This window comes from Leucoraja erinacea, chromosome 2 (genome assembly GCF_028641065.1).
Source record: "Leucoraja erinacea ecotype New England chromosome 2, Leri_hhj_1, whole genome shotgun sequence".
NCBI classification, from domain to species: Eukaryota; Metazoa; Chordata; class Chondrichthyes; order Rajiformes; family Rajidae; genus Leucoraja; species Leucoraja erinaceus.
Genome location: NC_073378.1, coordinates 32238881 through 32299828, shown reverse-complemented (window position 1 = coordinate 32299828; position 60948 = coordinate 32238881). Strand labels below are relative to the sequence as shown.

Sequence of the window (60948 nt, the reverse complement as noted above, 5' to 3'; positions counted from 1 at the left end):
ATCTAAGGGGGGAGAAACCTTCCTGTAGTAATCAGACACCAATGTCCCAGAGTCGAGAATCAAGAGTGTTTCATTGGCCCTTCACACTTTACCCTTCCATGTCCCTGTGTTTCCATCTGTACATAACCCAGAACAACACTGTGCATGTGCCTGTTTCCGGAGCCCAGCCTCTTGCTGCGATTTCTGCATTAGTTCAGTTTAGTTTAGTTTAGAGCAACAGCGCGGAAACAGGCACTTTGGCCCACTGAGCCCGTGTCGGCCAGCGATCGCTGCACACTAGCACTATCCTGCACACACTAGGGACTATTTTACTATTTTACCAAAGCCAATTAGCCTACGTCTTTGGAGTGTGGGAGGAAACTGGAACAATCTAAGAAACCCCACGCAGATCACGGGGAGAATGTACAAACTCCGTACAGACGGCACCCATGGTCACGATCGAACCTGGGTCTCCGGCGCTGCAAGGCATCAACTCAACCGCTGCGCCACCGTGCCGCCCTAATTATTAGACACGTTTCATAAAGAATTTAAACTGAACCTTCGCCAAAGTGCAAAAGAAGTTGCAGGAGTTGACAAAATGTGTAGGCAGGAAATTTAAAACAAAGGTAGACACAAAATACTGGAGTAACTCAGCGGGACAGGCAGGATCTCTGGAGAGAAGGAATGGGTGATTTCGGGTCGAGACCTTTCTTCAGACTTTCTAATTTTAGAGGTTAACATTGGTATTGATTACTACTCTAAATTCCAAACACAATGTCTCCATGTTTTCTCCCTTGTAGAGTTATATTTGCAATCAGTGGGTCGTATTTGGATACCTTTTAGTCAGAGACACCTTCCTTTGCATTTTAAATTTCAATATATTTGGTTACACAACGTGATGCATTCAATTAGATCTGGTTTTTTTGTAAATATCGAGGTAATTAGCTGAACACACCAATATGGCTAAATTATGTAGGAAGGAACTGCAGGCGCTGGTTTACACCAAAGAATGTCAGTGAGGCCCAATGCAAATTGGAGGATCAGCGCCTCGTATTTCTCCTCGGGCAGCTTACACCCCAGTGGTATGAATGACTTCAAGTAACCCTTGCTTTGCAAATCCATCCCTCCCCCATCCTCGTTCTCTGACCAGTCTGACAGTCCTGCCTAAATTTGACTTTGTATGTTTCGTTGTCACCTTCCCCTATATAACAATGATACACAATAGACAACAGGTGCAGGAGTAGGCCATTCGGCCTTTCGAGCCAGCACCGCCATTCAATGTGATCATGGCTGATCATCCACAATCAGTACCCCGTTCCTGCCTTCTCCCCATATCCCTTCACTCTGCTATCTTTAAGAGCCCTATCTAGCTCTCTCTTGAAAGTGTCCAGAGTACCGGCCTCCACTGCCCTCTGAGGCAGAGAATTCCACAGACTCACAACTCTCTGTCTGAGAAAAAGAGAGTGTGAATGATTTTCCTTAAACATCGTCCCCTTTGATCTCTCGTTTTCACACTTCACCTTCCATATCGGATGTTTCCAGCATCTGCAGTTATTTCTGAAACACTTCCATATCTCTGTGTCTCCCTCTCCCCTGACTCTCAATCTGAAGAAGGGTCTCGACTGGAAAAGTCACCCATTCCTTCTCTCCAGAAATGCTGCCTGTCCCGCTGAATTACTCCAGCATTTTTTTTGTCAATCTTCAGTGTTTAATATGTGTGGACACAGAACAATGAAATCCTTTCTTGCATCAGTATAACAGGTCTGTAAACGCAGTACTGAACACAATAAAAGGGAGACACAAAAGGCTGGTGTAACTCAGCGGGACAGGCAGCATCCCTGGAGAGAAGGAATGAGTGATTTTTTTTGGACAAGACCCTTCTCTCCAGAGATGCTGCCTGTCCCATTGAGTTCCTCCAGCATTTTGTGTCTATCTTCGGTGTAAACCAGCATCTGCAGTTGCTTACTAGACATAACTTTGTTATTGCCAGCCTGAAATTCACAAGCCCTGCTTTCCCTGTAAGCACAGTTGTTTAGTTTCTCACACAACTTTCTTCAACTAGGCAAGGTTTTACTTTGCACAGTGTCGCAGCGGTAGAGTTGCTGCTTCGCAGCGCCAGAGACCCGGGTTCCATCCTGACCATGCGTGCTGTCTATACGGAGTTTGTACATTCTCCCTGTGACCGCGTGGGTTTTCTCCGGCTGCTCCAGTTTCCTCCCACACTCCAAAGACGTACAGGTTAGTAGGCTAATTGGCTTTGGTCAAAAAATTGTAAATTGTCCCGAGTGGATAGTGTTAGTGTGCGGGGATCGCTGGTCGGCGCAGACTGGGTGGACCAAATGTCCTGCTTCCGTATTGTATCTCGAAACTAAACTAAACTCCAGTGACATGTCTGTGGAATTTGAAATCTCTATCCCTTTATTTCTCTGTGATACTGTGGAGTTGTCTTGTCTTGTGGTCATCGTTCCCAAAGAGTCCACCAGGGACTATATTGGAATTATTGTACACCCACTCGGGCCAATTTTTACATTTACCAAGCCAATTAGCCTACAAACCTGTACGTCTTTGGAGTGTGGGAGGAAACCAAAGATCTCGGAGAAATCCCACGCAGGTCACGGGGAGAACGTACAAACTCCGTACAGACAGCACCCGTAGTTGGGATCAAACCCAGGTCTCCGGCGCTGCCAGCGCTGTAAGGCAGCAACTCTACCGCTGCGCCACCGTGCCCGTTGTCACCGTGACTCAGTAACGGTTTCTGTCTGCCTCACAGTAACGCAACAGTTAACTCAACTAAATAAATTTGTGGCGGCTAAAATGATCTTTATTTTGAGGCAGGTACTATCACAACATTCAATAAACAGTGAGACACCTACATATGGATAGGACAGGTTTGGAGGGATATGGACCAAACGCAGGCAGGTGGGACTACTGTAGCTGGGACATGTTGGCCCGCATGGGCAAGTTGGGCCGAAGGGTCTGTTTCCACACTGTATCACTCTATGACTCAAGAGTGAACATGTAAACATAGTATGTAAACAGTTCAGTAAATGAGAAAAAGGTTTTGTGTGTGTAAAAAACACTCACAAATGCGCATATATATATATATATATATATATATATCATATATCATATATCATATATATATCATATATCATATACATATATATACATCATATACATATATATATACCATATACATATATATATCATATACATATATATACATATATATCATATATCTATGTATGACACATACGTGTCATACATACAATGCATTTCGTTGTCTCTGTACTGTACACTGACAATGACAATTAAAATTGAATCTGAATCTGAATCTGTATGATATATACACGTGTATTTGTGAGGATGTCACAAAAAATAGACAACAATAGTTTGATTTAAATATCTCTGAATATAACTGTTATTCCCAGCATGAAACTCTCCAGCTCTGCTCCCCTCGTTGGCACAATTGTTTCGTTTCTAACGCGGGCAGGTTATGTTTTAGGAGCGTGACCGTCCCGTTATGTTTCGGGGCGAGGTCAGTAAATGGGTGCGTTTACTACAGAAGTCATGTGCTGGGATTGGTGTTAACGGAGAAAGGAAAGGAAGGGGAGGAGACTGAGATCTATTGCACTGAGCGTCGACAGCAAAGTCCAAGGCAGAGAGGCTCGTCCCCTCAAACTGCACAAGTTTTCCTTCTCCACAGTTGGGCCAGAGTCTGCGACAAACTACCGGGCTGGGACCGAGAGGGCTGAGGCCAGTGTCTGTTTGCGACGGGACATTATTGCAAGTGTGAGTAGCGCTCCCAACCTAACGGTGCAGACTTGTGCAAGCGACGGCATTTCGGCAGCGCACATTAAGTATGTGTTTATAAATAGTCACAGAGTCTTACAGGGTGCAAACAGGCTGTTCAGCCCAACATCACACCGACCAACATGTCCCATCTACACTAGTCCCACCAAGTTTCGCCCGTATCCCTCTAAACCTGTACCTGTCTAAATGTTTCTTAAACGTTCTGATAGCACCTGCCTCAGCTACCTCCTCTGGCAGCTTGTTCAATAAACCCACCACCTATTGTGTGGAAAAAGTCACCCCTCAGGTTCCCATTAAATCTTTCCCTATTTCCACTCAAACTTTTATTTAGAACAAAACAGAAAATTGTGCAAAAACTCTTTTGTACATTGTCAGTGTCTATTTAAACCCGTGTTTCACGGTACACCAGTCATTGAAAGTAGGCATGCAGGTCCAGCAGGCAGTAAAGAAAGCGAATGGTATGTTAGCTTTCATAGCAAAAGGGTTTGAGTACAGGAGCAGGGAGGTTCTACTGCAGTTGTACAGGGTCTTGGTGAGACCACACCTGGAGTATTGCGTACAGTTTTGGTCTCCAAATCTGAGGAAGGACATTATTGTCATAGAGGGAGTGCAGAGAAGGTTCACCAGACTGATTCCTGGGATGTCAGGACTGTCTTATGAAGAAAGACTGGATAGACTTGGTTTATACTCTCTATAATTTAGGAGATTGAGAGGGGATCTTATAGAAACTTACAAAATTCTTAAGGGGTTGGACAGGCTAGATGCAGGAAGATTGCTCCCGATGTTGGGGAAGTCCATGACAAGGGGTCACAGCTTAAGGATAAGGGGGAAATCCTTTAAAACTGAGATGAGAAGAACTTTTTTCACACAGTGGTGAATCTCTGGAACTCTCTGCCACAGAGGGTAGTCAAGGCCAGTTCATTGGCTATATTTAAGAGGGAGTTAGATGTGGCCCTTGTGGCCAATGGGATCAGAGGGTATGGAGAGAAGGCAGGTACGGGATACTGAGTTGGATGATCAGCCATGATCATATTGAATGACGGTGCAGGCTCGAAGGGCCGAATAGCCTCTACTCCTGCCCCTATTGTCTATGTTTCTATTGCTATCCCAACCCCCCCCTCCCCCCTTCCCCCCCCCCCCCCCTCCCCCCCCCTCCCCCCCCCCCCCCCCCCCCCCTCCCCCCCCCCCCTCCCCCCCCCCCCCCCCCTCTCCCCCCCTCCTCTCCCCCTCCCCCCCCCCCTCTCCCCTCTCTCTCCCCCCCTCTCTCCCTCTCTCTCTCCCCCCCCTCTCTCTCTCCCCTCTCCCCCCCTCCCCCCCCCCCCCCCCCCCCCCCTCTCCCCCCCCCTCCCCCCCCCTCTCCCCCCCCCCCTCCCCCCCCCCCTCCCCCCCCCCCCCCCCCCCCCCTCCCCCCCCCCTCTCCCCCCCCTCCCCCCCCCCCCCCCCCCTCCTCCCCCCCCCCCCTCCCCCCCCTCTCTCTCCCTCTCTCCTCCCCTCTCTCTCTCTCTCTCTCTCTCTCTCTCTCTCTCTCTCTCTCTCTCTCTCTCTCTCTCTCTCTCTCTCTCTCTCCTCCCTCTCCTCTCTCTCTCTCTCTCTCCTCCCCCTCTCTCTCTCTCTCCCCCCTCTCTCTCACCCCTCTCTGTCTCTCCCCCTTTTGCCCTTCTGTCTCTGCCCCTTTCTCTCTGTCTCTCCCCACTCACTCTCTCTCCTCTCACTCCCCCCCCCCCCCCCCCCCCCCTCCCTCTCTAGACACGCCTGCGAGTTGGGGGCTATGCGTCAGTGGATAGAGCGGTTATGGGGTAAAAGGAGCAAATTAATAATGTTAATATAATATCAAGGGGGTAGTTAGTGTGTGTGCGGGGGGGTAGTTAGTGTGTGTGACGACACAGTGCCTCCCCCTCCCCCCCCATTCTCATCTCTCTCTCTCTCCTCCCCCTTCCCCCCCCCCTCTCCTCCTCCCCCCCCCCTCCTCCCCACTAGTGTGTGTGGGGCTACATGCCGCCCCCCCCCCCCCGCCCCCCGCAACCGCACGATAGGGGAACACTTGGTCTTGGTCTAGTATCTATTAAAACTCTGTGTGCGTGTGTGTGTGTGTGTTGGGGGGGGGGGGGTGGGCCATTTTGCATGTGAAACGTATCCCCTCAAACCAGACGCTGAAACAAGAACATTTTTAGATATTTCAGAAAAGATTTTCTTTATGAGTTTAGAAATCCACTCCTCTGTACCGTTGGTACATTATTTTCCTGGCTTTTTAATTAAAATTGTTGACCAATCTGACCTTTTTTTTAAATCTGACCGCTGCCCAACTGCCGACGTTACAATAACAGTGAATTTTTTACATCTTCTGGTAGAAAAGTTCCTTATGATTTCAAAAATCCAATCCTCTATCAATTTGGATGAATATTTCCAGAGACATTTACTAAAATTTGTCACCAAACTGACATTTAAAAATAAAAATATTAAGGTTGCCCAGCTGCTGATCTCACAATGCCTTTGCACCTGCCCCCCCCCCCCCCCCCCCCCCCCCCAACCTGCCAATTTGTTGATTCCATTGTTTTTCATTGAATTGAATTGAATTGAATTGAATTATTTCTCACTTAACATCACTAATTCTTAACATTAACTTTTAATTTCAAAAAAATGTTAAAAATAAATAAATTTGCTGTGTGTGTGGGGTGGGGGTGGGGGGGCTTTTGTGCATGAGACGCGGACGCTTCATTTCCAGAACATTCTGAACGCGTGATGCACGGTTGCATTTCCCCCTCCCTCTCCCCCTCTCCCCTCAATAAACTAAACTGTTAACTGCTACCCTTTCTTTTCCCTGCCCCAACAGACAATGAGTGATCGTGCCTATGTTCTGGTCTCCACACTCAGCGAGACGCAGGGCGTTCCACAAAGATGTGCAGACGTTATCAGGGAGCATTTCGATGTCGCCACCATGGAAGAATTCCTGAAGAACAAGGAGCAGCTTGAAAATAAAATCAAGGCTATTTTCATGTGGGAGTTTTGTCCCGTCGTAGATGAGAAGCTTCTCCGCTCGCTCCCTGCCCTGAAGGTGATCGTGAACAATGCCGTTGGTGTGGACCACTATGACCTGCCTTTGATCTTCAGTTTTGGGGTGAAGGTGGCCAACACTCCTTCTGTGGTGGACGCTGCCACTGCAGACATGGGCATGGCTCTGCTGTTGGCGTCCGCCAGGAATGTATTGGAAGGTAGGTTGGCGGTTCGCCGTGTTTCTGCCGAATGTGCAATAACCGGGAGGGCAGCACGGTGGTGCAGCGGTAGAGTTGCTGCCTCACCGCTCCAGAGTTTGTATGTTCCCCCTGGGACTTGCTTGGGTTTTCTCTGGGTGCTCCGGTTTTCCCCCACGTTTGTAGGTTATTTGGCTTGGTTTTGATATAAATTGTCCCTAGTGTGAGTGGGATAGTTTTAGGGTGAGGGGATCGGTGGACTCTGTGGGCCGAAGGGCCAGTGTCTACGCTGTATCTCTAAAGTCTACCCCAAACCTATTCTGATATTGTGTGAAGGAGAACTCAAGGGGAGGTATAACACAGATGTTTTGTTTAGTTCAGAGACACAACATGAGAATGGGGTTGAGAGGGAAAGACAAATCTGCCACGATTAAATAGCGGAGTGGACTTGATGGACCTAGAACTTATGAAATCAGGTCATAAGTGATAGGACTAGAAGTAGGCCATTTGGCCCATCAAGTCTACTCAGCCATGCAATCATGGATGATCTATCTCTCCCTCCTAAGCACGTTCTCCTGCCCTCTCCTCATAACCGATGACGCCTGTACTAATCAAGATGTATCTGTCTCTGCCTTAAAAATATGGCCTCCACAGCCCTCTCCGCATCCACTATATCCAACCCTTTCATTATTTTGTAAGTTTCAACAAGGTCCCTCCTCATTCTTCTAAACTCCAGCGAGTACAGGTCCAGTGCTGACAAACGCTCATCATGGGTTAACCTACTCATTTCTGGGATCATTCTCGTAAACCTCCTCTGGACCCTCTACAGAGCCAGCACATCCCTCCTCAAATATGTTGCCCAGAATTGCTCACGATATTCCAAATGTGACCTTACCCGCGCCTTATGGAGCATTACATCCCTACTTTTATATACGAGCCTCCTAGAAGTAAATGTTAGCATTGAGTTTGCTTTAGAAATAGATCGTATTTATCTGGTAAATCTGTTGTGTTGGAAAGGATGAAGAACAAAGCTTTTCACTGTACCTCACTGACAATAATCAACCTAAATAATGACCAAATAACCTGTTTCCACACCTTAAACAAAACATCTATGTTATACAGTGCCCTCCATAATGTTTGGACAAAGACCCATCATTTATTTATTTGCCTCTGTACTCCACAATCTGAGATTTGTAATAGAAAAAAATCACATATGGTTAAAGTGCACATTGTCAGATTTTGATAAAGTCCATTTTTATACATTTGGTTTCACCAAGTAGAAATTACAGCAGTGTTTATGTTTACAGTGACTGCTTGAAGTCTGTGATTCATGGACATCACCAGTTGCTGGGTGTCTTCTCTGGTGATGCTCTGCCAGGCCTGTATTGCAGCCATCTTTAGCTTATGCTTGTTTTGGGGGCTAGTCCCCTTCAGTTTTCTCTTCAGCATATAAAAGGCATGTTCATTTGGGTTCAGATCGGGTGATTGACTTGGCCACTCAAGCATTTACCATTTTTTAGCTTTGAAAAACTCCTTTGTTGCTTTAGCAGTATGTTTGGGATCATTGTCTTGCTGTAGAATGAACCGCCAGCCAACGAGTTTTGGGGCATTTGTTTGAACTTGACCAGATAGGATGTGTCTATATACTTCAGAATTCATTATGCTACTACCATCAGCAGTTGTATCATCAATGAAGATAAGTGAGACTGTACCTTCAGCAGCCATACATGCCCAGGCCATAACACCCCCACCACCGTGTTTCACAGATGAGGTGGTATGCTTTGGATCTTGGGCAGTTCCTTCTCTCCTCCATACTTTGCTCTTGCCATCACTCTGATATAAGTTAATCTTCGTCTCATCTGTACACAAGACCTTTTTCCAGAACTGGGGTTGCTCTTTTAAGTACTTCTTGGCAAACTGTAACCTGGCCATCCTATTTTTACGGCTAACCAGTGGTTTGCATCTTGCAGTGTAGCCTCTGTATTTCTGTTCATGAAGTCTTCTGCGGACAGTGGTCATTGACAAATCCACACCTGACTCCTGAAGAGTGTTTCTGATCTGTTGGACAGGTGTTTGGGGATTTTTCTTTATTCTAGAGAGAATTCTTCTGTCATCAGCTGTGGAGGTCTTCCTTGGCCTGCCAGTCCCTTTGCGATTAGTAAGCTCACCAGCAGGGCTGGCCTTAGGAGGTGCGGGGCCCAATTGGGAAAAATTTTAGTTGAAATATAAATAAATCATTATAAATGAGTCGCGTGTCGTGAGTAACATGACAATTCGGGGGAGAGTTCCTTTCACAGCGTGTGGGGAGTCTAGCCAAGGGTAAAGTTGCGAGGAGGGAATGAGCGTTGGGAAGGAGGGGGTCGGGTTCGTGCCAGTAACCCTCACTCACTGTTGCGGGCGCCACCGCATTGTGGCCGCTTCCCATCAGCTGCTAACAATGAGGGATAGACTTGGCTGTACCTAAGTACAGCAACATTGTTCTTGATGTTGCCGTACTGAGGGATAACAAAGTCTATCCTTCTTGGCTAATGACCTAACATTCGGCCTCCAAGATGCAGGTACATTTTCCAGCAATGTTACAAAATTTTGAGATTCTAAAAATCAAGTCTGCAATTTTATCTAACTCGGAAATTGAAGACAGACAAAAGCTGGAGTAGCTCAGCAGGACAGGCAGCGCAGCGACTCTGGAGAGAAGACCCTTCTTCAGACTGAACTGAAATCTCATCGGTGAGAGTACTTGTGATTGTCTGAAGAAGGGTCTCGACCAGAAACGCAACCCTCTCCTGCTGAGCCACCACAGGCAGGGAGTTGAAGGTAGACACGGGGGGGGTCCACCTTCCTTCAACTTCAGAGCCATACAAAAAAACACAGAGTGCTGGAGAAACTCAGCTGGCAAGGCAGCACCCGTGGAGGGAACATATCACTTATCAGGAGCCGCCATGGGCCAGGACTCTATCTCCCCCCCCAACAGAAAGGAACCGCAGATGCTGCCATCATCGCAAAACGTCAAAGAAAGAACTGTAGATGCTTGAAAATCGAAGGTAGACAAAAATGCTGGAGAAACTCAGCGGGTGTAAAGCAGCATCTATGGAGCGAAGGAAATAGACGGGTCTGAAGAAGGGTTTCGACCCGAAACGTTGCATATTTCCTTCGCTACATAGATGCTGCCTCGCCCGCTAAGTTTCCTACCATTCCTTGACCTCACCATCTCCATTGCAGGGGACAGACTCCTGACCGACATACATTACAAACCCACTGACTATAAACACAGATGCTGAGAAGATTTATGAGGATGTTGCCAGGATTCAAGGGCTTGAGCTCTAGGGAGAGGTTGAACAGGCATGGACTCTATTCCTTAGAGCGCAGGAGGATGAGAGGTGACCTTACAGAAGTGATTTGATGCTGAAATTTCTTCTGACAGAGAATTATCTGCAGGTACAATCACGACGTTCAAGAGGAATTTGGACAATGACATGGATAGGACGGGTTTAGCGGGTTATCGGCAGGCAAGTGGGACTAGTGTAGGTGGGCATGTTGGTCGGGGTGGGCATGTTGGTGGGGGTGGGAATGTTGGGCGGGGTGGGCATGTTGGTCGGGGTGGGCAAGTTGGTCGGCGTGGGCAAGTTGGTCGGCGTGGGCAAGTTGGTCGGCGTGGGCAAGTTGGTCGGCGTGGGCAAGTTGGTCGGCGTGGGCAAGTTGGTCGGCGTGGGCAAGTTGGGCGGTGTGGGCAGGTTGGGCGGTGTGGGCAGTTGGGCGTGTGGGCAAGTTGGTCGGTGTGGGCAAGTTGGGCGGTGTTTCCATGCTGTATCACTCTACGAAATTGGACCGGTGTGGGCAAGTTGGTCGGTGTGGGCAAGTTGGTCGGTGTGGGCAAGTTGGTCGGTGTGGGCAAGTTGGTCGGTGTGGGCATGTTGGTCGGTGTGGGCATGTTGGTCGGTGTGGACATGTTGGCTGGTGTGGGCATGTTGTTCGGGTTGGGCATGTTGGCTGGTGTGGGCATGTTGGTCGGTGTGGGCATGTTGGTCGGTGTGGGCATGTTGGTCGGTGTGGGCAGGTGGTGGGCGTTGGGCGGGTGTGGGCAGTTGGGCGGGGGGGGCAAGTTGGTCGGCGTGGGCAGTTGGGGTGGGCAAGTTGGGCGGGGTGGGCAAGTTGGGCGGGGTGGGCAAGTTGGCGGGGTGGGGTTGGGCGGGTGGGCAAGTTGGTCGGCGTGGGCATGTTGGTCGGCGTGGGCATGTTGGTCGGCGTGGGCATGTTGGTCGGCGTGGGCAAGCTGGTTGGAGTGGCCATGTTGGTCGGCATGGGCATGTGGGTGGGAAGGGGCGCATGTTGGTCGGGGTGGGCATGTTGGTCGGTGTGGGCATGTTGGTCGGTGTGGGCATGTTGGTCGGTGTGGGCACGTTGTGTAGAGTGGGCATGTTGGGCGGGGTGGGGGTGGGACTGGTGTAGATGAGGGATGTTGGTCGGGGTTGGATTGTGTAGATGGGGCGTGTTGGTCGGTTGGGACTAATTTAGAAGTGGCGTGATGGTCGGGGCGGGACTAGTGTTGATGGGGCATGTTGGTTGGGGTTAGCCTAGTTGGTAGATGTGGGCATGTTGGTCGGGGTGGGCATGTTGGTCGGTGTGGGCATGTTGGTCGGTGTGGGCATGTTGGTCGGGGTGGGCATGTTGGTCGGTGTGGGACTAGTGTAGATGGGGCACGTTGGTCGGGGTGGGCACGTTGGTCGGCGTGGGCACGTTGGTCGGTGTGGGCATGTTGGGCTGAAAAGTCAGTTTCCACGCTCTATGACTCTTTGAACATAGTGCCCAAAACTGGACACAAAACTCGTACTCCCACTCTCAAAATTTCGAAGAGAACAAAATCAAGATTTTTATCCCTTGCACTCATTGGACGCTCTGAGACCGGATTCGACTTTCCCCATAGAGCCATAGACTCATATGGATGTGGAAACATGCCCTTTGGCCCAACTTGCCCACACATGTCCCAACTACACTAGTCCCAACTGCCAGCGTTTGGTCCATATCCCTCCAAACCTGTCCTATCCATGTATCTGTCTAATTGCTTCTTAAACGTTGGGATAGTCCCAGCCTCAACTACCTCCTCTGGCTGCTTGTTCCATACACCCACCACCCTTTGTGTGGAAAAAGTCACCCATCAGATTCCTATTAAATCTTTCCCCTTCACCTTGATTTTTTTTTTTTACAACTGTTAGGTCACAGGATTGCAACGTTACCAAATATTACAGTCTTTCCGATCAACTTTAATGGAGTGGAAGTGACCGGAGCGACTCTTGGCATCATTGGAATGGGAAGGATTGGTTACAAAGTTGCTCAGAGAGCCAGAGGATTTGATATGAAAATCCTGTACCACAACAGGAATAGGAGGTAGGATTACTGAGTGGTATTGTCCCTTGACATTGACCAGGGACCTCGACAGTCCTTTCAGGTTGGGCCGAGCTTCACTTGCTGTAACGTAACCCATCAGGAAGGCTGGCTCCGTCCTGGGGGTGGACATGGATTCACGGGAGAGGGGAGGATGCCTTGGAGGGGACATCCTGGACAACACAGCTCACCCCCTCCACGACACACTGGTCAACCTGAGGAGCACCTTCAGCAACTCCCCATCCCCGACCTCTACCTCCGTTACATTGACGACTGCTTTGGGGCCACCTCCTGCACCCACACACAACTGACTGACTTCATTCACTTCACCACCAACTTCCATCCGGCACTCGTACACCTGGACCATTTCTGACAGTTCCCTACCATTCCTTGACCTCGCCATCTCCATCGCAGGGGACAGACTTCTGATCGACATACACTACAAACCAACTGACTCACATGGCTATCTGGACTACACGTCTTCCCACCCTGCCCCCTGTAAAGACTCCATCCCCTACTCCCAATTCCTCCGCCTACGCCGCATCTGCTCCCAGGATGAGACGTTCCACACCAGGGCATCGGAAATGTCCTCGCTCTTCAGGGAACGGGGATTCCCCTCCGCCACCATAGATCAGGCTCGCACCAGGGTCTCATCCATACCCCGATACACTGCTCTCTCTCCCCATCCCCGCACTCGCAACAAGGGCAGAGTCCCCCTAGTCCTCACCTTTCACCCCACCAGCCGGCAAATACAACAAATAATCCTCTGCCATTTCCGCCACCTCCAACGTGACCCCACCACTCGCCACATCTTCCCATCTCCCTCTATGTCTGCCTTCCACAAAGACCGCTCCCTCCGCAACTCCCTTGTCAATTCTTCCCTTCCCTCCCGTACCACTCCCTCCCTGGGCACTTTCCGTTGCAACCGCAAGAAATGCAACACCTGTCCCTTCACCTCCCCCCTCGACTCCATTCAAGGACGCATGCAGTCGTTCCAGGTGCGACAAAGGTTCACCTGTATCTCCTCCAACCTCATCTACTGCATCTGCTGCTCTAGATGTCAGCTGATTTACATCGGGGAGACTAAGCAGAGGTTGGGCGATCGTTTCGCTGAACACCTCCGCTCAGTCCACAATAACCTACCTGAACTCCTGGTGGCTCAGCACTTCAACTCCCCCTCCCATTCCCAATCCGACCTCTCTGTCCTGGGTCTCCTCCATTGCCAGAGTGAGCAACACTGGAAATTGGAGGAACAGCACCTCATATTCCGCCTGGGTTGCTTGCGTCCGGTTGGCATGAACGTTGAATTCTCCCAATTTTGCTAGCCCTTGCTGTCTCCTCCCCTTCCTTAACCCTCGAGCTGTCTCCTCCCATCCCCCCGCCCTCGGGCTCCTCCTCCTCCCTTTTTCCTTCCTTCTCCCCCCCACCCCCCATCAGTCTGAAGAAGGGTTTCGGCCCGAAACGGCGCCTATTTCCTTCGCTCCATAGATGCTGCTGCACCCGCTGAATTTCTCCAGCAATTTTGTGTACCTTCGATCTTCCAGCATCTGCAGTTCCTTCTTGAACACCTTCAGCAACAGACTGGTTCCACCAAGATGCAGTACAGAACGCCACGGGAGATCCTTCTTCCCTGTGGCTATCAAACTGTACAACTCCTCTGGGGGGAGACTAACTTCCCCCCTCCCCTCACAAAACTTTGCATGTCCCCAATACTTTCCATTCGTCATGTTTCATGTATTTAGTGTTTTAAGACTGTTGGCAGATCATTATCCCTCCTGGGATAAATAAAGTAGTATTGTATCGTAAGGGTGAAACAGACTGTGAGCTAAAATGGAGTTGTCGGCTAAATTAGCAGCACTGCATCTCGAACCCTGTTTCGGAAAACAAGTAGATGTTTTGGAACAAAGCTCAGGCTAATTGCAAAGGACCAGTGGATCATGAGGCCACCTGTGAGGTCTGTGTGGCGTGTGTGTGGCGTGTGTGTGTGCGTGCGCCCTGCGCCAGTGCCTGTCCAATCGTTTAAGAAATTTATAATGTTTCTATAAGATACCCTCTCATCCTTCTTAATTCCAGTGTTTTGATCTATGTTTAGACCGGAGGAGGAGGAGAAGTTGGTCGGTGCTCGCTACTGTGTGAAGATTGGCGATCTCCTCCAGGAATCTGACTTTGTGATGGTGACGGTGAATCTGACTCCTCAAACCCGCAAACTTATCGGGGAAAGAGAACTTTGCCAAATGAAGCCCTCCGCTACTCTGATCAATATTTCTCGAGGTAGGTGTAGAATACAAAATTAATTAATCAACAACTTCTCTTTTGAGAAGCAAGGAGAGGGAAGAATTACATTTCATGTTTCTCTTCACCCCTTACAATGCTGTGCACGACAGTGATCGCAACTTCTACTGAAGTGTGGATGGCCGTTGGCTTGCTAGAAGCTCATCTGCCCTTTGACAGGTCTTGTTTTTGGTCCCGCTGGGGGTCCACAGCCCCCTCCTCACCCGGCAAACCCGGTGGGGGAGATGGTTTAGTCGCCGACTATCCGACCATGGAGCAGGTAGCACGGGATTACATGGTACCCTGGTGGGGGGGGAACTCCTCCCGACCTGATCTCCAGAATACAAAAACAGCTATGAAATAAGCTGAGGCTCTATCAGGCGCTGGTCAGGCCGCATTTGGAGTATTGTGAGCAATGTTGGGCACCATATCTGAGGAAGGATGTGCTGGCACTGGAGAGGATTCGAGAACGATCCCAGGAAATGAGCGGGTTAACATACGATGAGCATTTGTCGGCACTGGTGTGGGCGCTGATCAACTGTTGACTCTGACAACTTCCATTCATTTTCCAGACACACTTTATTTACTTGAGCACTAGGAGAGATCATGGTCCAAATTCCTGTACTAATCTGAAATTCCAAGCGGAACAGTCAACATTTTGTACAGATTTTGACCCTTGAAATTGTGTGCACTTTCTAATTTTTTTATCATCAATGACAATACGTTCTCAAAACAATAATATACAAATGTTACTACACTGATACAAGTGAACCCACATGCTATTTAATCCTTTATTTAATTTTCAATATCAAGAGCCTTGTCATGTGCGCCAAGGAAGACCCTCCCTGAAACATTGCGGTACGTCAATGAATACCCATCAGGGACATAGATGTGCAGCAACAAATGCCTAAAGGTTGATGTGCTGTACAGCTGTCCCAACCGTTGTCAAACTGTAGTTTCCACACATAAGAGTCATAGTGATACAGTGTGGAAACAGGCCCTTCGGCCCAACTCGCCCACACCGGCCAACAATGTCCCAGCTACACTAGTCCCACCTGCCTGCGTTTGGTCCATATCCCTCCAAACCTGTCCTATCCATGTACCTGTGGAACTGTTCCTTAAACGTTGGGGTAGTCCCAGTCTCAACTACCTCCTCTGGCAGCTTTTTCCATACACCCACCACCCTCTGTGTGAAAAAGTTACCCCTCGGATTCCTATTAAATCTTTTCACCTTCACCTTGAACCTATGTCCCCTGGTCCTCGATTCCCCCTACTCTGGGAAAGAGACTTTGTGCATCTACCCGATCTATTCTTCTTATGATTTTGTATATAAGATCACCCCTCATCCTCCTATGCTCTATGGAATGGAGACAATAGGTGCAGGAGTAGGCCATCCAGCCCTTCGAGCCAGCACCACCATTCAATGCGATCATGGCTGATCATCCCCAATCAGTACCCCATCCCTGCCTTCTCCCCATATTCCCTGACCGCTATTTTCAAGAGCCCTATCTAGCTCTCTCTTGAAAGCATCTAGAGAACCTGCCTTCACCGCCCTCTTGAGGCAGAGCATTCCACAGACCCAGACTACTCAACCTCTCCCTATAGCTCACACCCTCTAGTCCTGGCAACATCCTTGTAAATCTTTTATGAATCCTTTCTGAACACCCCCCCCCCCCCCCCCCCCCCCCCCCCCCCCCCCCCCCCCCCCCCCACCCCCCCTTTTGTCCTGCAAAGGACAACATAAGGATTTGCTAGAGTTCGATAGCATAGACGTTCTGGAGCTCAGTAGCGATTATGTCCGGGGTGGTGGCTGGTTTGTTGGATCATGATGGAAAGTGTTGTTGTCTGAGCTACCACTCCACAGAGTGGTTTTAAGCATGAGATTAAAAATAATATGACAACCAGTAGGAACAAAGCCCCCAATGCCCACTGTATGATAGAGCTGCCCCGACTCCCAGTGGGGATTGAAGTTGGCTAAAGTGCCCCAGGGTAAAGAAGGGCTTTGGTGTAGTTCCCTCCCAATCTTCTTGACCTTGTCCGCCTCCTGCTGGACATGTGCGGCCAAGTCAGCGATCTTCTCCAGGAGTCTGATTTCATGATGGTGGTGGTAAATTTGACTCCTCAAACCTGCAAACTGATCGGCGTGGGGGGAAATAACTTTGCCAAATGAAGCCCTCCGCTACTCTGATCAATATTTCTCGTGGTCGGTGAGAAGTGATGTTGCAGAATACAAAAACAGCCATGAAATGCTGAGGCGCTGGTCAGTTGATGAGTTGGGTTAACCTACGATGAGCGTTTGTCGGCACTTGGCCTGTCCTTCTGGAGTTAAAAGATTGAGGGGGGACCTCATTGGAACATACAGAATAGTGAAAGGCTTGGTGGATGTGGAGAGGATGTTTCCACTAGTGGGAGAGTCTAGGACTAGCCTTCGAATTAAAGGACGTTCTTTTCGGAAGGAGATGAGGAGAAATTTATTTAGTCAGAGGATATTGAATCTGTGGAATTCTTTGCCGCAGAAGGCCGTAGAGCAGTGGTTCCCAACGTGGGGCGTACGCCCCACAGGGGGGCAATTTGATTTTTAAGGGGGGCAATTGAGTGCGACTGAGGAGGTCTGGGTCCAAATTTGATAGGTACCTTTACTTTATTGTACAGTAATTAAAATGATGGAAGTATTACAGAAAAAGCTTCCATTCAAATTAGTTTGTGTTGTATAACATTTCAGTTCTCTATTATATGTTTTGAAACTTTATTTTCTGTTTTCGTATCAGACAATCCACAAATATTTCAATATTCTAATATAGAAATTTTCTCTCTCTTTATTACCTGTGAATACTCTTTTATTATCATATTTATCATTATTATTATTTTAATACCACCTAATGTTTTTTTCTTTTTTTTTTACAATTTTTTAGTAATTTCTTGCTCAGAACTTTAACTGTCTTTTGTTTATTTCATTTTTCTTTTTCATGGATGCCATGTTATTTTGAAGCTTTTTGAAACCAATGTATTCGCGTTTTAAGCTTCTTCAGCCGAAACGGAGTTCACTTTTTAAATGATAAGAATTATATATCACCACATGGGGGGGGGGGGGGGGGGGGGGGGCATCAGGATTTTCGAGATGATTAGGTGGGGCATGGGCAAAAAAAGGTTGGGAACCACTGCCGTAGAGGCAAAGTCAGTGGATATTTTTAAGGCAGAGATAGATAGATTTTTGAACAGTACATGTGTCAGAGGTTATGGGGAGAAGGCAGGAGAATGGGGTCAGGAGGGAGAGATAGATCAGCCATGATTGAATGGTGTAGTAGACTTGATGGGCCGAATGGCCTAATTCCGCTCATATTACTTATGACCTAATGAGTATTGCAGACAACCGTGAATTTTAATCCGCAAAAAAAATCATAAATCTGCATGTTTCTAGGATGTGTGAGGGAATTGGAAATCCCAGGGAAAAAAACCCACACGGCAACAGGGAGAACGCATAAACCTCGTACAGACAGCACTCGTAGTCGGGATCGAACTGGGGTCACTGGCGCTGTGAGGCCGCAGCTTTGAAATAAAATAATGGAAATAATCAGTAGAAACAAGGAACTGCAGATGCTGGGTTTGTAAAAAAAAAAAAGGACACCAAGTGCTGGAGTAACTCGGCAGGTCAGGCTGCATCTCTGGAGAACATGAACGGGTGACGTTTCGGGTCAGGACCCTTTCTTCAGACAAGTAGTCAGCAGGTAGCATCTGTGGAATGAGAAACAATTCTGATACGGGACTTTGCAATATAATTTCAGATGAGAAAATGGGCTGCCCGGTGGCGCAGCGGTAGAGTTGCTGCCTCACAGCGCCAGAGACCCGGGTTTGATCCTGACTACAGAATAGAATAGAATAGTTTCTTTATTGTCATTGTAACATGAACCATGTACAACGAAATTTAAAAATGTCAGCCAGTCAGTGCACCATTCAAACATTTCTAAAAGCTAACGATACATACAAGATAAAATATTAAAAGATAAACAACTAAAATAAATATCACGAAAATAGCACGCATAAACACCCAACCTTCCATCCTTCTGTCGATTTCACAGTGTACTACAGGTGCTATCTGTACGGAGTTTGTACGGTTAATGCAAGGTAAAGCCCAAGGAAAGATAGTCCAAGGGTCTCCAATGAAGGAGACTGTAGGTCAGCACTGCTCTTTGGTTGTGGTAGGATGATCCAGTTGCCTGATAACAGCTGGAAAGAAACTGTCCCTGAATCTGGAGGTGTGCGATTTCACGCTTCTGTACAATGTGCCCGATGGGAGAAGAGGGAGAGTCCAGGGTGAGATTCGATCTTGATTTTGCTGCTGGCCTTGCCGAGGCAACGTGAAATGTAGACGGAGTCAATGGAAGGGAGGTTGGTTTGTGTGATGGGCTGGGCTGCGTCCACAATTCACTGTAATTTCTTGGGGTCTTGAAAGGAGCTGTTCCCAAACCAAGCCGTGAAGCAGCCCCAGCTCGAATGGTTGGGATCTCGTGCAGGACAGAGGCACGTGAGAGGCTAGATGTTGGTGTGGGAAAGGTTAGGGGACAGAATAGGCAGGTGAAAGGCGGAGGGTGAGGAAGGAGGGTTGGTTTAAACTGCACGTATTTTAATGCAAGGGGCCTGATGGGTAAGGCAGATGAGCTTAGGGCATGGATAGGTACGAGCGACTGGGACATTGTAGCCATGACTGAAACCTGGTTAAGGGAAGGGCAGGACTGGCAGCTCAATGTTCCGGGGTACAGGAGCTTCAGGAGAGACAAGGGTGAGGGAAAAAGAGGAGGGGGGGGGTTGCATTGTTGGTTAAGGAGGATGTCACGGCTGTGTTCAGAGGTGACATTACGGACGGTTAGTCTAGTGAGGCTATATGGGTGGAGCTGAGGAACAAGACAGGGATGATCACCTTGTTGGGGGTGTACTACAGACCCCCGAATAGTCAACGGGAATTAGAAGTACAAATGTGCCGGGAGATTGCAGACAGCTGCAGGTCAAATAAGGTTGTTGTAGTCGGGGATTTTAATCTTCCCAATATAGACTGGGAAAATCATAGTGTGAAGGGTTTAGATGGGGTGCAATTCCTCAAAAGTGTTCAGGAGAGTTTTCTTAAGCAGTATGTGGAGGCTCCCACACGTGAGAGAGCAACGCTGGATCTAGTATTGGGAAATTGGGAAGGGCAAGTTAATGAAGTGTGTGTGGAGGAGCCTTGTGGGACCAGTGACCACAGTTCGATTAGGTTTAAGATGGTTATGGATAGGGACGGAGAGGGTCCACGTGTTAAAATGCCCAACTGGGGTAAGGCCAACGTTGAGAGTATGGGAGAAGGTCTCGCTCAAGTTGAATGGAGCAGGTTATTTGAAGGGAAAGGAACATTGGCCAAATGTTTTTAATAGTGTGTTGGGATGTTTTTAATAGTGTGCTGACGAAAGCTCAGGATGTGTACGTCCCCGTTCGAGTGAAGGGCAAAGCAGGCAAATGTATGGAAGCTTGGCTGATGAGGGAAATTGAGACAGTCAAAAACAAGAAGGATGCATGGGACAGGTATAGGCAGCTGGGATCAAGTGCATCCCTGGAGGAATTTTTGGGAACTAAGAAGGAAACAAAAAAAGGAAATCAGAAGGGCAAAGAGGGGCCAGGAGATAGCTCTGGCAGGTAGCATTAAGGACAATCCCAAAATATTTTATAAATACATAAGGGGGAAGAGGTTACTAGAGAGAGAGAGGGACCTCTCAGGAGTCCAAGTGGTCACCTCTGTGTGGATCCACAGATGGGCAAGGTCCTCAATGAGTATTTCTCCTCTGTACCGAGAAGAAAGACAGTAGGACGGAGAAAATTGGAGCAGCCACTGGAAGTGTCTTGAGAGCAGTCAGTGTTACTGTCGAGGAAGTACTGAAGGTACTGTCGTGTTTGAAGGTAGATTAATGTCCAGGGCCTGTTCAGATATATCCGAGGACATTGCGGGAAACTAGAGAGGAAATTGCGGGGGCCCTGGTTGAAATTTACGAGTCGTCCTAAAATACAGGAGAGGTGCCGGAAGACTGGAGGGTGGCAAATGTTGTACCACTTTTCAAGAAGGGCAGCGGGGAAAATGCTGGGAACTATAGGCCGATGAGCTTAACATCGGTAGTTGGTAACTTACTGGAGAGTATTCTAAGGGATAGGTTATACAGGCATGTGGATGGGCAAGGGCTGATTAGGGATAGTCAGCATGGTTTTGTACGTGGGAGGTTGTGTCTCACAAATCTGAGGACGTGACCAAAAAGGTCTATGAGGGCAGATGTTGTGGACTTTAGTGAGGCGTTCGACAAGGTGCCGCATGGCTGGAATGTTAGATCACATGGGATCCAAGGAGAGATAGCTGAATGGATAGTAAATTGGCTCCATTGGAAGGAAGCAGAGGGTGATGATGGAAGGTTGCTTCTCAGACTGGAGGCCTGTGACTAGTGGTGTGCCTCAGGGTTTGGTGCTGGGCCCGTTACTGTTTGTCATCTACATCAATGATTTGGATGAGAACACACAGGGCAAGATTAGCAAGTTTGCTGATGATACAAAAGTTAGTGGTTTTGCAGATAGTGAAGATGGTTGTCAACGATTGCAGCATCGTCTGGATCGATTGGACAGGTGGGCGGAGATATGGTTGATGGAATTTAATACAGAGAAGTGTGAGGTGCTGCATTTTGGGCAGTCGAACAAGGGCAGGACCTACACAGTAAATGGTAGGCCTCTGGGTAGTGTTGTAGAGCAGAGGGATCTAGGAGTACAGGTGCATGGTTCCTTGAAGGTCGAGTCACAGGTAGATAAAGTGGTCAAAATGGCTTTTGGCAATTTGGCCTTCATCAAACAGTGTATTGAGTATAGAAGTTGGGAGGTCATGTTGCAGTTGTACAAGACATTGGCGAGACCACATTTAGAATATTGTTTTCAGTTCTGGGCACCATGTTATAGGAAAGATATTGTTAAGCTTGAAAGGTTTCAGAAAAGATTTACAAGGATGTTGCCAGGACTAGAGGGTGTGAGCTATAGGGAGAGGTTGAGTAGGTTGGGTCTCTACTCCATGGAGCGCAGGAAGATGAGGGGAGTTGATGAGAGGAATAGATCGGGTAGATGCACAGAGGCTCTTGCCCAGAGTGGGGGAATCAAGTACCAGAGAACATAGGTTCAAGGTGAAGGAAGAAATATCTCTGTCTGCACTGCGGCCTAACATCGAGGAGTTGGCGGCCTTTGCTGGAGACCGACTTTTGACAGCTCCACCGCGGGTGCCTACGAGACTTTAAAATCATGGAGTTCAAACCAGTAACTGCAGTTCCTACTACACGTGAAAGCTAATAGAAACTGTTCTGTTGATGTTGCAAGGTGCGGTGATTGATCAGGATGCTCTGGTACAAGTACTGCAGAAGAGGATAATTCGTGCAGCAGCTTTAGACGTGACTGATCCCGAACCACTGCCCAGGTAATATATTGATACTATCATTACTCCACCTTTGGTAGTTCAATAGTTCTCTCTTATCACATCTACCGAGGGACAGTGAAATTCTTATTTGCATACAGTTCAGTAAATTACTACCATGCAACAGAACAATCCCACATTAAATATAAAGTGTACACTTTATACGGTGGCACAGCAGTAGAGTTGCTGCCTTACAGCGCCAGAGACTTGGGTTCGATCCTGGCTATAGGCGCTGTCTGTACGGAGTTTGTACGTTCTCCCTGTGACCCACGTGGGTTTTCTCCAAGATCTTCGGTCTCCTCCCACACTCCAACGACGTACAGGTTTGTAGACTACCTACAGCCTCCTCTCTGGTTCTCGGGGACGGGCTCGGCGGCTCCCTCGACCGGCGGGTTACGGATCCATGGCGGGCGAGTCAGGCCTGTCGATAGACACGTAAAGCTGGAGTAACTCAGCAGGTCAGGCAGCATCTCTGGAGAAAAGGAATGGGGGACGTTTCGGGTCGAGACCCTTCTTCAGACTGAGAGTCAGGGGAAAGGGAAATGAGAGATATAGACGATGATGTAGAGAGTTGAAGAACAATGAATGAAAGACGTGCAAAAAAAGTCTCTCGATGCCGTGTCACTCACTAGACCTCCGCGCGGCTCCCGCTTCTGGTTTGGTCGCGTTTGCCGCATGCTGGTGGGACCGGCCCTTTAGATCGCGCTTGCCGCATGCAGGTCGCATGCTCGTGGGACAGGCCCATAACATGCCCAAGTGAAATATGAGATGCTGTTCCTCCAATTTGCATTTAGCCTCACTCCGTCAATGGAGGAGGCCTAGGGCAGAAAGGTCAGTGTGGGAATGGGAAGAAGAATTAAAGTGTTTAGCAACCGGGAGATCAGGAATGCCGTGCGGCCCAACAGTCAATCACCTAACCGCAGTCAATAGTGAAAGCCTGGATAGAATGGATGTGAGGAGGATGTTTCCACCATTGGGAGAGTCTAGGACCAGATGCCATTGCCTCAGAATTAACTAATGTTCCTTTAGGAAGGAGATGAGGAGCAATTTATTTAGCCAGAGCGTGTTGAATCTGTGAAATTCTTTGCCACAGATGGGTGTGGAGGCCAATAAATAGATATTTGAGGCCGGGATAGATAGATTCTTGATTAGTATGGTTGTGGGGAGAAGGCAGGAAAATGGGATTAGGAGGCAGAGATCAGCTGTGGTTGAATGGTAGAGTAGACTCGATGGGCCGAATGGCCTAATTCTACTCCTATAACTTGTGAAGTTGAGGGGGGACATGATAGACGCAAATCAAATTGGGAGGCATAGATAGTGTGAACATTTGGAACCTTTTTCCGTGGATGGAAGATTCAAGATTCAAGATTCAATTTATTTGTCATTTGGACCCCTTGAGGTCCAAACGAAATGACGTTTCTGCAGCCATACATTACAAACAAATAGACCCAAGACACAACATAATTTACATAAACATCCATCACATCACTGTGATGGAAGGCCAAAAAAAACTTAAAAACGTATCTCTCCACTGCACTCTCCCCCCCGATGTCAGAGTCAAAGTCAAAGCCCCCGGCTGGCGATGGTGATTGTCCCGCGGCCATTAAAGCCACGCCGGGTGGTGCAAGGTCGCACACCGGGTCTTGATGTTAGAGCCCCGGCGTGCGCTCGCACAGTCCCGCGGCCATTCCAAGCCGCGCGGGGCGGTGCTGTGAGGCCCCGCTCCAGGAGCTCTTCGACCCCGCAACTCGGGCGGGAGAAGTCGCCGTTGCGGGAGCCCTGAAAAGCGGTCACCCTCCAGAGACCCGCGGGCTCCCGGTGCCGCCGCCGCCAGACCCGCAGTAGCAGCCTCCGAATCTCCGGAGGTCGGGCCGCAGCAGCGCTCCACCACCGCTCCACCCGCTCTGGACTCGGCCAGCCCCGTGACGGTGAGGTAAGTAGTCGGCACCAGAGCCCCCGGTCTTCCTGTTGGAGGCCGCTCCTCGTTGCAGCCCCAACGACAACGGAGACCCGACAAAGAAAAGGTCGGGTCTCCCGTGCAGAGAGAGATTTAAAAGTTACCCCCTCCCTCCCACCCCACCCCCCCCCCCCCCCCCCCCCCCCCACACATACCCCAACAAAAAATAACAAAAACTACATAAAAACATAGAATGACCAAACAGTAGATGCCATAGCTTTAAGGTGAGAGGGGAAAAGTGAAGGAGAAGTGCGGGGCAAGTTTTACAGTGAGTGGTGGCAGGGGTGGCGATGGAAGATGATACGAGTAAGATGCTTTCAGATAAGCACATGGGTATGCAGCGAATGGGGGGTATAGGGATCATGTACAGGCAGATAAGAGTTGGTCTTGGCATCATGTTCAGCACAGGCATTGTGGGCTGAAGGGCCTGTTCCTGTGCTGTACGTTTAGTTTAGAGATACAGTGCAGATACAGGCCCTTCAGCCCACAGAGTCCGCACCAACCAGCGGTCCCCGCACATTGATACTACCCTGCACACACTAGGGACAATTTTTACATTTACACCAAACAAATTAACCTACAAACCTGTACATCTTTGGAGCATGGGAGGGAACAGAGGTTCTCGGGGGGGGGGGGGGGGGGGAGGGGGTACCCATGCAAGTCATGGGGAGAACGTACAAGCTCCGTACAGACAAGCATCTGCAGTCAGGATGGAACCCGGGCCTCTGGCGCTGTAATCAGAATAACACTTTATTCGCCAAGTATGTTTTGCAACGTACGAGGAATTTCATTGGCCATACATTTAAAAGTAACAGATCACTCAAAAACACATTTTAACATGAACAGCCACCACAGTGACTCCTACACATTCCTCACTGTGATGGAACGCGAAATAAAGTTCCCTTAGTTCTTCCTTGGTCGTGGGCCTCGAGCCCCCATTGACGGGACGATCTTGACTCCCGTAGCCGGCGGCGTTCAGGCCCTCTGCGTCGAGGCGTCAGCTCCCGCGCGCTGGACGATCGAACCTCACGTCGGGGCTGATCGAACCTTCCGCGACGTTGGAGCTTCCCGACTACCCTCTCCCGACTGCGAGCTTGATGGTAAAGGGTGGCCGCGGTGGGAGCAATCCCAGGCAAGGGATCCACTCTGATGTTAAGTCCACGCCCCGCGATAGGGCTCAAAGTCAGTCCGAGGAGGCTTCCAGCTCCATCGATGGAAGGCCGCAGAGCGTCCGGAGAATGCGATCCGAAAATTAATCACATCTCCATTAAGGTAAGAACTTGAAAAAAACAATTCCACCGATCCTCTCCCCCTCCCCCCACATAAAACAAACCGAAGAACATTAAAACAAACTTTTAACACGCTACAAAATACCAAAAAGAATGATAAAACGAACAGACTGCCGGCAGGGCAGCCATCGCCCTGTTCCATAGAAGCAACTCTACCGCTCCGCCACCGTGCTGCCACTAATACCTCTAACGTACCTTTCTCTTGATTTTCCTTCAATAATAGGGATCATCCTTTGCTGCACCTGCCAAATGTCACTCTGACTCCTCATTTTGGTACTGCCACCGACCAGACCACTCTTAAAATGGTGGATAGAATGATTGAAAATGCTTTGGCTGCCATTCACGGGCGTCCAGTTCCCAATGAAGTACTGTTGTCATGATGGATACAGGTTAATGATCATCATCATCGTTAAAAGCTTATACAAAATAAAATCATCAGCTTTGATATTATAGAAATATATCATGCAGAAGGAAACCACTTGGTCCACAGAGAACACACAAGATTTGCAATATTTAGGCTGTTCTTAATCTTGACCCCCTACATTTGATCCACATCATTGCCTTACACCACAGATGTAGTTTAGTTTAGTGTATTGTCACGTGTACTGAGGTATAGTGAAAAGCTTTTTTTGTTGCGTGCTATCCAGTCAGCAGAAAGACACTACATGATCAGTCTGAAGAAGGGTCTCGACCCAAAACATCATCCATTCCTTCTCTCCAGAGATGCTGCCTGTCCAGCTAAGTTACTCCGGCTTTTTGTGTCTCCATGATTACAATCGAACCATTATAGTGTAACCCGGTAGGCGGCGCGACTCTCGTCAGCAGCGGCCTCTGCAGCCCGTCCGCGTTTTTATTATTTTTTCGTCTATGTTTCTATGTAGTTTTTGTTGTTTTTTGTTGGGGTGTGTGTGTGCGTGTGGGGGGTGGGAGGGAGGGGGTAACTTTTAAATCTCTCCCTGCACGGGAGACCCGACCTTTTCTTTGTCGGGTCTCCATTGTCATTGGGGCTGCAACGAGGAGCGGCCTCCAACAGGAGAAGACCGGGGACTCTGGTGCTGACGACTTACCTCACCATCGCGGAGCTGGCCAAGTCCGGAGCGGTGGTGGTGGAGCGCTGCTGCTGCTGCGGCCCGACCTCCGGAGATTCGGAGGCTGCAACTGCGGGTCTGGCGGACGGCGGCACCGGGAGCCCGTGGGTCCCTGGAGGGAGACCGCTTTTCAGGGCTCCCGCAACGGCGACTTCTCCTGCCCGAGTTGCGGGGTTGAAGAGCATCTGGAGCGGGGCCTTACAGCACCGCCCCGCGCGGCTTGGAATGGCCGCGGGACTCTGCGAGCGCACGCCGGGGGCTCTAACACCAAGACCCGGTGTGCGTCCTCGCACCACCCGGCGTGGCTTTAATGGCCGCGGGACAATCGCCATCGCCATCGCCAGCCGGGGGCTTTGACTTTGACTCTGACATCGGGGGGGGAGAGTGCAGTGGAGAGATAAGTTTTTTTGGCCTTCCATCACAGCGATGTGATGGATGTTTATGTAAATTATGTTGTGTCTTTGGTCTATTTGTTTGTAATGTATGGCTGCAGAAACGGCATTTCGTTTGGACCTCAAGGGGTCCAAATGACAATTAAATTGAATCTTGAATCTTGATGAGGGAAGAACATTTAGTGCAAGGTAAAGTCTGATCACGGACAGTCCGAGGATCACCGATAAGATAGATAGTAGTTCAGGATGCAGTTCAGTCGTTCAGATGTTACACTATAGGACGGACCTTTGGGAAAGAGATGAGGAGGAATTTCTTTAGTTTGAGGGTGGTGAATCTGTGGAATTCATGGCCACATTCGGCTGAATTACCCCAGCACTTTGTGTCTATTTTACCTGTATCATACCTCCGCTTAGAATGGTTGGCTTAACGCTGGATCTACCTTGACCTGTTCCATAGAAGTGTTGAACCTGACTGAATTACCACTACCTCCAATATGCTGTTCCACAACTGAACTTTACACCAGTCCACATTTACACCTGTAACCAGGTCAGAGTTGCTCCCGGCATTAAAAATAACAAACTGCAGATGCTTGAAAATTTGATGAAGGATCCCGGACTGGAAATGTTGACTCTGTTCCAGTCTCCAAGGATGTTGCCTGACCTGCTGAATTTTGCTACCACTTTCTGTTTCCATATTGTCTATTTTTGGGTTTTCCATATACTGATTACCAATATTATCTTGAAATTGTTAAGAATTTTGAATACCATCTTTTATGGCATGTTCATAGAATGGTTGAAGTGGTCTGTTTAGACACAGGGCAGCAATATCCGAATAAATCTTTATTTCCCTTCTTTCCTTAATAGGATTATATATTATGAAGGGTCTGTTTTGGGAATTCCTTCCCTCTTCCCATATACGTATTTAGCTCCCCTTCCAGGCAAGTAAAAATTCCTTGTACGGAGATGATCGTAATTTTTATTTTAGTTTATTGTCACGTGTACCGGGGTACAGTGAAAAGCTTTTAAGTCTGAAGAAGGGTCTCGACCCAAAACGTCACCTATTCCATCGCTCCATAGATGCTGCTTCACCCGCTGAGTTTCTCCAGCATTTTTGTCTACCTTCGGTTTTTCCAGCATCTGCAGTTCTTTCTTGAGCAGTGTGCAATCCAGTCAGCAAAAAGACAATACATGATTACAATCGAGCCATCTCCACTGTACAGATACATGATAAAGTGAGAAATGTTGCTGTAGGAGGAGAGATTTAAGAGTGTGTAGAGATTGTAATATGCGATTGTAGATCTGCTTCTGTGGCTAGCATGCAAACAGTCGCCTGGGGTGGGCACCCTCTTGGAAGCTATTAGGTTAGGATTAGGTTTATTGCAACTTGTACACAGGTACAGTAAAAAGCTTTGTTCTGCACGCTATCCAAACAGATCAGATATTACCATAGGTAGATCCAATCAGTTCAAACTAGAACAAAGGGAAAGATGCAGAGTGCAGTATATAGTTCATAAGTTCACGGTGCAGTCATATGCACCAATGACTGCACCATGAAAGTGTCACAGTTGGCGTCCTGGTGCCATCGCAACAACTTGGAGCTCAGTGCCCTTAAGGCAGTGGAATTGATTGTAGACTTTAGGAGAGCTTCCCACTCACCATCAACAACGCCACAGTCACATTCGGCACATCAAGTCTACTCCACCATTACATCATGGGTGATCTATCTCGCCTTCCTAACCCCATTCTCCTGCCTTCTCCCCAGAACCCTTGACCCCGTACTGTCCTCAGAATTGTAGTACATCAGTTCCTTGGACAAAGTCCAATGTCGTAACCAGCGTTAAACCTCACGCTGCCTCGGCAAGGCCAGCAGCATAATCGATGACAAGCCGCACCCTGCCCACTCCTCTTTTCCCCTCTCACATCGGGCAAAAGGTACAGAAATGTGAAAACGCACACCTCCAGATTCAGGGACAGTTTCTTCCCAACTGTTATCAGGCAACTGAACCATCCAATCAACAACCAGAGAGCGGTCCTGAACTACTATCTACCTCAAGGGAGACACTTAGACTATCTTTAAACTTTTCTGGACATTATCTTGCACTAAATGTTATTCCCTTTATCATGTATCAGTACACTGTGGACGGCTCGATTGTAATCGTCTTTAGTCTTTTCACTGGCGGGCTAGCACGCAACAGATGCTTTTCACTGTACCTCGGTACATGTGACAATAAACTAAACTGAACTCTAAATGGGGACGAGGTGAATCAAACAGCATTCAAGCTGATGGATGGAATTCTGTTCAGAAGCTTGATAGCAGAGGGGAAAAAGCTGTTTCTGAGGGGGAAAATGAGAAAACGGTGCAATATTAGCTATGAGAGAAGGGATAGATTTAACAGGAATCTGACGGGCAACTTTTCACACAAAGGTTGATGGGTGTATGGAACAAGCTATCAGAGGAGATGGTTGAGGCAGGTACTACACTTGCACAGGGGTACCTGGATGGGAAAGGCTTAAGGATATGGGTTAAATGCGGGCAAATGGGACCAGCTTAGATGGGGCATCTTGGTCGGCATGTGTCAAAGAATGGCCGGCACGGTGGCACAGCGGTAGAGTCGCTGCCTTAAAGCGCTTGCTGCAGCGCCAGAGACCTGGGTTCGAACCCAACTACGGGTGCTGTCTGCGTTGGTTTTCTATGCGATACATGGTTTGCTATAAGTGTAAATTGTCCCTTGTGAGTGTAGGCTTGTGTTAATGTGCGGAGATGGCTGGTCCGTGCAGACTCGGTGGGCCGAAGGGCCGGTTTCCGCGCTGTATCTCCAAACTAAACTAAAATAGAATGCTGATACTGGAATCTTGAGAAAACACAAAATACTGGAAGAACTCAGCATGTCGGGCAGAATCTGTGCAGAAAAAATTGGATAAATGACATTGTGAAGGAAGGAACCACAGAGGCTGGTCTAGACCGAAGATGGACACAAAATGCTGGAGTAACTCAGCGGGACAGGCAGCATCTCTGGAGAGAAGGAATGGGTGACGTTTCGGGTTTCTGAAGAATGGTTCTGACCTGAAACGTCGCCTATTCCTTTTCTCCGGAGATGCTGCCTGACCCGCTGAGTTGCTCCATCATTTTGTGTCCACAAACGACATTGGGAGATGAAAACCTCCTTCAGACTGACAACCTAATGAAGGTGAGTCAACTCTAGAATATTTGATTGTGTTTTTAATCCGTTTAATTCATGAACTAAAGGCATTTCCACACTCCAAGACACCTCTATTAGGAAATGATAAAGTTGAATCCACTGATTAAGTTAATTGCTTAGGTTTTGTCCATAATCCCACCTCGGATTAATAGAGGCTAAATTAATTGCTGTAATGCAGACATTATGTGAAGGATGCTGTATAACTATGACTCTAAGTGAATTTCAGGCCTGAATTAACAAGTCATCTCAAATAATGTTGATCTACATCTGTTATTAATAAATTTAATAAAAATGTACTTGTGAACGGATTGTGAAGGCTGCTTTTCAATTTCAAATAATGATAGAATAGAAAGGTACCATTAAATTGTAGAGTTTTATTACATTAATGGCATTAATGATAAGCAAACAAAAACTGCTGGAGGAACTCGCAGAATGTGTAGGAAGGAACTGCAGATGCTGGTTTACACTGAAGATAGACACAAAATGCTGGAGTAACTCAGCGGGCCAGGCAGCGTCTCTGGATAGAAGGGATGGGTGACGTTTTGAGTCGAGACCCATTTTCAGACAGAGTCGGGGGAGAGTGAGACTGGAGATATGGAGGAGTAGGGTGTGAAAATGAGAGATCAAAGCAAGGGTGGCACAGTGGAGCAGCGGTAGAGTTGCTGCCTTACAGCGCTTGCAGCGCCAGAGACCCGGGTTCGTTCCCGACTATGGGTGCTGTCTGTACGGAGTTTCTACGTTCTCCCTGTGACCTGCATGGGTTTTCCCCGAGATCTTCGGTTTCCTCTCGCATTCAAAGGCGTACAGGTTTGTAGGTTAATTGGCTTGATTATAAATGTAAAACTGTCCCTAGTGTGTGTAGGGTAGTGTTAGTGTGCGGGGATGGCTGGTCGGCGCGGACTCGTTGGGCTGAAGGGCTCGTTTCCGCGCTGTATCTCTAAACTAAACTAAACCCACATTGTACTATTACTTTGTGTAATAGACATTCAACAAATCATACACTTAAAGAAGTACAGACATTTATGGCTATTATCAAATGAAAATAGCCAAATTTGAGTAAGGTAATTCTTGCTATTGAGGGAGTGCAGCATAGGTTCACGAGGTTAATTCCCGGGATGGCGAGACTGTCATAAGTTGAGAGAATGGAGCGACTGGGCTTGTAGACATTGGAATTTAGAAGGATGAGAGGACCCCTTATTGAAACATATAGATTATTAAGGGATTGGGCATGCTAGAGGCAGGAAACATGTTCCCAATGATGGGGGAGTCCAGAACTACGGGCCACAGTTTAAGAATAAGGAGTAGGCCATTTTGAACGGAAATGAGGAAAAACGTTTTCACTCAGAGAGTTGTGAATCTGTGGAATTCTCTGTCTCAGAAGGCAGTGTAAGGCCAATTCTCTGGATGCTTTCAAGAGAGTGTTAGATTGAGCTCTTGAAGATAGCGGAGTCAAGGGATATGGGGCGAAGGCAGGAACGGGGTAATGATTGTGAATGATTAGCTATGATCACCGTGAATGGCGGTGCTGGCATGAAGGGCCGAATGGCCTACTGCACCTATTGTCTAATTGAATTTCCCATCCCCTGTAGTATAGAGTATTAGTGTTCAATAGACAATAGGTGCAGGAGTAGGCCATTCGGCCCTTTGAGCCAGCACGGCCATTCAATGTGATCATGGCTGATCATCCCCAATCAGTACCCCATTCCTGCCTTCTCCCCATACACCCTTACTCCGCTATCTTTAAGAGCCCTATCTAGCTCTCTCTTGAAAGTTCAACCATGTAATTTTTAAACGTGATGAACACAGCCTGGTGTAGCAACTTGAACACCCAGGAACAAAGAAGATTGCAAAGAGTGGTGAACTCTACACAGTCTATCACAAGTCCTGACCTCCTCACCAACGAAGGGATCTGCAGGAGTCACTGCCACAAAACGGAGTACAGCATCTTCGGAGACTCACACCACCCTGGCCACGCTCTCATTTCACTCCTGCCATTGGGAAGAAGGTACAGGAGCCTGAAAACTCTAAAGTTCAGGTTTAGAAATAGCTTCTTCCCTGCAACCATCAGGCTATTAAACACTACAACCTCCAGTTAAGCTCTGAACCACATAGACTTGTGGGCTTTTTTCTTTTGTTTTTACACTGTTAATGTTTTTTGTTTGTTTATATGTGTGTGTGTTCAGTATATCTTCTATCTATATTACTAAAAGCCTGATCTTGACCGCTTTTGGCTCGCGGTGCTGTGATTTCCAAGAGAACGCCGCCACATACGGCCATCATTTTTGGCCACCTCGCTCGGAGCCCCCCTCCGCCTGCCTGGACTGGAGGATTTTTCCCATCGATGAAAAATCAGATATATAATAATGTTTTTAAAAATGTTGCCATTCTCTCTGCTGCCCCTGCTGGTGGGAGGGGGGAGGGACTATAAAACCCGGAGGTGGTGTGCCTCACTCAGTCTCTGCGAGATGGAGGAAGTGAGAGGTCCATGTCTCTCTGAGCTCTGAATAACACTGAACACATGTCTACTCAACTGTGAGTGCCCTTAAAGTGGTTTGAAAATGAAAATATGGTTGGTTGGAAGTAAAATGGCACTGCAAAAGGTTGTTTGGGGGGGGGTTTGGGTTGAAGTATAAAGGCAGTGCAAATGGATGTTTGGGGGGAGTTTGGGTTGAAGTAAAAAGGCAGTGCAAATGGTTTGGGGATTTTGGGGTTGAAGTAAAAAGACAGTGCAAATGGTTGTTTGGGAGTTTTTTGGGTTGAAGTAAAAATGCAGTGCAAATGGTTGTTTGGGGATTTTGGGGTTGAAGTAAAAAGGCAGTGCAGATGGTTGTTTGGGAGTTTTTTGGGTTGAAGTAAAAAGGCAGTGCAAATGGTTGTTTGGCTAAACTTGACAACTTCCTGTTTGCACTACATTGATTTTAGATAAAACACTACCACTTACGGCTGTGATTTTTGGCCATCTTACTCAGCCCCCCTCCGCTCATCAGGTGCAGAGAATTCTTCCCATCAATGAAAAATAAAAGTGTTATTAGTGTTTAAAAAATGTTGAGAATCTCTCTCCAATCAATCACGCCATGAAGGCCACACTTTTTCCAGGGGGAGGGGAGGGATTATAAAACCCGGAGGTGTGGGTGTTGTGGCTCAGTCTCTGCATGATGGGGGAGGGAGAGGTCACAACTCTGCCTGAGCAGTGAATCAACTGAACATACTGAATGTCTACTAAACTGAGTGTGGTGTTTTGTGTGGTTTTATGGTGGTTTTATGATGGTTTCACCCTGCTTGAAATGGTATGAAACTGCATTTGAATGTGGTGGCCTTGCACCCTGCATGAAGTGGTAGGAAACTGAACCTGAATTTTGTGGCCTTGCACCCTGCTTGAAGTGGTATGAAACTGCACTTGAATTTTGTGGCCTTGCACCCTGCTTGAAATGGTAGGAAAATGGATTTGAATTTGGTGGCCTTGCACTCTGCTTGAAATGGAATTACAAGGAATAGCCGTGAGTCAACTCCCAGCCCACCAGCCGTGAGTGAGCTGCCAGCACATCAGGCTTGAGGGACTGAGCTGCTACCCCAAGATATCCATTTGGTCCACAAGGTCCATACTAGCCCTCTGGAGACCAGTAGTCCCTGCAGCCAACAACACCCATACCAGCACTCCAGAAAGCCCCCCCCCCCCCCACTGTCACCAATATTGGAATTGGTGGAGAGGTGGAATATTGCATCCCATGTTCCCTCCCGTGTCCCACTTAGTCTAGTATATATATATATATATATATATATATATATATATATATATATATATATATATATATATATATATATATGTATAGGAAGGAACTGCAGATGCTGGTTAATACCGAAAATAAACACAAAAAGCTGGAGTAACTCTGCAGGACAGGCAGCATCTCTGGAGAGAAGGAATGGGTGACGTTTTGGGTCAAGACCCTTCTTCAGACTCGACCCGAAACGTCACCCATTCCTTCTCTCAAGACGTGCTCCCTGTCCAGCTGAGATACTCCAGCTTTTTGTGTGTGGGTTCGCAAGTTCATTAGTGATAGGAGGCTGGTTCAAAGTGCTGGCTGGAAGGGCAGAATGGCCTACTCCTGCACTTATTATCTGTAGGAGCAGAATTAGACCATTGAACCCGTCACGTCTGTTCCACCATTCAATCATGGCTGATCTATCTCTCCCTCCTAACCCCATTCTTCTGCCTTCTCCCCGTAGCCCTGACAACTGTGTGTGTGTGTGTGTGTTCAGTAAAACTATATAATTTATATATGTACATAGTGAACTTTTTTTTTGTTTACAGAGTACTATCTTTACATATCTGTTGTGGTGCTGCACGTAGGCATTAATTTGTTCCGTTTCGGGACATATGACAATAAAACACTCATGACTCTTAATTCTCTTGACTTAAGTTGTAGATTTACAGATCTCCTTGGTAACCCTTCCACCTCTTACCTTAAATCTATACCTCCGATTTACTGATCTCCGTGCTAAGGTAAATAATCGCTTTATATGCATCATCTAGTCGTCATCATTTTGTAAACCAGGAAAATTTGATCCACAGGTAACGGTGAACTGTTGCATGTTTCCCACAAGTATTTTAGTTTCTTTGACCATTACTCGTGAATCATGGACCATTTCTGGAAAGGTGGTTTTCTCCCCCAGGATTGTTCATGTCATTAGGTCATAAGTTGCAGGAGCAGAATGAGACCATTCGGCCCATCAAGTCTGCTCCGCCACTCAATCGTGGCTGATCTATCTCTCCTCCCATTCCCCCGCCTTCTCCCCATAATCCCTGACACCCACATTAATCAAGAATCTATCTATTTCTGCTTTAAAAATATCCATTGAGGTGGCCTCCACTGCTTTCTGTGGCAATGAATTCCACAGATTCACCACCCTCTGTCTAAATAAATTATTCCTATAGGAACGTCCTGTAATTCTGAGGCTATTACCTCCAGTCCCAGACTCTCCCACTGGCAGAAACATCCTCTCCACATTAATCATCTGCTCAATAGAAATCTCATTGCATCTGCTGAGTTTATTGTGTTCTGTATTTTCATAAGTGGACAGGTTTGGAGAGAATGTGTAGAAATGAACTGCAGATGCTGGAATATACTGGATGACAAAGGCAATGTGCTAGAGTAACTCAGCGGATCAGGCATTATCTTTGGAGGAGAAGGATGGGTGACGTTTCAGGTCGAGACCTTTCCTCAGAGTCTCAAGATTTCACTGCACAAATGCACAGTTCCTCCAGCACTTTGTTTTATATTTTGCTCAAGATTTTTCTGCAGATGCAAAGCCCTTGTTTCCCCTTCCCGTCTCTCTCAGTCTCAAGAAGGGTCTCGACCCGAAACGTCGCCTATTCATTCTCTCCAGAGATGCTGCAAGTCTCCAAGTTTATCTCAAGATTTGCCTGCACAGATACACAGTTCCCTTGGCACTTTGTGTCCTTCCTCAAATTAGGAGCCCAAAATTGCACTCAATACTCCAGGTGCGGTCTCGTGTGAGTGTGAGTGTTTGTGCTTGGCTCAAGCTTGCACCATTTGCACTCTCCATGCAGTGTGTTTGTCACTGCCTCAAAAAGGCAGCCAAAATCAAAGATACTGGAGGAGTATATATAGCTCCTCTATAATCTTTGGCCAAAATCATCAAGGATCCACGCCATCCTGGCCACACACTCATCTCACCATTGCCTTCAGGAAGAAGGTACAGGAGCATGAAAACTGTAACGTCCAGGTTCAGGAACAGCTCTTCCCCGCAGCCATCAGGCTACCAAAACACAACGAATAAGCTCTGAGCTCTGAACTGCAAAATACTATATTATTATTTGTTATTTGCACTATATTTGTTATTTATTGAACTTTTTCTTTTTTTCCCCGTTATATACAATGTTTACATATTCTGTAGTGCTGCAGCAAGTAAGAGTTTCATTGTCCCGTCCGGGACATATGACAATAAAACACTCTTGACTCTTGCTTAGCTGAAGCTTGCACAGTGTGGAGTCTCCACACAGCGTTTGTGTTTGGCTGAAGCTTGCACCGTTTGCTGTCTCCATGCAGCGCGAGTGTGTTTGCAGAGCGCGCGCCTCCTGGCCAGCCCAGTGCAGGCAACGCGCGCGCTCCCGGGGGACGGCGCGGTGGGGGGGCGCGCACGTCAAGGGGAGCGGGAGCGCGCGCACGCCAGGCGGCGGCGGGGGGGGGGGGGGGGGGGCAGTTTGTTGTGGAGTCGACACCAGCTGCCGCTCCGCCTCGCTCCGCTCTACACCGTGTAGCCGTGGCCCGGGGCGCCTGTGCCGGCGCTGTGTCCCCGCCAGCCCGCTGCCCCCCGTGCACAGATCAACCCACCGGGGCCCGGTCACCTCATGGCACCAACTACTACAGCGGCAGCGGCGGCGATAACCACAGGCCTCGGGGGCGCGCTCCGCCGCTGGGTCACGGTCACGGCCAGGCTCGTGCCCGAGGCCGCCGCCCCCGCCGCGCGCGTGCACACCGCCGCCCCCGCGCTCGCCCACAGACGGAGCCCGCTCAAGAAATTCATCTCCAAGACAAAGTAAGGCCCAATGACTGGGAATACCCTATGACCCGAGGGGCCAAACGGCCTCCTCCTGCACCTGTTTTGTACGTTTACACGTGTGCGCGCGTGCACACACATACTACATACACCCGTGCACACGCAGGTGCACACACACACTTACACACACACTTATACTACATACACCCGTGCACACGCACATACATGCGGACACGCAGGTGCACACGCACATACATGCGGACACGCAGGTGCACACACACTGCACACGCACATACATGCGGACACGCAGGTGCACACACACTGCACACGCACATACATGCGGACACGCAGGTGCACACACACTGCACACGCACATACATGCGGACACGCAGGTGCACACACATACATGCGGACATGCAGGTGCGCACACACACACGTGCGCACATGCAGACACACAGGTGCACACCAGTACACACACATACGTGCACACATGCAGACACGCAGGTGCGTGCACACATGCAGACACACACGTATGAGCACACATGCAGACACACGCAGGTGTACACACACACACACACACACCCGTGCACACACGCAGATACACACACATACTGGTTCTGGTTGATTACTGCGCAAACACCTCATCAGTGGTTATCTCTCGCAGGTCGGAGTGAGTAGAGTAGCGATGTGGGCCTTTTTGACCAAGTTGAGGAGATCCAGTTGCTCAATCCCCTTTTTAAATTACTTAAGTAATTTCCACGAGTAAAATATACTCGAGATGTAAAATCTGATACTTTTAACTCGTAGTTATACCGTAGTAGCTCGTGAGTGCCGTAGTAGCTCGTGAGTTTACCATGGTAGGACCTGGTGTCCTATAGCAGCTGAGCAAAAGATTGATCAAATGGTAGGTTCAATGAAGATCGAGCGAGGGGGATTGGGGGTGGGGGAAAAGTATCTAATGCTTGGGACTTGCCTAAATGAGTACTGAGATGTATTCCACACCAAATTTCTTAGACCTTTTATGCAATTATCACAACATTATGCTGGATATGGATCAACGGACTAGGTATGGTACATGCTTGTAAATTAGTAAAACAAATGTTCTTCTTTAAGTACTGTTGTTTCTGGGATGGGTTGACTGATAACAAATAACCCACATTCTATATTTTGTCATAATGTGGCTGAAACAATGGCATATTTTGTGATATTTATTGATATAGACAGATACAACTGAGTTTGGGCAAAATATTACCTTGCAACATTCTGTATGTCTGATAGATATTGTGAAATGGAACTCAGAAATTATGGAAGGATTACATAAAACTACAATTCAAAGGTAATGAATATACAGTACAGGTACTGAGTATTCCTATTTCCATGAACATACAATAGTGATATAGGACACCAGATCCTACCACGGTAAACTCACGAGCTACTACGGTAAAATCACGAGCTACTACGGTATAACTACGAGTTAAAAAGTATCAGATTTTTACATCCCGAGTATATTTTACTCGTGGACATTTTTCATCATGTTATAAAATCTTCACGAGTTACCACGTTTCCCAAGTACCTGCCGTTAGCGCTAAGAGACGTCCCAAGCTCCGACATACCCGCTACGTTCATTCTACGTGCTTACCATGAGTTTGGGTTTTTTTAAACTCAGGAGAGCTCTTAGGTGAACTCGCACAGTGGGACAGGTCTTTTAGGCTTGAGATTCTATTTACTTCCTGTTTCAATTTTTTGATGTAATTCCAGAAAGGCTTTGTGTCTTCTGTTTTTAAACTTTTCTATCACATCATGGATTCTTAAAACCTGTCCATGCGGAAGTTGACCCAGATTTTCTTACTCTGTTATAAAGCCTTTGCTTTTTCCTAATTGCACGCCTAATTGATGAATTTACCCGCAGTAAATTATATCTTGTGGAACACATTTTTGACGGAATAAAATGGTCCATGGCCCGACAAGACCTTGTTTAAAATCTAAGCACAGCGTGTTTATGTCTGTTGCTGCCACATAATCTCATGTTAAATTCTGAAATTAGTTCATCTATGGAGGAGAAATCTGCCTTTTTGTAGAGGAAAATCTTCCTTCTCGGTGGTCTAACTGCTTTGGCTGTCATCTTGGCTTGGACAATAACAACATCATGGTCGCTTATGCCTGATGTCACATCACAACTTTGTACAAAGGAGGGATGGCTGACAAAACACAAGTCGGGTATATTTCTGTCTCTAGTGGGCTTATCAAGCATTCGGCCCATCAAGTCTCCTCCACCATTCAACCATGGCTGATCTATCAATCTCCACTTTAAAAATACCCAATGACTTGGCCTCCACAGCCATCCACTGTGCCCTCCATAATGTTTGGGACAAAGACCCATCATTTATTTATTTGCCTCTGTACTCCACATTTTGAGATTTGTAATAGAAAAAAAATCACACATGGTTAAAGTGCACATTGTCAGATTTTAACAAAGGCAATTTTTTAACATTTTGGTTTCACCATGTAGAAATTACAGCTGTGTTTATAACATAACAATGCATTGCACAGATTCATCACCCTCTGGCCAAACAAATTCCTCCTCATCTCCTTTCTAAAGGAATTGATGGGAATATGGAAGTAGGATTAAGTGTGAGAGGGTGTTTGATGGGTTGGCTGCAGTGCTAAAAGGGCCCATTTTTGTGCTCTGTCTATCCAGACCGTGTAGGAGATGTGCAACTTTGTGAAAGATTTCAATAGCAGGGTTGTGCTTGGTGATGGAGAAGAGGAGGAACAGGGGATGGCTGTCGGTACATTTACTGGCACTAACTGTTATTGATGTAATTGTCACGGATTAGTGTAACCACAACCTAAAACTGTACTTCTGCAAAAATTGTACAACAGCCAATTGTTTTGTGTTTCCACACAGGAAGAAGTTTTGGTATGACAGTCCTACACTGGGATCACAACTGGTAAGAACAGAATTAAGAAATAGCTGACGTTTTTTCTTGCCAAAATGAATAGTCCTGGTCTTTGCTAATTTGTGCAAGAAACTTGTTAATGGATTAAATGGTATTTACATGGTTTCTGGAGCAGTGAATAGTCTCCTTGACACTTGTCAAATCTTAAATCGAGTTTAGTTTAATTTAGAGAGACAGTAAAACCGATGCTTAGAAACATAGAAATTAGGTGCAGGAGTAGGCCATTCGGCCCTTCGAGCCTGCACCGCCATTCAATATGATCATGGCTGATCATCCAACTCAGTATCCCGTACCTGCCTTCTCTCCATACCCCCTGATCCCCTTAGCCACAAGGGCCACATCTAACTCCCTCTTAAATATAGCCAATGAACTGGCCTCAACTACCTTCTGTGGCAGAGAGTTCCAGAGATTCACCACTCTCTGCGTGAAAAAAGTTCTTCTCATCTCGGTTTTAAAGGATTTCCCCTTTATCCTTAAGCTGTGACCCCTTGTCCTGGACTTCCCCAACATCGGGAACAATCTTCCTGCATCTAGCCTGTCCAACCCCTTAAGAATTTTGTGCGTTTCTATAAGATCCCCTCTCAATCTTCTAAATTCTAGAGAGTATAAACCAAGTCTATCCAGTCTTTCTTCATAAGACAGTCCTGACATCCCAGGAATCAGTCTGGTGAACCGTCTCTGCACTCCCTCTATGGCTTGGAATGGATGAGCGGGGTTGAGGGGTGTAAGGGAAGGATAGTTGGACATGTCTCAGTTTTTTTTTTTTCTCTCACTTCTTTGGCAGTTCAGGGGTCTTTTCATCTCTCTTTTTTGTATCTTTCTTTTTCTTAATTCTTTCCATTTTACTTTTTTTTACCTGATTTATTTATCCGTTTATAAAATGTTAAAAATGAAGCTGTATGAAAATTGTATAATTGTTATGCCGATTGCTTTATTCTTGTACAATTGCTTCTAATAAAATAAACATTAAAAAAAAATGTAGATAGACAGTGCCGAAACAGGCTCTTCGGCCCACGGAGTCCATGCCGACCAGCGATCCCCGCGCATTAACACCATCCTACACATACCAGGGACAATTTACATTTATATCAAGCCAATTATCGTACAAACCTGTACATCTTTGGAGTGTGGGTGGAAGCCGAAGATCCCGGAGAAAACCCACGCTGGTCACGGGGAGAATGTACAAACTCCGTACAGACAGCACCCGTAGTCAGGATCAAAACCAGGCCTCTGGGGCGGTAAGGCAGAAATTCTACCACTGCGCCACCATAGAGCCTCCGCATTACATCCCTGTTTTTGTGTACAAGTCCTCTTGAAATAAATGCTAGCATTGACTTTGATGTCTGCACAGAGTTCATACGTTCTCCCCGTGACCTGCGTGGGTTTTCTCTAAGATCTTCGGTTTCATCTCACAATCCAAAGATGTACAGGTTTGTAGGTTAATTGGTGCGGACTCGGTGGGCTGAAGGGCCTGTTACCGCGCAGTATCTCTAAACTAAAAAAAAACAAAACCAAATTTTGTAAAAAAAACAAAAAATGTACCTGACATGTAACCTGGATATTGTAGCCTAGGGACATAAAAATCCAAATAACTGCAAAGTTACTTTCCAAACCAAAAGCAGTAATGCATCACAGAAAGTCTGCCTTGATCATTTGCAGATCTGCGAAGGATCTTTGATCTACTGCCCCCTGATACTGAAGATTCAGAACATTCCCTACCGTCCAATGTGTAACATTAGAGGATGGATGAAATGAAACCTACTACTAGATTTAAGACCAATTAGAAATACAGTTCCACCACAGATTTTCTAGCAGCTGGTGGTCCGGCACATGCTTTAATCCGGACAAAATTACGAGACACACTTGAAATTGTGCGCACGCAACAACAGCTTTTCACTGTACCTCGGTATGCGTGACCATAAACTAAACTGAGACCACATTTAATCTGTATTGTTTGCTGTTTTCATGCAGCTTTACAAACCCTCGAGTTTGGAGAATATGTTGAAACCTCAACGCAGGGTAAAAAAGGAGGACACAATCCGAATGAGGGCACTGAACAAAGTCCTTTATAAAGCAATCACAGATCTGCTGAACAGCAGTGAAGTCAGCCCGGAGGTATTTGACGAGAAAGTGGAGATATCCAAAGTAAGGGCATCTTTATTTTCTTTGTTCTATCCAGAGGTATAACACCAGGAAAGAAAAGAATTCAGACTATTTTAATACCAGTGATTTGTAATCTATTGGGCACTTGATAATTGAGAATATATTGAGGATAGACACAAAAAGCTGGAGTAACTCAGCGGGACAGGCAACGTCTCTGGAGAGAAGGAATGGGTGACGTTTCGGGTTGAGACCCTTCTTCAGACTGATGTTAGGGGAGAGGGAGATACATAGATAAGGAAGTGTAAGGTGTGAAAACAGGACAAAGGGGATGGTGTTCAAAGAAAATGTAGAATAGATCATTGTTAGCTGGGAAAAGGTAACAACAAAGCAATCGGAGATAAATGTTGGAGACTGGTCGGAGAACTAGTAAGGAGGAGGGAATGGAGAGAAAGGGAAAGCAAGAGTTACGTGAAGTTAGAGAAGTCAATGTTCATACTGCTGGGGTGCAAGCCGAATATATTAATATGTAATGTGCTGTCATGCATTGATGAAATGTAATTTTTGTTGGTAGTAATGTTCAAAAGGGCATTCATATTTTATGCTAAATAGAATAATTGATCCACATAGTTATTCTCCAAACTCTTATCCATTTGTTTATAATATATAACTGTAGAAATAAAAGCAAATAGGGATTCATACAGTCTGTTTCAAAGCTGCGCAACGCTAGAGTTGCTGCTTTACAGCGCCAGAGGCCCTGCTTAGATCCTGACTACGGGTGCTGCCTATACGGAGTTTGAACGTTCTCCCCATGACCTGTGTGGGTTTTTCCCGGGTGCTCCGGTTTTCTCCCACACTCCAAAGACGTGCAGGTTTGTAGGCTAATTGGTTTGGTGAAATTTTAAATTGTCCAAAGTGTGTAAGATAGTATTAGTGTACGGGGATCACTGGTCGGCGTGGACTCGGTGGGCCGCAGGGCCCGTTTCGCTAAACTAAACTAAAGTCTGTCATTCAGTCTGTTTCTAATAGGGTCTGTTTTTAAGTCTGAAGTTAGACACAAAATGCTGGAGTAACTCAGCGGGACAGGCAGCATCTCTGGAGAGAAGGAATAGATGACGTTTCGGGTCGAGACGCTTCTTCAGTGAGAGTCAGGAGAGAGGGAGACATAGAGATATAAGAGGGTAAGGTATGAAAACAGATCAAATCAGATGATAAGGAAAGTCTCTGTGTTTTTAAGTCTTTCATACAGTCTGTTTCTAATGATTCATTCAGACTGTTTTTATTGTTGATTTCCATTCCATTATTTACCAACCACGTCCATCCTACATCATTGTATTCCAAAGTATCATTAGCCTATTTTTCCTCTTGTTTCCACACTAATTTTTTTAATTGTCCAAAGAAGGGCTTTCTTAAATCCATATTTTACAAATCTCTTAAAAAGCCTATGGTTTCTTGTTTTCCTGGTCCTCCAATATTTTCCAAATGGAATTTAAACTGGAGGTGGTGGAGGGTTCTTGGGAAGGGTTCTTGGGAAGAAAGAGCTACCTTAAATTTAGTTGCATCTGGTTGGGTAACTATGGCAGGGTGAAGACTATTCCATGCATTAATTGTGCGGGGGAAGAATGAATTGCTGTACACATCTGTCTTGGTTACTGATATCTCAAATTAGATCGAATGCCCTCGTCTGCTCCTAATTGGTTTGGGTTTGGTGTAGGTTTTGTAATCTATGTCGAGCTGGCCATTTAACATTTTGTAAAAACAGGTCCATCTTCAGCATTCATCCCTTGAGAGCAACTTTTAACTAAACCCTTTGGAATTCACCTTGTAACCTTCCTTCTGTACTAATTATTTTACTATCGTGCAGATAAGACTGAACTTTTACTCCATTTGGATGCTCGCCAAGTTAAAATACGTTTATATTACCTTTTGTAGTCTTGTAGTGAAAAAGCTACTTTTCTTAACTACTAAACCTTCTTAATAAACAGACACCACACAAACTGTTTGGTAGACCAGTTCAAAACTTTACTTAACATCGGCCGATGGAAGGGAGCGAGTATTCCAGCCAAGTGACCAATGTAGACACTTAACTGTGCTCAGCCACCTTCTCTGAACAACAGAATTACATTGCCTTAAATAGGGTTTTTTTGTCCCCTGAGCACATTCCACAGACATTAGTCATGTTTCAGAGGTACAGGAAAAGGTTTCCACAGAATGCATCACATCAAAGGCCTTTTGTTTACATGGTACAAGATATACTAAAAACATTGGCCATTTGCTTTAGGTCATTTTATCTCCAAAGAGATCACCCTAGCTCTTTTCGCTGCTTCCTCTCTGTCACTTGGTCCCTCATAAACATAGGCCATTTGTTTACAAAGATGTGACTAGCTATTTCTCTCTTCCTTTATTGCCTCCTCCCTCATAAACATTCATCATTTGGTTTATGGCATCTTACTTCAAAGATGTGACCAGCTATGTCTCTCTTCCTCTCTGTCACTTCCTCACTTGGGAGACAATGTTATAGGATTTATTATCTCACACAGCCGCAACCTAAGGCAACCCTAATTTGACACTAAATATAAGCTGTAAGCTAGCCCAGAAGCCAATTTAATATCTTCTTATATTTTTAACTAAAATTCGGCTTCATCAGTAGCCCATTGTACTTCACAATATTTTAAGTTGTCAATTGAACTCTGAACCAGTGGTCTGAAACCAGCAGAAGAACCTGCTTCATTCAATTTTTCCATCTCATTTTAGAGCTCTTAGGTTGGTCCATATTGTCTCTGTAGGAGGGAATGTTGTGCTGTACTCCTACCCTCTATCTGTCTTTGCTCGGAGAGGCACAAGCACAAAATAAACCAGCTGATAGATCAGTGGTGAGTCTATCAAACAAGTTGGTTTATTGAAAGCCTCAGCAGTGCAGACTGAGAAACACTCTGAGGAAACCCAAAGTGTTTCCACGATGCCTACTGTTAAGGCCTTCAATAAACCGACATGTTCATAAGTGATAGGAGCAGAATTAGGCCATGCGGCTCATCAAGTCTACTCCGCCATTCAACCATGTTCAACAGACCCACCATTGATGTACAAGCTGTTTTATTTTGGCAGCGGTAGAGTTGCTGCCTAATAGCGCTTGAGGAGCCAGAGACCCAGGTTCGATCACGACTATGGGTCCTGTCTGTACGGAGGTTGTGCGTTCTCCCCGTGACTGTGTGGGTTTTCTCCGACCTCTTCGGTTTCCTCCCACGCTCCAAAGACATACAAGCTTAAAGACTTGGTATAAGATGTAAAATTGTCCCATGTTTGTGTCGGGTAGTGACAATGTGCAGGGATTGCTGGTCGATGCGGACTCGGTGGGGCGAAGGTCCTGTTTCCGTGCTGCGTCTCTAAACTAAAAAATAAATAAGAGTTAGCAGGACTGTAGAGCCATTCAATATCGGTCTGTTCTTGGCTTCAACACTTTCTTTTTCATTCCGCAAATTTCTTGACTCCCAGTAGATGGATGTTTTACCTATCTCGGCCTTGAATATATATATTCAATTATTTCAGCTTCTGCTGCTGTGAAAGAGTTCTATATAGGTATCTTACAATACCTTCAGCGGCGCTGCAATTCTGCCACTGGCCCTGTGCGCGATTTTGGCGTGTTTGAGGGGGGGGGGGGGGGGGGAGGGGTTAAAACGCGGTTTTCTCCGACCTGGTCCTGGATTATATGTTGTTGGGAGTGCAAGTTTTTGCTGAAGAATCGTTCCGACGGCCGTTCTGTGTTTTTTTTTTAATTTGCCCGACAAGTTAATCACTGGATTGATTTTAAAATCAGCTTCTGAAGTCGTCAATGTCGACAACGGGGACGGATTTTACGTAGGGGACAGGTAAATTGGAAAGAGCCCTGGTTGTCAAGGGAAATTGGACATCTTGTTCGGAAAAAGAGGGAGATCTACAATAATTATAGGCAGCATGAAGTAAATGAGGTGCTTGAGGAGTATAAGGAATGTAAAAAGAATCTTAAGAAAGAAATTAGAAAAGCTAAAAGAAGATATGAGGTTGCTTTGGCAAGCAAGGTGAAAGTAAATCCAAAGGGTTTCTACAGCTATATTAATAGCAAAAGGATAACGAGGGATAAAATTGGTCCATTGGAGAGACAGAGTGGACAGCTATCTGCAGAGCCAAAAGAGATGGGGGAGATATTGAACAATTTTTTTTCTTCGGTATTCACCAAGGAGAAGGATATTGAATTATGTGAGGTAAGGGAAACTAGTAGAGTAGCTATGGATACTATGAGGTTCAAAGTAAAAGAAGTACTGACACTTTTGAAAAATATAAAAGTGGATAAGTCTCCAGGTCCTGACAGGATATTCCCTAGGACATTGGTGAAGTTAGTGTAGAAATAGCCGGGGCTATGACAGAAATATTTCAAATGTCATTAGAAACGGGAATAGTCCCCAAGGATTGGCGTACTGCGCATGTTGTTCCATTGTTTAAAAAGGGTTCTAAGAGTAAACCTAGCAATTATAGACCTGTTAGTTTGACTTCAGTGATGGGCAAATTAATGGAAAAGATACTTAGAGATAATATATATAAGCATCTAGATAAACAGGGTCTGATTAGGAACAGTCAACATGGATTTGTGCCTGGAAGGTCATGTTTGACTAATCTTCTTGAATTTTTTGAAGAGGTTACTAGGGAAATTGATGAGGGTAAAGCAGTGGATGTTGTCTATATGGACTTTAGTAAGGCCTTTGACAAGGTTCCTCACGGAAGGTTGGTTAAGAAAGTTCAACTGTTGGGTATAAATGCAGGAATAGCAAGATGGATTCAACAGTGGCTGAATGGGAGAAGCCAGAGGGTAATGGTGGATGGCTGTTTATCGGGTTGGAGGCAGGTGACTAGTGGGGTGCCTCAGGGATCTGTGTTGGGTCCTTTGTTGTTTGTCATGTACATCAATGATCTGGATGAAGGTGTGGTAAATTGGATTAGTAAGTGTGCAGATGATACCAAGATAGGGGGTGTTGTGGATAATGAAGAGGATTTCCAAAGTCTACAGAGTGATTTAGGCCATTTGGAAAAATGGGCTGAAAGATGGCAGATGGAGTTTAATGCTGATAAATGTGAGGTGCTACACCTTGGCAGGACAAATCAAAATAGGATGTACATGGTAAATGGTAGGGAATTGAAGAATATAGTTGAACAGAGGGATCTGGGTATAACCGTGCATAGTTCCTTGAAGGTGGAATCTCATATAGATAGGGTGGTAAAGAAAGCTTTTGGTATGCTAGCCTATATAAATCAGAGCATTGAGTATAGACGCTGGGATGTAATGTTAAAATTGTACAAGGCATTGGTGAGACCAAATCTGGAGTATGGTGTACAATTTTGGTCGCCCAATTATAGGAAGGATGTCAACAAAATAGAGAGAGTACATAGGAGATTTACTAGAATGTTGCCTGGGTTTCAACAACTAAGTTACAGAGATAGGTTGAATAAGTTAGGTCTTTATTCTCTGGAGCGCAGAAGCTTAAGGGGGGACCTGATAGAGGTCTTTAAAATGATGAGAGGGATAGACAGAGTTGATGTGGACAAGCTTTTCCCTTTGAGAATAGGGAAGATTCAAACAAGAGGACATGACTTCAGAATTAAGGGACAGAAGTTTAGGGGTAATATGAGGGGGAACTTCTTTACGCAGAGAGTGGTAGCAGTGTGGAATGAGCTCCCAGTGGAAGTGGTGGAGGCAGGTTCATTGGTATCATTTAAAAATAAATTGGATAGGCATATGGATGAGAAGGGAATGGAGGGTTATGGTATGAGTGCAGTCAGGTGGGACTAAGGGGAAAAAAATTTGTTCGGCATGGACTTGTAGGGCCGAGATGGCCTGTTTCCGTGCTGTAATTGTTATATGGTTATAAAAGAAAGTAGTTTATTTTTATGTATAAAAGTGTTTCTTAAGATGCATTTAATTCACATTTTAAGTAGCGAAACGGTGATTTTTTTTCCCCGAACGAACCAGCAGTGTTTTTGCTGCCGATATGGTTTTAAATTCACTGCAACGGCAACATTCCAATTGATCACATTCCAGAAAAACCCACTCGCAAGCTGATTTAAATGGCCATTAATTTACAGGTATTAAACATTAAATTCCTTCCATTGGGCCTATAAACCTATGACAATGAGATTTAAAAAAAATATGTTATATTGTGAATTCTTGTGTGAATGTCATTTGGACACAGGCTATTTAAAATTGTTAATCTATTCTTAAGAAATGGATAGATGTTTAAATCTAGTAATTGAATTTTGTAATTAGCTACAATTAGGTAACTAACTAATTATATGCTTTAATTTCAAGTCATCTAAGTAAGATTGTTTCATATTTGTTTCAGAATGATTCAATCTATAATAACTGAAAATTTCTTTCAGTTCTCTTAATTTTTAAGAAAGTTATGGACTTTTGACTGTTCTCGATCACAGCTTTTGTGTTAAGTCAATGCAAAAGCAATAGGGAACAAGATGCTAATTTCCGAGTATGAAAATGGACATAACTTTTTTAATACTGAAGATATGAAAATGAATTAGGTGTCAAATTAAACTTATTTTTATGCTTTATCTGATGGGATAAATTACAAACTTGATTTTTAAAATCTCAAAATTTTGTAACATTGCTATTCTATAGAGAGTAAAATTTCTCCCTTTGTTAGGTTTTAAAACAAATCTTTTTTTATGGGGCGTGAGATAGAATGGATAAATGTTTTCATTTGAAGAGTGGACTTTTAACTGTCATAGAGTGATACAGCGTGGAAACAGATCCTCTGGCCCAACTTGCCCACACCAGCAAACATGTCCCATCTACACTAGTCCCACCTGCCCGTATTTGGCCCATATCCCTCAAAACCGTCCTAGAGTGCTGGCTCGCAGGGCCGAATGGCCTACTGCTGCACCTAGTTTCTATGGGGATTTTTCTATGTAACCGTCTAAAAGTCTAAATAATGGCAATAATATCAATAATTCTGAAGAAGTGTAGCTCAATTACATTTGAGTCGGTAAGGACCAGCTAACTATTGGCAATTTAATTAACTAGATTGAATCCCATTGAGTGCACATTTTGGCAATAAGATATGGATGTGCTACTGTTGCAGGTTCTGTTGACTGTGGATTTTTCAGCATGTCGTGCCTACTGGGTACCAAGCGGATTGCTTGAAAAAGATAATCGCATTCAAAAAGTCTTAGAAAAATATTCTCCCCGTGTAAGGTAAGCTTGATCAATATCTTTTATAGGCACACCACAGAAACAGGCCCTTTGTCTCGACTCGTCCAAGATGCTCCACCTAACCTAGTCCCATCTGCCCATGATTAGCCCATATCCCTTTAAACCTTTCCTATTCATTAACCTGTCGAAGTGTGTTTTAAATGCTGTTATAATACCTGCCTCAACTACCACCTCTGGCTGTAACACACCCTGCACAAAGCCGCCAGCACAGGCACGCACCTTCTGTGTCTGGGTTTCACTGTCGGGATCGGAGGTAGACAAAAAAGCTAGAGAAACTCAGCGGGTGAGGCAGCATCTGTGGAGCGAAGGAATAGGCGACGTTTCGGGTCGAGACCCTTCTTCAGAAGCGGCTGACGCCGCTCCGCCCCCCTCCTACAATCAGTCCGAAGAAGGGTCCCGACCCGAAACATCGCCTATCCATGTTCTCCATAGGTGCTGCCTCACCAGCTGAGTTTCCCCAGCTTTTTTGTCCACTTTCGATTTTTCCAGCATTTGCAATTCTTTGTTAAGCACACTGTCGGGATCGGGGTTGTCAATAGGCCGGGGACGAGTGAGTGTGAGTATTTGAGCCACCGTCTTCAGAACAGAGCCAAGGCGATGGTCCGTAGGTGCGCCATGTTCGTGAACGCCCGTAACTAGGGGGCCAGTGCTCCAGGTGGCATCCTCGAAAGGGCGGGATCTATGTGAACATGTAATTTAATGCTTCCATCCGGGCCAGGATGGGGGCGGGATCCATGTGTACATGTGGTAGATGTGGCCCCGCCATCCGCTCACAGGCATGCGTCCTGGCCCCTATGCAGAACAAGGTTGCCCACTCCTGCCATAGAGCCATAGAACAGCATGGTGGATCTGAGTTTGGACCTCTCTCTTCCCCCCCCCCCCCCCTCCTTTTCCTCCTTCCCCCCCTCCTCCCTTCCTTTCCCCCCCCCTCCTCCCTTCCTTTCCCCCCTCCTCCCTCCCTCTCCATCCATCCACCCTCCCTCTCCACCCATCCTCACACCTCCCCCCCTCCTCCCTCCCTCTGGCTCCCCTTCCCTCCCTCTCACCCACTCTCCATCCCTCTTCCCCCTCCTGTTCCCTCCCTCACTATCTCCCTCCCACCATCTGTATGTATAATTTTCAAAATAGTACCCAAAAATTGTTAATGAAAATGCAATGTTAGCATTTATTGCTGTGACGGTTGATCATTTTGAATCTAATCAAATTCTGTTGGTTTTATTCATTTCTAGACACCTTCTCATAACTCATCAAGTCATGGGTTGTGTCCCACCTGTGGTCTTTGTTCGAGACCGAGAACAAGCAGCAATTGCTGAGGTGGGTAGTGATCACATTTCTATGGTGAACACATGCGCAAATGCAAAGTTTCAAGCAGCAGGTCCACAACTAACTCCTCAATAATGTGGACCTATTTCTCCCCTTCCTCCACCTTCTACCTTCCTTCCTATGGCTTCACCATTAGTGACGCATTAACCCTGATGTCTCACACCGTGGGTCTAAATCTCTAGCCTTTGCTCCAACCGTCTGCCTATCAAGTCCCCTTTCATCTCGATTGTAATCATGTACTGTCTTTCCGCTGACTGGCAAACACGCAGCAAAAGCTTTTCCCTGTACCCCTGTACACGTGACAATAAACTAAAACTCAAACTGAAACTTTCACCAGTATCCACCTATTACCTGCCACAGACAGACACGAAGAGCTGGAGTAATTCAGCAGGTCAGGCAACATCTCTGGAGAAAAAGGATGGTTGACGTTTCGGGTCGGAACCCTTCTTCAGATTGAACGTATAGGAGAGGGAACTGGAAGTAAGAAAAGGCCAGACCAAAGCAGGGCCAGCAACAGATGACCAATGAAGGGTGGAGCCCATAATGGCCCATTGTTGGCCGGGGAAGAGGTGATAACGAAGGGATGCGAACAGTGGAACTAGTAGGATGACTAGAGTGCGGGAGGAAGGGAATGCAAGGGTTACTTGAAAATTAGAGAATTCAATGTTCTCGCTGCTGGGTTGTAAGCTGCCTCACCCTTCCTTGATCATCTGTTGCCGGCCCTGCTTTGTTCTGGCCATTTCTTACCTCTAGTTTCCTCCCTTATACTTTCAGTCTGAAGAAGCGTCCTGACCCGAAACGTCACCCATCCTTTTTCCCCAGAGATGTTGCCCGACCTGCTGAGTTACTCCAGCATTTTGTGTCCTCTAGTGCACACCCTCACCCGCAGTTCCTTGCTTCTACTCCTCGAGAATGTGATTTCATTTGTCATGATCAGTAAAACAACAAACAATGCCGAACACATTTTTAAAATATACATTAAAACAAATCATGCTTCCTTTCACAGGTAGAGAGATTGTTAGAAATTGCTGATTACGGCTCTGAAGAAACTTCTGATGTATCGCAAGTTTTGGACTCCATCCATGGGTAATGACTATTTATAATATAATTGAAGTTTGTTTTGACTTGGCAGATTGGCTTTATGAACTTAAAGATATCATGGACTAAGATACATTCAAAGTCATGTGTTTGGTTTATTTAGTTTTGTTTAGAGGAGTTTGCAAGTTGAATCAGTAGTCAGGAAGGTAAATACAATGTTAGCGTTTAGTTTAGAGATACGGCGCGGAAACAGGCCATTCGGCCCACCGAGTCCGCGCCTACCAGCGATGCCCGCACACTAGATCTATCCTACACACACACTAGGTCAATTTACAATTATATCAGCCAATTAGTCTACAAACCTGTACGTCATTGAAGTATGGGAAGAAACCGGAGAAAACCCACGCAGATCAGGGGGAGAACGTACAAACTCCGTACAGACAAACACACGTAGTCAGGATCGAACCCGGGTTTCTAGAGCTGCGAGGCAGCAACTCTACCACTATGCCGACCCAAAACAGGAATTTACAAGAAACAATTAGACATGTACATGGATAGTACAGGTTTGGAGGGATTTGAGCCAAATGCAGGCAGGTGGGACTATGTTGGTCGGCCTGGGCAAGTTGGGCCAAAGGGCCTGTTCCACGCAGTATAACTCTCGGACTATGGAGAATAATTCATTCAAAGGGAAGCTTCTGATAAATAACATGGTCATGGATGCAGCATGCAAGTCTGTTTAGGATGCTTGGGAGGAAGATAACTTCAAGCCCCCTGATTCCCGCTGGTGTGCATAACTTATTTATTGTGCTCTATCTCTGCGCCTACTGAATATATTTGACATTATCATTATATTCTGTGATGGTAGAAGGCAAATTAAATGGACTCAGTAGTCGGAGGTGCAAAGGTACTTGGGAGTGCTAGTGCAAGATTTCCAAAAGGTTCATTTGTAATTTGAATCTGGAGCAAGGAAGGTAAATGCAACGTTAGCATTTATTTTGACACAACTAGAATATAAAACAGGGGTGTAATGCTGAGGCTTTATGAGGCACTGGTCAGACCACATTTGGTGTATTGTGAGTAGTTTTGGGCCCGATATCTGAGGAAGGATGTGCTGGCATTTGAGAGGGCCCAGAGGAGGCTGATGAGAATAAACCCAGGGATGGTTGCTTTAACGTATATGGCATTTGACACTTCTGGGCCTGTACTTGCTGGAAGGATGAAGGGACACCTCATTGAATCGTATCTGATAGAATCATAGATTAATACAGTGTGGAAACAGGCCCTTTGGCCTAACTCGTCCACACCGGCCAACAATGTCCCAGCTACCTTCGTCCCACCTCCTTGCACTTGGTCCATAACCCTCCAAACCTGTCCTATCCATGTACCTGTCCAGGATGCTTGGGAGGAGATACTTTTTTGCGCCTACTGAATATATTTGACCTTATCATTATATTCTGTGATGGTAGAAGGCAAATTAAATGGACTGCAGTAGTGCAAAGGTACTTGGGAGTGCTAGTGCCAAGATTTCCAAAAGGTTCCTTTTAACTTGTAACGTTAGCATTTATTTTGCAAGATTTAGGTTAACGCTGAAGGCTTTAATAAGGCACTGGTCAACCACATTTGGAATCTATTGTAGTTTTGGGCCGATGGAATAGTCCCAGCCTCAACTACCTCCTCTGGCAGCTTGTTCTATACACCCACCTCCCTCTGTGTGAAAAAGTTGCCCCTCAGATTCCTATTAAATCTTTTCTCCCTCACCTTGAACCTATGTCCTCTGGTCCTCGATTCCCGTACTCTGAGTAAAAGACCCTGTGCATCTACCCGATCTATTCCTCTCATGATTTTGTACACTTCTATAAAATCTCCCCTCATCCTCCTGCGCTCCATGGAACAGAGACCCAGCCTACTCAACCTCTCCCTGTAGTTCACACCCATTAGTCCTGGCAACATCCTCATAAATGTTCTCTGTACCCTTTCAAGCTTGACAATATCTTTCCTATAACATGGTGCCCAGAGCTGAACACAATATTCTAAATGCGTTCTCACCAACGTCTTATACAACTTCAACATGACCTTCCAACTTCTATAGTCAATACTCTGACTGATGAAGGCCAAAGTGCCAAAAGCCTTTTTGACCACCTTATCTACCTGCGACTTGACCTTCATGGAACCATGCACCAGTATTTTTAGATAGTGAAAGGCCTGGATAGAGTGGATATGGAAAGGATGTTCCCAACAATGGGAGGGTCTAGAATCAGAGGCCATATCCTCAGAATTAAAAGACGTACCTTTGGCAAGGAGATGAGACGGAATTTCTTTAGTCAGAGGGAGGTGAATCTGGAATTCATTGCCATAGACTGCTGTGGAGGCCGTCATTGGGTATTTTTAAAGTGGAGATTGACAGTTTCTTGATTAGTAATGGTGTCAGTGGTTTTGGGAAGAAGGCAGGAGAATGGGGTTGAGAGGGAAAGAAAGATCAGCCATGGTTGAATAGTGGAGTAGACTCGATGGGTCCAATTGTCTAATTTTGCTCTGATGACAAGATTAATTTATGGAACTTTGACCTTTCCACCTGGCACTTGCTGTGCCCAAGATCAAATCACAATCAAAAGTTAATTTTCTTTGGATCACTTAATTAATGTTTTTTTATTCCAGGCAATTCCCCGTAGACACTGCCTTGAAGCCTACACATCTAGGACCGATACCTGTCTCATCCCAGCGGCCATCATCCGAACCTGACCATTTCGGTATTAACCACGACTTGCTAAACAGACAAATACTGGAATATAAAAAGAAAAATACTCACCGATTAATGGAAACAAATAATTTAACATTGTCAGAGCAGCACCTAGAACAAATAGCTCAGCTGAAAAAATTACGACTAAAGAAGAAGAAGTTGAATTGCAGTTTTGACGACATTACTCCGGAGATGTACTTGTTAGAAAAATACAGCACAAACTCCTCAGACACATTGTCAGATAGAGAAGAGGAACTGAAGGAATTAGGTGAGGACATAAAAGAGCTAGAATTAGAGGAAGATGATCCAGAAAATCCATTGAAAATACCAAAAGATTTAAAATAAACTTTTTTTTTTTAACAGACATGTCTCTCTAAATTTCTACAATTTCTAATTAAAAAATGCTATTTTGGTGTTAAACTTTGATTAAAAGTTTGGACTATAACTATTTGGGAAGGAACTGCAGATGTTGGTTTACACCGAAGATGGACACAAAATGCAGGAGTAACTCAGCAGGACGGGCAGCATCTCTGCAGAGAAGGAATAAGTGACTTTTCTGAAGAAGGGTCTCAAGATGTAATATCCCCCATTCCTTCTTTCCAGAGATGCCTGCTGTCCCGCTGAGTTACTCCAGCATTTTGTGTCTATCTTTGGATTATAACTGTTCATACTTTCAGATCAGAAAAAAAGAATGCCAAGACTACGAACAGACATTACTGTGTTAACTGTGTCAAAACCCCATTGGTGAAGTTGTACACCGATACACACAATACTGGAGTAACTCAGCGCGACAGGCAGCATTTCTGGAAAGAAAAATACAAGACAAGAGACATTTATTGTCACATGCACCAATTGGTACAGTGAAATTTGTGGTCACCATACAGCCATACGAATAAAAAAGAGCACAGAACACGATAGTCTTTAACATAAGCATCCCCACACAGCGGAACCAAAGTTTCCCTCTGTGAGGGAAGGCACCAAAGTTCAGTCATCCTCCTCTGTTGTTCACCCGTGGTCGGGGGGGGGCTCCCGAACCCTTCGCTGTCGCTGCTACGGCGCCCGATGTTCAGGCCCTCCCGCCGGGTGATGGATCTCCGACGTCGTAAACCAGCAGCTGCAGTTCCTGCTCACGGTAATGTATATATGTTTTATTGCAGAAGTTATGCTGAAAGTAATATTGGCAGTTTACAATGCATCTTAGATTAGAGCTACAGCATGGAAACACGTCCTTTGGCCCACCGACTTAACACCCACCATTAATCACCCCTTCACATTAGTTAGTCCTTCGGCCCAACATGTCCCAGCTACACTAGTCCCACCTGCCAACATTTGGTCCATATCCCTCCAACTCTGTCCTATTCATGTACCTGTCTAGCTGCTTTGTAAATTTGGGAAAGTTCCTGCCTCAACTACCTCCTCTGGCAGCTTGTTCCATACACCCACTAACCTTTGTGTGAAAAGGTTACCCCTCGGATTCTTATTAAATCTTTTCCCCCTCACCTTAAACCTACGTCCTCTGGTCCTCGATTCACCTACTCTGGGTAGGAGATGCTGTGCATCTACCTGATCTATTCCTCTCATGATCTTACACACCTCTATAAGAGCACCCCTCGCACTCCTGTGCTACAATAATAATAATAAGAATATATTTTATTGTCATTGCACATAAGTGCAACGAGATTTGGAATGCAGCTTCCATCTGATGTCATAACTTAAATAGCTAATAAAATTTAGATTTAGATAAAGGAAAAGGAATTAGACAAAGGAATAGAGTCCCAGCCTGCTCAACCTCTGCATTGTTCTATGTTATCCCCCTATCTTGCCCACTCCCTGCACACAAGGAGCTATTTTTTTTAGAGGACCAGTTAACCTACAAACCCAGCAGGACTTTGGGATGTGGGAGGAATCTGGAAAACCCACACGGTGACAGGGCACAGTGACAGAAACTGGACTCGAACTGAACTAGCGCTGTGAGGCAGCAGCTCTATCATATCTGCGCCATCGTGCTGCTGGTAGATCTGTCTGATCCCCACTTTATACGGCCACATAACACAGTTTGTCAACCATGTAATGCCCTCATCACCAGCTATCAAGATGAAAACAACATCAATGTTTCTTGAACACAGTACTGAGGTTGTAGTTTTTCCCCTTGGCTTTGAATATATTCCTTGGGTAGTCTTTCATTTACTGCCATCTATTGGGAAGCAGCACACACTGCAAATGATTTTCATGGATATTGTGAACACTGTTGGGCCCCATATCTGAGGAAGGATGAGCCTGTGCTGGTGTTTGACAGTCTCAAAGCATCCATTACAGAACTTGACTAGTTTTTAAATTAGTCCAATTTTGTTTTTCTCTATAAGGTGGTCTAACATATGTATTTATCATGCTCAAGATTTCCAAGTGATGTTGAAATAGGTTTTAATTGATTTGGAACTAGTCCTCTGTCCATTGCAATTTCATTTCATAAGTGATAGGAGCATAAGTAGGCCATTCGGTGCATCAAGTCTTCTCCGCCATTCAGTCATGGCTGATCTATCCCACCTAACCCCATTCTCCATAACCCCTGACTCCCGTACTAATCAAGAATCTATCTATGCCTTAAAAAATATCTATTGACTTGGACTCCACAGCCTTCTGTGGCAAAGAATTCCACAGATTCACCACCCTCTGACTAAAGAAATTCCTACTCATCTTCCTAAAGGAACGTCCTTTAATTCTAAGGTTATGACCTCTAGTCCTCGACTTCCACTAGTGGAAACATCCCCACCACATCCACTCTATCCAAGCCTCTCAGTCTTCGGTAAGTTTGTTTGAGGTCCTCCCCTCATCCTTCTAAACTCCAGCGAGTACAGGCCCAGGTTTCTTGTAAACCTCCTCTGGATCCTCTCCAGAGCCGGCTGGCTGCAGAAACGTTTTTCTTTGCCCTTTGCATCTCTGATCCTTGGATTAAGCTTTGTACCCTTTCAAGTACTGCTTCCAAAACTTGAACACCGTCCTACTTTTAAAGTTGCGGTTGTTGCCCTGTTCATCGCACACAAACCAACCTCTCTTCCATTGACTGCATCTACACTTCACCAGCATAATCAAGGACCAGTCTCACCCCGGTCACTCCCTCTTCCCCTCTCCCATCAGGCAAGAGGTATACAAGTTTGAAAACGCACACCTTAGTTTTGGAGGGAAATAGACTATTTCCTCAAAGCTTCTTTAAAAGTCTTTTCTGATTCCTGGGAATCCCTAGTTCATAAACTCACAGTGGAGTGGGAATCATTCATGTTATTGAGAACTTTAAGGAGCATCTAGATACAGAATGGGCAATATTCTAGCACGATCATGCACCACCTGACTCCACAAATTCAAGACTTAGCTCCAAATTTGCCTCAGTAATGTATGATACTGGTGAAACCATCTACAGTTAAGGCAATGACTTTGGTTCCATCATGAGGTGCAAAGGGACTTGGGAGTGCTGGTGCAGGATTTACAAAAAGTTAATCTGCAAGTCGAATCGATAGTAAAGAAAGCAAACTCGATTCCAGCATTGATTTCAAGAGGGCTTGTCTACAAAAACAGGGATATATACAAAAACAGGGAAGCTGAAGCTCTATAAGGTGCTGGTCAGGCCGCATTTGGAATATTGTGAGCAATTTTGGGCACCATATCAGAGGAAGGATGTGCTGGCTCTGGAGAGGGTCCAGAGGAGGTTTACAAGAATGATCCCAGGATTTAGTATGTTAACCTATGATGAGTGTTTATGACAAGAGGGGATCTTATAGAAACATATAAAATTCTTAAAGGATAGGACAGGCTAAATGCAGGAAAAATGTTCCCCATGTTGGGGATGTCCAGAACCAGGGGTCACAAAGTTTAAGAATAAGGTGTTTAAGAAAGAACTGCAGATGTTGAAATAATCGGGTGAGGCAGCATCTACGGAGAGAAGGAATAGGCAGCTTCTCTCCATAGATGCTGCCATCAACCGCTGAGTTTAAGAATAAGGGGTCAGCCATTTAGGACTGAGATGAGGAAAAACTTCTTCACCCAGAGAATCTGTGAAATTCTCTGCCACTGAAGGCAGTGGAGGCCAATCCACTGGATGTTTCAAAGAGAGACTTAGATAGAGCTCTTAGGCCAATGGAATCGTGGGATATGGGGGGAAAGCAGGAACAGGGTACTGATTTTGGATGATCAGCCATGATCATATTGAATTGCTGTGCTGAATGGCCTACTCTTGGACCTATTGTCTATGTTTCTATGAGGTCAAGAGTAATGCTACCCACCAATATGCCCACTGGGCCAAGATGTGATTATAATCTTTTGATAATGAAACAGCTCGCGTTGGACTTTGGAGAATGTTCAATCCGAGTGCCATCCATGCCACGTCCACAAATCTACACAATGAACTGTTCAGTTTAGTTTATTGTCACGTGCACCGAGGTACAGTGAAAAGCTTTTGTTGCATGCTAACCAGTCAACTGAAAGACATTACATGATTACAATCAATCCATTTACATTGTACAGATACACGATAAGGGAACAACGTTTAGTGCAAGGAAAATCCAGTAAAGTCTGGTCAAGGATAGTCAAGGAACATCAAAGAGGTGGATAGTAGTTTAGCGCTGCTCTCTGGTTGCGGTAGGATGATTCAATTGACAATAGGTGCAGGAGTAGGCCATTCGGCCCCCTCGAACAAGCACCGCCATTTAATGTGATCATGGCTGATCATCCACAATCAGTACCCCTGTTCCTGCCTTCTCACCATATCCCCTGACTCCCCTATCATTAATTTAGTTGCCTGATAACAGCTGGGAAGGACAGATCTGAAAGGAGTTTAAGAAAGCATGCAGGTACAGCAGGCAGTGAAGAAAGCTAATGGAATGTTGGCCTTCATAACAAGAGGATTTCAGTATAGGAGTAAAGAGGTTCTTCTGCAGTTGTATAGGGCTTTGGTAAGACCACATCTGGAGTATTGTGTACCGTTTTGGTCTCCTAATTTGAGGAAAGACATCCTTGTGATTGAGGCAGTGCAGTGTAGGTTCACGAGATTGATCCCTGGGATGGCGGGATTGCCATAAGAGGAAAGATTGAAAAGACTAGGCTTGTATTCACTGGAGATTAGAAGGATGAGGGGGATCTCATAGAAACATATAAAATTATAAAAGGATTGGACAAGCTAGATGCAGGAAAAATGTTCCCAATGTTGGGCGAGTCCAGAACCAGGGGCCACAGTCTTAGAATAAAGGGGAGGCCATTTAAGACTGAGGTGAGAAAAAACTTTTTCACCCAGAGAGTTGTGAATTTGTGGAATTCCCTGCCACAGAGGGCAGTGGAAGCCAAAGCACTGGATGGATTTAAGAGAGTTAGATAGAACTCTAGGGGCTAGTGGAATCAAGGGATGTGGGGAGAAGGCAGGCACAGGTTATTGATTGGGGACGATCAGCCATGATCACAATGAATGGCGGTGCTGGCTCGAATGGCCTCCTTCTGCACCTATTTTCTATGTTTTTAAGAAGTTCATAGTTAAAGTAAGAAGTATTGCCGTGGGAAACCAGATTTAAGATTGTGGAGCGATTATAATATGAGTTTGCAGATCTGCTTCTGTGGGTCGCACGCAAATAGTCGCCTGTTGGGCGCCATCCGCAGATCCCGGTTTTTAAAAAAGACAAAGTTTTGGAGTAAGTCTTTTTTAGTTTTAGTTCAGTTCAGTTTAGATATAAAATGTGGAAACAGGCCCTTCAGCCCACCGAGTCCGCACCGACCAGCGATCCCCACACATTACCAGTACCATGCACACACGAGGGACAAATTTGCATTTACACCAAGCCAATTTACCTACAAACCTGCACGTCTTTGGAGCGTGGGAGGAAACCGAAGATCCCGGAGAAAAACCACGCAGGTCACGGGGAGAATGTACAAACTCTGTACAGACAGCGCCTGTAGTCAGGATCGTGCCTGGGTCTCTGTGCCACTGTGCAGCACTCTTATCTTGCACCTTACTCTTTCTGACTTGTTCTACATGTGTGTTTAGTGTAACGATAGGCACAAACACCACTGAGTAGGACACCACTCAATTTTTAGACACCGGGAATGTCTGAAGAGTTTATTTGCAGTTTTTGGATTATATGTGTTTTTGTTTCTCAATAAAGTTTAAAGAGTCAAGAGTATTTTCTTGTCTTTTGTGCGGAAACGGAACAATGAAATTCTTGCTTGCAACAACACAGTGGATATGTAAACATGGTACAGTAAACACCATAATAAACAACATAGAAAATAGTGCAGGAGTAAGCCATTCGGCCCTTCCTGCCTTCTCCCCGTTTCCCTTGATTCCATTAGCTCTAAGAGCTCTTGAAAACATCAACAGAGGTTTAGTGAATAAAAAAAGAATAATAGTGCAATGACAAAAAAAAGTTTTATATATATATATATATACTACATTAAAAGATGTATAAAACAAAATTCTGATTGCTCCAGATTATGAATATATATATATATATATTATGTGTAATGTTTTGTTCCAGATTATATATAAATACACGTTTTTGCCTTGTTCCAGAGTATATATATAATTTCTGTCTTGCTCTAAGAGTATATATATATCTGCAAATGTTCTGTTTTGCTCCAAATTATATATATATAATATATATATATATATATAAAATTTCTGCCTTGCTCAGAATCTATATTACTAAAACTCTGATCTTGGCCGCTTTTGGCCCACTGTGCTGCGATTTCCGACAGAACGCCGCCACCAACGGCCGTCATTTTTGGCCACCTCGCCCAGAGCCCCCTTCCGCCTTACGGGTGCGGAGGATTTTTCCCATCGATGACAAATCAGAGAGATATTAATGTTTTAAAGAAATTCACCATTCTCTCTGCTGCCCCTGCTGGAGGGAGGGGGAAGGACTATAAAACCAGGAAGTGGTGTGCCTCACTCAGTCTCTGCAAGATGGATGAAGCCAAGGGTCACGTCTCTCTGAGCTCTGAAAAACGCTGAACACATGTCTACACAACTG

General features: G+C 45.9%; 1 protein-coding gene across 2 annotated transcripts; it reads left to right on the top strand.

Annotated features, from left to right (window-relative positions):
- Positions 1–3583: 3583 nt before the first annotated feature.
- LOC129708603 (putative ribosome-binding factor A, mitochondrial) lies at positions 3584–54303 on the top strand. Of its 2 annotated transcripts, XM_055654446.1 has the most exons (11): positions 3584–3771; positions 6623–7001; positions 12191–12362; positions 14452–14630; positions 21993–22089; positions 39440–39482; positions 41463–41636; positions 48713–48825; positions 50073–50157; positions 51173–51252; positions 53860–54303. In XM_055654446.1, exons 2-11 carry the CDS (start codon positions 6626–6628, stop codon positions 54284–54286), a joined length of 1746 nt encoding a protein of 581 aa, XP_055510421.1. In that variant the 5' UTR covers positions 3584–3771; positions 6623–6625; the 3' UTR covers positions 54287–54303. The 2 variants fall into 2 exon arrangements, with proteins under 2 accessions (XP_055510421.1, XP_055510430.1); XM_055654455.1 differs by lacking the exons at positions 3584–3771; positions 6623–7001; positions 12191–12362; positions 14452–14630; positions 21993–22089 and adding an exon at positions 36253–36570.
- The last annotated feature ends 6645 nt before the right edge of the window (positions 54304–60948 follow it).

Coding starts and splice junctions, on each gene's coding strand:
- LOC129708603 (XM_055654446.1), top strand. CDS start 6,626: ATGAGTGATCGTGCCTATGTTCTGGTCTCCACACTCAGCGAGACGCAG. Junction 14,631..21,992: donor TCTGATCAATATTTCTCGAG/GTAGGTGTAGAA, acceptor TGATGTTGCAAG/GTGCGGTGATTGATCAGGAT. Junction 51,253..53,859: donor GTTTTGGACTCCATCCATGG/GTAATGACTATT, acceptor TTTTTATTCCAG/GCAATTCCCCGTAGACACTG.